Below are 71831 nucleotides of genomic sequence, written 5' to 3' on the forward strand. Positions count from 1 at the left end.
GTTATAATGACATCATGTCACTAGGCCCTCTATCTCCTTCCTGTACTGCAACTCATCACTATTTGAGATACAACTCACTACATTCATCTACAAACTTGTAGAGCGGAATCTGGCCACACAGACATGAGTGTGCAGGGAGTGGAGTGTGGGGCTATGGACACAGTAATGTGGACCACCAGTTTTGCGAATAATCATGGCGGAGGTGATACCGCCTGTCCCTGCTGATTGTGATCTGTTGGTCAGAACGTCACCGATGTTGATTCCCAGCTCTCGGAATTTGGAGATGAGTTTGCTTTTAATTATGTTATTGAGAACAGAGCTGTAATGACAACCAATCTCTAAAGTTGGTGTTCTCATTGTCCCAATGCGCCAGGGATGAGTACAGGACCAGGGAGATGGTGGTTACCAGAGAACATTTACGGTGGTTGGTGAATTGCAGTGGGTTCAGCTTGTCTAGAAGGCTGGGGTTAATGTGCATCATGACAAACCTCATAATGGTGGATGTCAGAGGCACTAGATGACAGTCCCAAATGTGTACAGAGAGTAGAGTAGGGGCTGAGCATGCAGCCCTGTGAAGAATCAATGTTCTGAATAATCGTGGTGTTCGTGTTGCTGCCTGTCCTTCCTGTGTGTGGTCTGTTGGTCAGGAAGTCAAAGATCCAGTTGCTGAGGGAGGCATTGACTCCCAGATCTCAGAGTTTGGTGATGAGCGTGCTTGGAATTCTGGTACTGAAGGCAGAACGATAGACAACAAACAACAGTCTGGCATGGGTGTCTGTACTGTTAAAATGCCCCTGAATTGAACATAGAATGGGGGGAGGATGGTGGAGGGGGTGTTGACATACACCATGGACATATGGATATGTTGCAGTGGTAGGCAAATCACAATGGGTTGAGATTGTCTGGAAAACTAGATTAGATTGAACCATGACCAACACCTCGAAGTACTTCATGATGACAATGTCGGAGCTACCAGGCAGTAATCGATAAGGGACACATTACCTTGTTTTTCTTCAGTACCAGTATGCAGTGGTCTTCCTCGAGTGGGTGAAAACATCAAATTGCAGCAGGGTGTGGTTAAAAATACCTCCAAATAACCCTACCGGCTGATCCCCACATGATCTCTGGATATGGGCAGGAACACCATCCAGGCCAGATGCTTTCCGTGAGTTCACCCTCCGGAATACTGATCTTACATTTAGAATGCTGACTGTAGATTCAGATACCCTGGAGTATGTCGGTTGGGTGGTGACTTCTGTTCAAAGTGTGTATGGAACACGTAAAACTCATCTGGAATGGATGTGTTCTGGACACGATGCTGCCCAAATTCATTTTGAAGTCTGTTCTAGCAGGTAACCCTGACATAACAGACATCATGTTGGAACTTGATCTTACACTGGCGTTGTCTCACAGCATCGCTGGTTACTTTCCTCAGGTCGTATCTCAGTTCCTTGTCAAGGTCAGGGTCACCTGTTTTGTAGTGTGCAATAGATCTCGAGCTTCATCCAATGGTTTCTGGTTTGGAAGCACCAGATTGGCAAAAGGCTGTGCTGCCAAGAAAGACTAAAGAGTTTGTGTCTGCATTGCTTAGAATTTAGAAGAATGAGGGGTGACCTTATTCAAAGGTCTAAGACTCTGTTTTGACAGGGGAGATGTTGGATGATTTCATCAGGGTCTGGAACAAGGGACATAACTATAGATAATGGACTGGTGGTTTCACACTGATGTGTCAGAACTTCTTTAGGCAGAGGGGAGTGACGGTCTGGGTGTGAAGACTGGATCACAGTGGGGGGGAGGATAACGTGGAGGGGATAGTGAACACTTGATGCTGGAGAAGCAGAGGAGATGGAGAAAGGTGACAGAAGAATGAAGACCAGCAGAGATCAGTCCTGACCCAAACTTGATGATATGACGGTGGTGGGGCCAGGGGCGTATCTACGAAAAATAGCGCCTATGGCAAGCGCTGAAATTGCACCCCTGTCCAAACATCTGACACCCATCCTTTAGATGACTTTACCATAATATCAACTCAAAAATACACATCAAGCTCGTTAATCTTTTAATTAACAAGTTATGGCACTACAAATTATAACTGCACCTTCCTTGCTTTCACTGATGCAAATAGGTCTATGATGTGATCAAAGTCAGTTTTTTCAGTTTCTTCTCTTTCTACACTCAGCAGAGCAAGATCACAGAATCTGCCTTGACCCATGGAGGCTCTCAAACACGAAAGTATTAGTTTTAACTTGCTGAATGATCTCCCACAGCTGGCAATGGAAACTACGATGGTTAGCATTATCTGAATAGCAATGTGAAGATTCGGGAAGATGCTCTCATCTCCATACTGAACAATAAATTCAAGAAGCTGTTCAGGACTTGATATTTTCATGTTGACCCACCTTGATGACAACATTATGCAAATCAAACTTTCTTCATATACCCGCTGTCCATCAGTTTCCTCCTTAGCTGTTAACCCAGCCTCTCTCGAGTTCTCATCAGCCATTCATTTTTTTTCATCCCTGACGTCTTTCAACTTCAATATTCCATTCTTCACAGAGACCGACTCCTTCTTCGAGTGACTCACTGACCAACACTTCTCTATCATCATAAAAATAATCTCAGAGGGCTTTCAAAGCCAGGGCAGCATCGTGGAAGTTCATGCTAGGATCCTGCAGCCTCTTTTGAATACAGTCAATGCGAATGAGAACTTTGTTCCAAAATCCTAGCAAAATCAGAAAATCGTAACTCAACATGCGGTTGTACAACTGCCTTGCGTTACTTATTTCACCGGTCTCTTTTTCATTGTTTATCATGTCCTGGAGAACTTGAAGTATCTCCTCAAGGTACTTGTTGACGGGCTTCACTGCTTCTGTCCTTGCACTCCACCTGGTTTCGGACTCCGACTTAACAACCACAGGCACGGTGTTTTTGAGTTTTTCCCAGCACTGTGTTGAACAAGAGAAAAATACGTAGAGAGCTTCGATGGTTCCAAAAAACGTGACCATCATTGTATCCTGCTTGGCTGCATGTACACCCATCAAGTAGAGTGAGTGATTGTCACAATTCACAAACACTGCCAGGTTGTTTTTCTCACTTATTCTTTGATGAAAACCACTTCTGTGTCCAGCCATCACAGCAGCATTGTCATAGCACTGTGACCGACAATCTTACAGCTCCATTTCGTCCTTCTCTAGCTGTTTCAAGATGTCTTCAACCAAGCTCTCAGCATCCTTCTGGCTTATCTGGATAAAACCAAGGACTCTCTAACACGGACTGTTTTCCTCTCAAAATCAACTTCCACATAACTCACTACTTCTGTCATCTGCTCACGGTGTGCCTGATCAGGAGTCGAGTTGAACGTGAGACCATGGTACTTGGCTTTACGAATGCTTCTCAGTAAACTCTGGCGAACAGTGGATGCCATCATGTGGATGAATTCGTTCTGGATACCCGTTGGAACATAAGACGTGGATCCAGGATGACTTTCCAAATGAGTGAGGTGTTCTTTTATGACAGGGTCAAAGATGGCCAGTAGTTTCAGTAAACCAAGGAAATTTCCCACATTGGAGTCATCGTCTTGCTGAAGTGACTCCCTGTGTCCTCACAAAGCCAGGTTCTGAGTCACAAGGAATTTTATGCAGTGAAGGATTCTTGTCAAGATATCACGCCACTTCTGCTTTTCCTTCTCAATCCGTGACTGAAATACCGCGTCAATAACTCCTCCGCTTCCAGCTAAATTTTTTCCCATTTCTTTCCACTGTGTGAAGCATTCCCAATGATTCTCAGCATTTTCATGAACTCTAATCCTTTCAGGTGCTTCCACTGGTTGAATCCACTTTCCTGCTCCAATGAGGATTGATGGCCTGACTGAGAATAGAGAAGACAACAGATACAAAATGCAGACTTTTTAGAAGGGGGATAGACCAGCCACGAGCAAGTCACTTCCTCAGCACGACCATTTCCCAATTTCCTCTTGAACCAAGTTTTGTTCATTGAGCGGTTATTTGTTGGTAGGAAAGGCCCCTCATTGTTCGGGAAATACTTCGAGCTCAGCTTTATTATTTCTGTTCTCAATGCGTCAGGCAGAATTGCTTTTCCAGTATCCTTGTCGAACTTCAGAAGTCCAATGTCACGCTGTTCAATCACTTTCAGTACGACAGTTCGAGGCTCTTTGACACCATCCAGTTCACTAGGTTCAGTGTCGTCAGGTTCAATCTCGTCAATAAACTCAACAGCACCACCACTACCATCATCTTCCCCTCCTGTCATGTCCACGTTCTCCGTGGCAGCCTCACTCTTAATCTTGTCATACTCGGATTTATCTAACTTGACCTCCTCCTCGGCCTGTGACGCATTTGTACTTGATCCACCTTCGGATTCTAACAAACTTGTAGCAGATGCAAGCGACTCCATGGAACATGTCGAACTATTTGTTCTGGGCTTTCCAAAGAAGGGCATGAAGAACTTGCTTGACTTCTTGGCTTCCTCCGCCTCCAACATTCGCCTCTTCTGTCCTTCAGCTCCACTTTCCTTCTTCTTCATGAAGAAACATAATCAAAGACAGATCATACATCTGAAGAAAATTATGTTTTCACTATCCCAGGATGTCTTGTCTGACTTTAATAGAAACCACTCAGTGGCGCCCCCCCCCTTCAGGTGGCGCCCAGGGCACGTGCCATACCTGCCATACCTTAGATACGCCACTGGGTGGAGCTCATCACCAACAACAATGAGATGGCCTACAGAGAGGAGGTGGAAGAGCTCGAGGCCTGGTGCCAGGCAAATAACCTCTTTATCAATGTCAACAAGACAAAAGAGATGGTGATTGCTGAGATCTCACAAGATCACAAGACAAAGGAGCAGAAGAAGGCCATTCGGACCATCGAGTCCGCTCCGCCACTCCACCATGAGCTAAACTATTCTCCCATCTAGTTCCAATTTCTGGCTTTTTCCCCATATCCCTTGATACCCCGACTAATTAGATACCTATCAGTCTCCTCCTTAAACACCCTCAATGATCGGGCCTCCACAGCTGTATGTGGCAACGAAATCCATAAATCTATGACCTTCTGGCTAAAAAAAATTTCTCCTCATCTCTGTTTTAAATGGGTACTCTCTAATTTTAAGACTGTGGCTTCTTGTCCTGGACTCACCCACCAAGGGAAACAGCCTTTCCACATCTACTCTGTCCAACCCTTTCAACATTCAAAATGTTTCTATAAGATCCCCTCTCATTCTTCTATACTCTAATGAATACAGTCCAAGAGCCGACAAACACTCCTCATATGTTAGCCCCTGCATTCCAGGAATCATCCTCGTAAATCTTCTCTGAACTCTCTCCAATGTCCTTTCTAAGATAGGGGGCCCAAAACTGCACACAGTATCCCAAATGAGGTCTCACCAGTGCCCCACAGAGCCTCATCAACACCTCCTTACTCTTACACACGATTCCTCTTGAAATGAATGCCAACATAGCATTCACTTCCCTTACTGCTGATCCAACCTGGTGGTTAACCTTTAGGGTATCCTGCACGAGAACCCACAAGTCCCTTTGCACTTCCGATTTTTGAATTTTCTCCCTATCTAAATAATAATCTGCCCGATTATTTCTTCCAAAATGTACAACCGTACATCTCTCAACATCGTATCTCATCTGCCATTTCTTTGACCACACTCCTAAGCTGACCAAGTCTCTCTGCAACCTTTTCGTTTCTGCAATACTTCCTGCTCCTCCACCTATCTTGGTGTCATCTGCAAACTCATCCACAAAACCATTTAATTGATAATCTAAATCATCGATATACATCGTAAAAAGAAGCAGCCCCAACACTGACCCCTGCAGAACACCACGAGTAACCGGCAACCAATCAGAATAGGATCCCTTTATTCTAACCCTTTGCTTTCTGCCAACAGCCAATGCTCCACCCATTCCAATATCTTTCCTGTAATTCTTATTAAGTAGCCTCTTATGCGGCACCTTATCGAAGGCCTTTTGAAAATCCAAATACACAACATCCACAGCCTCTCCCTTGTCAATCTTATTTGAGATCACCTCAAAAAATTCCAATAGGTTGATGAGGCAGGATCTTCCCTTCATGAAACCATGCTCGCTTGGGCCTATCTTGTCATGCACCTCGAGGTATTTCATAACCTCGTCCTTGAGGATCGACTCCAATAACTTTCCAACTACCGACGTCAGACTAATAGGTCTGTAATTTTCTTTTTGCTGCCTCCCTCCTTTCTTAAACAGCAGAACTACATTTGCGACCTTCCAGTCCTCCGGAACCATGCCAGAGTCTATTGATTCCTGGAAGATCATTTCCAATGCTTCCACAATCTCCAAAGCCACCTCCTTCAGAACCCGTGGGTGCACCTCATCTGGTCCAGGAGACTTATCTATTCTTAGTCCATTTAGCTTCCCAAGCACCTTCTCTTAGAAATCTTGACTGTACCTAATTCTATTCCCTGAGACCTCTGGCTATCAGGTATATTGCTCATGTCTTCCACTGTGAAGACTGATGCAAGATACTCATTCAGTTCCTCCGCCATCTCTTCGTTACTCACGCCCTCTTTATATCAGTTACACTCTGGTAGAAACCTGAGCAGTTTCAGAGTCCTGGGAATGCACATCTCACATGGTCCCAGAACACATCCTTCACAGGAAAGCTCATTAATCCTCTACTTTCTGAGAGGCTGAAGAGAGCCGGTCTGTGCACATCTATACTCACATCCCTCTGCAGATGCACAGTAGAGATGCACCAATTCTTCAATAGGCTTGACAATTGCCCTCCTGTCACACCCCCTCTGCACACCAGCCCAGGTACCAAGTCACCCGATGCTCCCTCAGCACTAACACCTCCCCTCCGCCCTCCTGTTCAACGCAGGTAACCGCTGTCTACACCCCTCCTTCCCCTGCACCTACCACCCACACCTTCACATACCACGTGCCTTGTCCATTCGTCCATCCCCACTCATCTCCCTCCTGGCACTTACCCTTGCAAATGGAACAAGTGCTACACCTACCCCTACACCTCCTCCCTCACTACCATTCAGGGCCCCAACCAGTCCTTCCGGGTGAGGCGACACTTCACATATAAGTCTATCGGGATCATATACTGTGTCCGGTGCTCCCGGTGCGGCCTCCTGTATATTGGTGAGACCCGATGTAGATTGGACGACCGCTTCACTGAGCATCTGCGTTCTGTCTGCAGCAGAAACACCTTTAATTCCACTTCCCATTCCCATTCTGATACGTCCACCCACGCCTTATACTCCGCTTGGGTAGCCTCCAACCTGATGGCATGAACATCAATTTCTCAAACTTATGGTAATTCCCCCTTTCACCATTTCCCAACCCCTTTTCCCTCTCTCACCTTAACTCCTTGCCCGCCCATGGCTCCCTCTGGTGCTCCTCCCCCTTTTTCTTTGTCCCAGGGCCTTCTGCCTCTTTCACCAATCAACTTCCCCGCTCTTTATTCATTCTTCCCCCTCCAGGTTTCACTGTCGCCTGGAGTTTCTCTCTCCTCTCCCCCACCTTTTCAATCTACTCCTCATCATTTTTCTCCAGTCCTGCTGAAGGGTCTCGGCCTGAAACGTCGATTGTACTTTTCTCCATAGATGCTGCCTGGCCTGCTGAGTTCCTCCAGCATTTTGTGTGTGTTTCTCGTGTTTCCAGCATCTGCAGATTTTCTCTTATTGTTGTGAGACAATTCTTGTCCTGGATCGACCCTGCGCCCCTGCGATAGAACGCCTCGGCGCCACGGGGCGGGGCTGTAGCCCAGATCCCGCCTCTACGCCATGACGGGCGGTCGGCTCGACCAATGACAGTCGGTGCAGGTTCAAAGTGTTGCTGTCCATTCACAGAGAGCTATCGTGCTGACTGCCAGCTCCTCAGACGAATAGAATTAGAGTATGGTGGAAGGACCCGCCCCCGTGTCCGAGAGCGTAAACACGGAAATGTCTGAGCCGGAAGTGGGAGAAATATGTCCAGGATGGGGATTCGGTGCAATGGTAGGTGAGGGTGACAGGGCGGCGGGTGAGGGGAAGGAGCAGTCGGTGAATGTGGGAGAACAAGGCGGAGGGACAGGAAGAGGGGTCGGATGGGGTGAGGGAGAGGCGTTCGGGGAAGGAGAGGGAGTGTCGGTGTGATGAGGCGAGATAAGGATATTTGACAGAGGGAGTGGACTGAGACTGAGTAAAGACAGAGTTTGTGGAGAGAGTGTTGGGTGAGCGACAGTGGGCAAAGGGATGGGGGATATTCACCGCCCACATACCTCCATTCCCACTCCCCTCACCTCTCCATCCCAATCTCTACCATTCTATCCTGCCCCCACACTTTCCACTCTTTTAACCCCACTATCCCCCATCTACCCCCACTACACTCTCATCTACCCGTCTGTAACATCCTACCCCACATGTGGGAGAAGTGAGACCGGGCGCATCTCTGGGCAACACACTGAGACTGGGAGATGAACTCACACTCTGTGTTTCACAGTGCAGTGTTACGGTCGAGGAGAGATCCATGAGGAGATTGTGAAGAAGCTGGACATCTCCCGTTGTGAAGGGCCAGGGGTTCCCTGCGTTCTCTTTGTCTACAAAGTGTCTCATGAAATTCAGAATATTTGAAATGCCCTTCACTGGGTCACAGGTAAATACTTAAAAAGACCATGAGATATAGGAGCAGAATTAGCCCATTTGGCCCATCGAGTCTGCTCCACCATTTCATCATGCTGGTTCATTCTTTCTCTTAGCCCCAATTTCCTGCCCTCTCCCCGTATCTCTTCATGCCCTGACTAATCAAGAACCTTAAATATATCCAATGACTTGGCCTCCACAGCCACCTGTGACAATGAATTCCACAGATTCACCACTCTCTGGATAAAGAAATTTCTCCTCGTCTCCATTCCACAAGGACACCTCTCAATTTTGTGGCTGTATCCTCTGGTCTTAGACTCCACCACCATAGGACACATACTCTTCAACATTCTGTAGGTTTCAACGAGGTCACCTCTCATTCTTTTGAATTCCAATGAGTTCAGGCCTAGAGCCATCAACGCTTTTCATATGGCAAGCCTTTCAATCCTGGAATTGTTTTCATGAACGTCCTCTGCAATGCCAGCACATCCCTTCTTATAAAAGGGGCCCAAAAACAATCATAATTATCCAAGTGAAGCCCCATCAGTGCTCTATAAAGCCTCAACATTACATACTTGCTTTTATATTCTAGTCCTCTTGAAAGAAATACTAACATCACACCTGCCTTCCTCACCAATGACTCAACCTGCAAATTAACCTGCACAAAGACTCCCAAGTCCTCAAATTTTTGAATTTTCTCACTGGTAAGAAAATAGTCTCCCTGTTTATTTCTTTCAGCATAGGTGAAGTCATTGAGTGATAATATTTCCATGAAAATCCTTCCCTTTTGGGGCTTCTGATCTCTGCTGGCTCTTCCCTACCTGAGGAGCACACTAACACTGTGTGTGTTCCTTAGGATTGAATCATTACTGATGCAATGACTTTCTGAAGATGATAATGTCCTGCCCAGTTGTATCTGTTGAGGGGACAGAGGTTATTGTTGTGATGGGAGATGTGTATTGGTGCACAACAAGCTCCCACAAACAACAGTGGGGCAATCTACCAGGTATTCTAATGCAGCATTGTCTGGGACACACTTGGGCTACCTCGCTCTGTGTGAAATGGCGTATGTGGATCTTTCTGTGCACCTGACAGGGGGTCTGGTGATTGGGCTGAAAATCCCCGTGCTATACCTCCTGTGGGACGTGACTGCCTGTAGTGGGAGCTGGGAGGACTGCCTTGTACACAGACAGCATCACTACAACACCACCCGGGCACATGGGGGGCAGGAGGGTGGGCACAGCCCTGGGTGGAAGGTGTTGCTGTACCTTGAGGGACACACAGCCCTCCCACAGCATCACCCAGATCACTCTGTTACTCTGTGTTTCAGGAGGAGGGACAGTGCGGAAGGAAGACATTTGTGCCGTGACTCTATTGCAGAAATCCCCAGCTGTCCGAGAGAAGAAGATAACGCTAGATCCAGGGTTATTCCATAAGGGAACTGAAGTTTTTCACGTATCCTGGATGGATTCCAGTAGCTGGTGGAGTAGATCGAAGACGTACCAGTGCCCCACAGTGATTCAGACTGTCAAACAGAGTCTCATCGACAGGACCCGATCCAGAGGAAGTTCCTGCTCCGGTGGGTAAAACCTGCCTCTTTATTGCCACACCTCGTTTTGCACTGTAAACTTCCCACTATGAACATAAGGGGCGTGTCTCGGTGACAGAACCAGATCCAGAGAACGTTCCTTCCTCGGTGGGTAAAACCTGTCTCTCCCTGTCATGCCTCACGCTTCACTGCAACCCTCCCACATGCAACATGAGGGATGTGTCTGATGTGTGTCCTGGGTGGGAAAATGATGGAACAATAGTCGGTCAGTCAGTGACTGCTGCGGGAGGGAGGTTCGGAGCACAAACGTCCTTGGATCCTGAGGTCAATTTAGCACCAAATCCCCGTGTACATGCTTCTGACTGATGTGTGTGCTTTCCAGTAGGGCAGAGTGAGTATCCGCCAGGCGGTGAGACTCTGGTGGTGAGTGAACAATTGACTTCCTCGATTTCTTCAGGATGCAGCCAAAGGCAGAACAGCTGGAACTTGGAAAGGCTTCAGTGTAACGGTGAGAACGCAGGCTTGGGGCTCGACCCAAGCGACTGGGGCAGGAGTTGAGAAATGTCAAGTCTGCAGAGGCAGTATGTTCCTGTCGAAGTGGAGGGTAAACCTGGCAAGATGAGAGATATTCAAGCTTTGGTCAAGAAAAATATGGAAGGACAAGGTGCAATTAGGTCATTTGCCAGTGAATCCCTTAACGTCACATGACTAAGAATACTATCGAGAGGAAAATTAGGAGGGAAAACTGAGGGGGTGTGATGTGGATCTGGAAGATAAAGTTAAGGAAAATACCAATAAATTCTGTAGTGGTTAGCTGAAAATTTGCAATGGTAGCCATGTATGCACAAATCCCACTGCTGTCGTTAAGGTGTTTGCACTTTCTCCCCATGACTGCAGTGAGTTTCAACTGGGGTTTTCCAGTTTCCTGCCACATTGCCAAAAACCTTAGTGTTAGTGAGTTGTGGGCACGCTACTTTGGCACTGGAAGCAGATCTAAATGATCTAAATCAGAGCTGCAGGGCAATTCTTTCACCCATAGGGTGGTGAGTATATAGACCGAACTGCCAGAGAAAGTGGGTGCAGCAGGTACAATGGTATCATTGAAGGGGCACCTGAATAAATGCATGGAAAGGCAGGGTTAGAACGGATAAAGTTGACTGCAGGAAATTGGGATCATCCAGCTGGGCATAGTGGTCATCACTGACTCATTGGGCAAATAGTCTCTATCTTGCTGTATTAGATGATGGGCTGAATGGCTTGCATTGTCTACATCCCTCTGTCTCCAATGATCTACCCTAGGTCCCTGTGTGTGGCCTCATAAAGAGAGACCCCACCACTTCCAGGGAGGGGATTCTGAGGAATGTATGAGTTGAGGTTCGAAATGTCTTACCCAACGTCCATACCTCGCCTGTAGCTGTGTCAGTTTCACCCCTGACCCTTACAGCCTCTAAATCTACTTCTTCTACACTTCTCCCATCTCTTTGACGCCAATCAGCCCCTATACCACTCTCCATCACTGCAATGCACAACAAACTCTTTGCTTTCACTTTCCACTGGATCTCCTGTACTCCAGACTGATCCTCAGTGGTACAAAGCCTGTTCTCAGGGCACAGGACACCCATGCTGGTTGGTGTCCATCTCTGAGCTCAGAGGAACATTAGATCACCTCAAACAACAGGAATTCTGCAGATGCTGGGAATTCAAGCAACACACATCAAAGTTGCTGGTGAACGCAGCAGGCCAGGCAGCATCTCTAGGAAGAGGTACAGTCGACGTTTCAGACCGAGACCCTTCGTCAGGACTGGATCACTTCCCTTCCTTTCCGTTACAGAGAATCACCCTGAGTGAAATGTGCTGGTGTGAGGCAGGCTGAGTGAGCACAGGTTCTGTGTTTTACAGTGCAGCGTTATGGTCGGGGAGACGTCCATGAGAAGATTGTGAAGGAGCTGAAAATCTGCCAGTGTGAAGGGCCAGGGGTTCCCTGTGTTCTGTTTGTGTACAAAGTGTCTCATGAAAATCAGGATCTTCGAGATGCCCTGCAGTGGGTCACAGGTAAATACACTCGTCTTCTGTCAGTCTGTGACTCCACCGAATGAAACCTTACCCTAGAGTCCTCTTGTCTTTTGGTGACTGTTATTGACCACTGCCTCCTGCCTCTCTCTGAGGCACAATAATTACTGTGCATGACCCTCTGTATTTTTCCATTGTAGTGGAAGGCATGTGCATTGTTTTACCCGGTCTTACCCCTACAGTACACAAGAGTTTTCATTGTGATGGGAGATTGGTGCATAGCAAGCTCCCACAAACAGCAGAGAGGCAATGAACTGGGTATCCTGTTGCAAAATCCTCTGGGTCATGGTGGGGTTCCCATGCCTCTGTCCAAAATGATGTTTGTGGATCATGCTGTACACCTGAGGAGAGCTGATCATTGGGCTGAAAGTCCCAGAGGAGACCAGGAGAGGGGGTGGGAAGACTGACTTGTACACAGACAGCATCACCCCACACCACCCAGACAAAAACAAACACAGACACACACGCATGCACATGCACACTCACCCACCCACCAGGAAGGTGGGCACAACCCAGATGGAAGGTGCTGAGCCCAGGGATGATGAGCCCTGTGGGTTCCTGCAGTGGGTGGGACACACACCCCTCCCACAGCAGTACCTAAATCACTCTGTTACTCTGTGTTTCAGGAGGTGAGACAGTGCGGAAGGAAGACATTTGCTCTGTGATTCTGTTGCAGAAATCCAGAGATTTCAGAGTAAACAAGATGATTAATCCAGGGTTATTCCATGAGGGAATCAATGTTTTTCAGATATTTTGGACAGAAGCGAGTGTTACGTGGGCAAGTGCTGATGAAGGCCACGCAGTGATTCAGACCGTCAGACAGACTCTCATCAACAAGACAAAATCCGGAGGAGGGTCCTGTCCCGGTGGGTAAAACCTGCCTCTCCCCGGCCGCACGTCACGTTTCACTGTAACCTTCCCATATGGAACGTGTGTGTCTGGGGTGGGAGTGATGGGAAACTGTCAGAACTGTACCCCAGTCAGTCAGTAACCGCTCCGGGATGGGGGTGTGGGAGGGAGGGAGGGTCAGAACAGAAAATCCCCGTCGGTTCTAAGGTAACATCAACACCAACTCCCAGGTTACAGGTTTCTGATTGATGTGTGTGTTGTGCACTAGGGTCGAGCGAGGATCAGCAGGGCAGTGAGACTCCCTCACTGTGCAGTGCGCCCACCTCGATGTGCAGAGAGCAACCAGATCATTTGACATCTTCAACCTGCACGCAAGTGAAGAGCGAAAAGAGCTCAGAGAAGTTTCAGTGTAACGGTGAGAAGCAAGGATTGGGGCATGACTCGTGGCATATCAAGGGTGTAGATGTGTTACGTTCCTCTTGTGTACAGAGCATGGATGGTTTAGGAACCCTGGCTGACGAGACAGATTGAAGTTCCAGTCAAGAGGAGAGGCAAGCACACATTGTGTTCACAAACAGGAGTCCCGAAGAAGGGTCTCAGTCTGGAGCATCGGATAGCCAACTCTTTAACATTGATGCTGCCCGGCCTGCTGAGTTCCTCCATCATTTTGTACACAATACATTGTGTTTAATTTGGGGACAAGTTCATCTCTTGATGATTTAAAAAAATATAAAGAATGCACTTGAGGTAAATCTGGAGGGCAAAGTGCGGGTATGAGATGGATCTGACAGACAAGACTAAGGAAAATTCTAGAAGTTTCTATAGCTCAGTAACGATGAAAAGGATGGTTAGTCAGAGAGGAGTTCCTGTTGAGGATCAGCAGGCTGTCTATAATTTGAGGGGGCAGATAGGTTGAAATTATAACTGAAAATCACGATTGCTCAAGAGATTAGGGCAACAGGTGAAGACGGATTGGGGGCATTCATATTCCCAGGGAGAAGGTATTTGCAGCCTTACAGTGCATTTTAGTGGGTAAATCCCCAGGGCCTTACTAAGTGCTTCCTGGGACTCAGTGGGAGGCTAGAGAGGAAACAGCGGAGGCCCTTACGGAGATAATTACTTCATTGTTTGTTACTGGGAAACAATGCCACTAAAGAATGGAAGGAAGTCAGTGTTGTTCCGTAGTTTAAGAACGATAGAAGGGATAAGCCAAGGAATGACAGACCAGTGAATCCGATGTCAATTTGGGGAAGTTAGTGGTGGGCAGTTGGAGGGATAGGATATCTCAGTATTTGGGTAGACAGAGACTGATTAGGAGTTTGCATGGTGTTGTGAATGGTAAGTTGTGCAGTTGAACCTCTTTAGAGCTGTTTGCAGAATGACCAAAATTGTAGATGAGGTTCAGGCTGAGAATGTTGTCCATTTAGCAGAACCAACAATAAGACCTCGCATGGTAGGATCATATAGTAGGAAACGTTGCATGAAATCCTGGAGAGACAGTTCGTTGGATGCAAAAATATGACGGATATACAAGCTTTAGTCAAGAAGGACATGGTTCAATTAGGTCATGTGCCAGTGAATCCTTTAATGCCAAATGACTAAGAAAACAATCGAGTGAAATCATGAGGGCAAAGAGAGAGGGTGTGAGATGGATCTGGCAGAAAAGGTAAAGGGAAATCCCAAGAGATTTTGCAGCCATATCATGAGTAACAGGGTGGTTACTAAGTGAGTAGATCCCTTTAGATATTAGCAGGGCTCCCCATGTCTTGACCTGCAGGACATGGGTGAGATTCTTAACTTTTCACTGAGGAGATAATCATGATTACTCAAGGGAATTAGGTAGAGATGTTTTGGATACTGGTCATATTTCCAGAAAGGATGATATTTGCAATCTTACAGTGTATTGTTGGATAAATCCCCAGAGCCAGAGCGAGTGCTTCCTTGAAATTTGTGGGTGGCTGGAGGAGAAATTGTGGAGTCTCTTGCTGAGATTATTGCCTCATCGTTTGCCACCAGAGAAGTTGCAGAAGACTGGAAGGAAGCTTATGTTTGGTTGTTTGAGAAGAGCAGGAAGTTCATGCCAGGGAACGACACACCAGTCAGTGTGAAATCAGTAGTGAGAAAGTTACCTACGGGAGTTCTGAGGGACAGGATATACCAGCATTTGAGTGGATGGAGTCAGATTAAATAGAGTCAGCATGGCTTTGTGCATGAAAAGCCCTGCTTATTGAACAGTATTCAATCTATTTGAAGAGATGACTGAAAAGGCAGATGAGGGCAGGGCAGTGGACGTTGTCTATTTGTAGTTCAGTGAGGCCTTCGACAAGGTCTTGCAAGGTAGGGAAACCTGGATGATTAGGAATCTAGTCAAGATTGGTGGATTCACAATTGTTTTGGACGACGAAAGCAGAGGGTGGTGGTTGAAGGTTGTTTTTCGGAATGGAGGCTGTTGATGAGCTGTGTTCTGCAGGGATCAGTGTTGGGTTTCTTTCGATTGCTATTTTGAGAAATGATTCGAATGCCAATACACAGGGCTTGATCAGTAATTCTGTGGATGACTCACAATACAAGGGTGCTATTGATAGTGAAGAAGGGTGTTGTGGAATACAGAATGGAGGAGTAAATAAAATCATCGAGGCAAGATAAAGTGCATGGTAACAGTCTTTTCTCCAGGTCAGAGGATCCACAATTAGAGTCCCTGGGTTCAGGGTGAGGGGAGAGAGTTAAAAGGGACAGTGGAGAGTATGTGAAACTATTATAGTTATTATTCTAATATGGATTTATTGAGTATGCCAGCAAGGAAATGAATCTCAGGGGTGTATATGGTGATATATATGTACTTTGATAATAACTGTACTTTGGTCTTTGGTCTTTTCCACAGGGAAGTGGTTAAGGCAGGTGCAAGAGTATCCTTTCAGAAGCACTTGGATAGGTACATGGAGGGGGGTGGGACTTGGAGAGATACAGTTGTAATGCAGACAATATGGACAATCTGGATGGGCACCATGGCCAGTGAGGAGTAGTTGGGCCAAAGGTCCTGTATCCTGCTGTATTGTCCAATGTCTCGATGGGCTGAAGGGCCTCCACAGGGCACATCCGGCAGTCCCCCGGTGATAGGTCGCTGTAGATTGGATGTTGCTCTGTATCTATCGACCCAAAGCTTCCAGGGATGGTATTCTGTGTGTTGAGAGAGTCATTGTACTTACTGTCTCACCCACGTCAATACCTCACGCTGTCCGTGTGTCTGTTTTCCCTTCCCCTCCGTTCTCTACACACGTCCCACTCTCTGAGCCCAAATGGACCCTACAGCACTTCCATTCTCTGTGACCCCTCCTCGTCTCTCTGACCCACTCTGGAACCTACACTCCTTGTCATCTCTGTGGTCTCCACTGTCTGCAACACTCCTCCCCACCTCTGTAAACTACCCCACTTAACCTGCTGCTTTCACATCCCTTGAGAACTCACATTTGCTGACACATTGACGCTGAAACAGAGCCCATTCCCATGCTGATGGGTGCCCATCTCTGAGCTCGGAGGAACATTAAATCTATCCCCTTCCCTTCTGTTACTAGGAATCACCCTGAGTGAAATGTGCTGGTGTGAGGCAGCCTGAGTGAGCACAGGTTCTGTGTTTAACAGTGCAATGTTATGGTCGAGGAGCCGTCCATGAAGAGATTGTGAAGCAGTTGAATATCAACGAGTGTGAATGGCCATGGATTCCCTGTGTCCTGTTTGTCTACAATGTATATCATGAAATTGAGGATTTTCGAAATGCCCTGCAGTGGGTCACAGGTAGATACTCTTGTCCTCTCCGCAGGTGAAGTCATGAAGTCAATTAGCTTCCCTGGTATCCCCTTCCCCTTGGAAACTTCTGCTGACTACTGGCTCTTCCCTTCCTCTGAGGTACAATAATTATGACTGTGTGTCATCCTGGGATTTGGTTCACAGTAGGAGAGTGGCACTGCATTGATGTAGCACCTTCCTTATCCTTGTCATGTTCTGTGCTGCCCTGCCACCAAAGCTCACAGTAGTTATCATTGTGATGGGGATGTATAATGGTGCACAGCAAGCTCCCAGAAACAGCTGTGAGGTAATGGACTGTGGATCCCGATGTAACATTGTCCAGGGTATGGGTCAGTTCCCTTCCTCTGTGTGTAAGGTGTTTGGAACTTTCTGTGCCCGAGTGGGGAGAGCATTCCTGGGATGAAAGTCCCAGTGGAAAAATGATGCTACTGTCAGTGCTCTACCTCCTGTGGGGAAGTGAGTGCCAGTTCTGGGATGGGAGGGCTGTCTTGCACATAGTCAGTATCAACTGGACACACACGGGGGCAGGAAGGTGTGCACAGCCCCAGGTGGAAGGTGCTGAGCTCAGGGCTGATGTACCCAGTGGGTGGGACACACACCCATCCCACAGCAGCACCCAGACACTCTGTTACTCTGTGTTGCAGGAGGCGGAAGAGCGCAGAAGGAAGACATTTGTGCCCTGATTCTGTTGCAGAAATCCCTGGATGTGGGAGAAGGGAAGATAAGGACCTATCCAGGGTTATTCCATGAAGCAACAGCAGTTCAGAGTACTTTGGAGAGAAACCAGCGATATTTTCAAAAGGAGGAAAGCTGACTGCCAGTGTCCAAATACGATTCGGGCCATCAGACAGAGTCTCAGTGACCGAACCAGATCCAGAGAACATTCCTCCTCCGGTGGGTAAAACCTGTCTCTCCCTGTCATGCCTCACGCTTCATGGTAACCCTTCCCACATGGAATGTGAGGGATGTGATCGATGTGTGTCTTGTGTGGGAAAATGATGGAACCAACTGTAGTCTGTCAGGCAGTGACTGCTGCGGGAGGGAAGTTTGCTGTCCAAAATGTCTTTAGGTCCAGAGGTCATTTTAGCAACAATTCCGAGCTTACAGGCTTCTGACTGATGTGTAGGCGTTCTAGTAGGGCGGGGCGACAATCTACTGGGCGACGAGCCTTCGGTGGTGAATGAACAATTGGGTTGTTCGCTTTCTTCAGGATGCAACCAAAGGAAGAAAAGCAGGAATTCGGAGAAGTGTAACACTGAGAATGCAGGCTTGGCGCTCCAACTGAGCGATTGGGGCAGGAGTTGAGAAATATGAAGTCTGCAGAGGCAGTATGTTCCTGGCGAAGTGGAGGGTAAACCTGGCAAGACGAGAGATATTCAAGCTTTGGTCAAGAAAAATATGGAGAAAAACTGTGCAATTAGGTTATTTCCCAGTGAATCCCTTAACATCAAATAACTAAGAATACTATCAAGAGGGAAATCAGGAGGGCAAAGAGAATGGGTGTGAGATGGATCTAGAAGATAAGGTTAAGGAAAATCTCAAGAAGTTCTGTCGTGATTAGCATAAACTTTACAGTGGCAGCCATGTGTATTCAATTCCCTCTGCTGTCTTTAAGGAGTTTGTACTTTCTCCCCGTGTCTGCAGTAGGTTTCCACTGAGTATTCAGTTTCCTGCCATTTTGCAAAGGGCTAGTGTTGGTAAGTTAAGGGCATGCTACGTTGGCAGTGGAATCATAGTGACACGTACGGGCTCCCCCCAGCTCATCCTTGTACTGTGTTGTTCATTGACGCAAACGAGCACAAAAACAGATCTTTAATCTGATCTGTCACTATTTTAAGATTAAAATGATAACTAAGGAGAAATAGCTCACTTTGGAAGCTCAGAAGGTCTGCTTATGTCCTGAGCTGCAGGAACATGTTGGGAAAAAATAACATTTAGCATGCTGACATTCAACAGTTGAGTACAGAACTAGGGTATTTTGTTGCCATTGAATATGTCATTGGTGAGGCTGCAATTGGAACATGGTGTAGAGTTTTGGCCACCCTTTTATAGGAAAGATTTGGTTAAACTGGAAATTGGGCAGGGAATTGCAAGACTGTTGCCAGTGTTGATTAATAGGGAGGGGTTTTCCATTCTAGGTCATTATTTCGTGTAATGCAGGAGGTGGTGATGATATAGAAATATATAAAATCATGGTGTGGCAAGGATAAGGTGGATGCCAACAGTCTTTCCCACAGTTCAGGAGAGTCCAAAGCTTGGGGCATATGCTTAGGGTGAAGAGGAAAGGTCTAAATAGGACCTGAGGGGTAATTCTTTCACCAATAGCGTGGTGAGTATATAAACCAAGCTGCCTGAGAAAGTGGGTGCAGCAGTGGTTCCATCAATGGTATCATTGAAGGGGCACCTGGATGGATGCATGAAAAGGCAGGGTTAGAGATGATAAAGTTGACTGCAGAAATTGGGATTATCCAGCTGGGCATATTGGTCATCACAGAACTAATGGGTGAAAAACCTTGTTCTTGGTGTATTAAACGATTAGCTGAATAGCCTCATTGTGTACATCCCTCAGTCTCTAATTACATGCCCTTGTCTCAGAGAAGCTTCAGTGTAATGGTGAGAAGCAAGGATTGGGGCACGACTCGTGGCATATCAAGGATGTAGATGTATTATGTTCCTTTTGTGTACAGAGCCTGGATAGTTTAGGAACCCTGGCTGATGAGAGAGATTGAAGCTCCAGTCAAGAGGAGATGCAAGCGTACATTGTGTACACAAACAGCAGTCCTGAAGGAGGGTCTCAGACTAATGCATTGACTATTTACTCTTTTCCATAGATACTGTCCAGCTTGCGAAGTTCTTACAGCATTTTATGTGTATTAATTTGATTTCCAGCATCTGCAGGTTTTTCTTGTTTGTGATTCGGCTACTACACCGCAAAGTCTCCACCAGGGATGCCTACCCTGAGGAAGCTTAAATCTTCTCTCAACAGGAGTTCAGTAAAACCCTCTGTCACTGCTCCCCCTCTGTTATCTCTGCTGCCCTCCGACTCCTTGACCATGTGCTCACCCAGACCCGTTTCCACAGGTATGTAACCTTTCTGGGAACATGCCTTTGCTGCCATCTTTTGCCACCAGTCCTGATGAAGGTTTACCCCCCCCAAAATGTCAGCTGTTTGCTCTTTCCATAGATGCTGCCCGGCCTTCTGAGTTCCTCCTCCAGCATTTTGGCAGATCAGGTCACAGGTTTTCTGATTGATGTGTGTGTTGTGCACTAGGGTCGAGCGAGGATCGGCAGGGCAGTGAGACTCCCTCATTGTGCAGTGAGCCCACCTCGATGTGCAGAGAGCAACCAGATCATTTGACATCTTCATCCCGCACGCAAGAGAAGAGCGAAAAGAGCTCAGAGAAGCTTCAGGGTAACGGTGAGAAGCAAGGATTGGAGATACTCATGTTCCCAGGTAGAAGATATTTGCAGCCTTACAGTCAGTTCTAGGGTATAAATCCCTAGGGCCTTACTAAGTGTGAGTGCTTCCTTGAAATTTGTGGGTGGCTTGAGGAGAAATTGTGGAGTCTGTTGCTGAGATTATTGCCTCATCGTTTGCTACCAGAGAAGTTGCAGAAGACTGGAAGGAAGCTCATGTTTGGTTGTTTGAGAAGAGCAGGAAGGTCATGCCAGGGAACGACACACCAGTCAGTGTGAAATCAGTAGTAGGAATGTTACCTATGGGAGTTCTGAGGGTCAGGGTATACCAGCATTTGAGTGGACGGAGTCAGATTAAATAGTCAGCACGGCTTTGTGCATGAAAAGCCCTGCTTATTGAACAGTATTCAAGCTAATTGAAGAGATGACTGAAAAGGCAGATGTGGGCAGGGCAGTGGACTTTGTCTATTTGTAGTTCAGTGAGGCCTTCAACAAGGTCTTGCAAGGTAGGGTAATCTGGATGGTTAGGAATCGAGTCAAGATTGGTGGATTCAAAATTGTTTTGGACGATGAAAGCAGAGGGTGGTGGTTGAAGGTTGTTTTTTGGAATGGAGGCTGCTGATGAGCTGTGTTCTGCAGAGATCAGTGTTGGGTTTCTTTTCATTGCTATTTTGAGAAATGATTTGAATGCCAGTGCACAAGGCTTGATCAGTAAATCTATGGATGACGCAAAATTAAAGGGTGCTATTGATAGTGAGGAAGGGTGTTTGGAATACAGAATAGAGAAGTAAATAAAATTATTGGGGCAAGATAAGGTGCATGGTGACAGTCTTTTCCCCAGGTCAGAGGATTCACAATTAGAGTCCCTGGGTTCAGGGTGAGGGGAGAGAGTTAAAAGGGACAGTGGAGAGTATGTGAAACTATTATAGTTATTATTCTAATATGGATTTATTGAGTATGCCAGCAAGGAAATGAATCTCAGGGGTGTATATGGTGATATATATGTACTTTGATAATAACTGTACTTTGGCCTTTGGTCTTTTCCACAGGGGAAGTGGTTGAGGCAGGTACGAGAGTATCCGTTCAGAAGCACTGGGATAGGTACATGGAGGGTGTGGGACTTGGAGAGATGCAGTTGTAATGCAGACTATTTGGACAGTCTGGATGGGCACCATGGCCAGTGAGGAGTGGTTGGGCCAAAGGGCCTGTATCCTGCTGTATTGTCCAATGTCTTGATGGGCTGAAAGGCCTCCACAGGGCACATCCTGCAGTCTCCCAGTGACAGGTCCCTGTAGGTTCGACGTGGCTCTGTATCAGTGGACCCGATGCTTCCAGGGATGGTATTCTGTGCGTTGTGAGAGTCAGGGTGCTTACTGTCTCACCCACGTCAATACCTCACCCTGTCGGTGTGTCTGTTTCCCCTTCCCCTCCGTTCCCTACACACATCCCACTCTCTGAGCCCAAATGGACCCTACAGCATTTCCATTCTCTATGACCCTCAGCAACCCCTACAACACTCCAGTATCTGTGACCCCTCCCCATCTCTCTGACCCACTCCGAAACCTACACTCCTCGTCATCTCTGCGGTCTCCACTGTCTACAACACTCCTCCCCACCTCTGTAAACTACCCCACTTAACCTGCTGCTTTCACATCCCTTGAGAACTCACATTTGCTTACAGATTGACAGTGAAACAGAGCCCATTCCCATACTGATGGGTGCCCGTCTCTGAGCTCGGAGGAACATTAAATCTATCCCCTTCCCTTCTGTTACTCGGAATCACCCTGAGTGAAATGTGCTGGTGTGAGGCAGCCTGAGTGAGCACAGGTTCTGTGTTTTACAGTGCAATGTTACGGTAGAGGATCCGTCCATGAAGAGATTGTGAAGCAGCTGAATATCAACGAGTGTGAATGGCCAAGGATTCCCTGTGTCATGTTTGTCTACAATGTGTATCATGAAATTGAGGATTTTCGAAATGCCCTGCAGTGGGTCACAGGTAGATACTCTCGTCCTGTCCACAGGTGAAATCTTGAAGTTAATTCGCTTCCGTGGTATCCCCTTCCCTTGGAGATTTCTGCTGACTACTGGCTCTTCCCTTCCTCTGAGGTACAATAATTATGACTGTGTGTCATCCTGGGATTTGGTTCACAGTAGGAGAGTGGCACTGCATTGATGTAGCACCTTCCTTATCCTTGTCATGTCCTGTGCTGCCCTGTCACCAAAGCTCACAGTAGTTATCATTGTGATGGGGATGTATAATGGTGCACAGCAAGCTCCCAGAAACAGCTGTGAGGTAATGGACTGTGGATCCCGATGTAACATTGTCCAGGGTATGGGTCAGTTCCCTTCCCCTGCGTGTAAGGTGTTTGGAACTTTCTGTGCCCGAGTGGGGAGGGCATTCCTGGGATGAAAGTCCCAGTGGAAAAATGATGCTACTGTCAGTGCTGTAGCTCCTGTGGGGAGGTGAGTGCCAGTTCTGGGATGGGAGGGCTGTCTTGCACATAGTCAGTATCAACTGGACACACACGGGGCAGGAAGGTGTGCACAGCCCCAGGTGGAAGGTGCTGAGCTCAGGGCTGATGTACCCAGTGGGTGGGACACACACCCATCCCACAGCAGCACCCAGACACTCTGTTACTCTGTGTTGCAGGAGGCGGAAGAGCGCAGAAGGAAGACATTTGTGCCGTGATTCTGTTGCAGAAATCCCGAGATGTGGGAGAGGGGAAGATAAGGACCTATCCAGGGTTATTCCATGAGGGAACAGCAGTTCATCGAGTACTTTGGAGAGAAACCAGCGGTATTCTCAAGAGGAGGTCAGCTGACTGCCAGTGTCCAAATACGATTCGGGCCATCAGACAGAGTCTCAGTGACAGAACCAGATCGAGAGAACATTCCTCCCCCGGTGGGTAAAACCTGTCTCTCCCTGTCACGCCTCACGCTTCACTGTAACCTTTCTATATAGACTGTGAGGGATATGATTGATGTGTGTCTTGTGTGAGAAAATGATGGAACTAACTGTAGTCAGTCAGACATTGTAGTCACTTAGGGTGAAGTGGAAAGGTCTAAATAGGACCTGACGGGCAATTCTTTCACCCATAGAGTGGTGAGTATATAGACTGAGCTGCCCAAGAAAGTGGGTGCAGCAGGTACAATGGTATCATTGAAGGGGCACCTGGATAGATGCATGTAAAGGCAGGGTTAAGCGAATAAAGTTGACTTCAGGAAGTTGGGTTTATCCAGCTGGGCATATCGGTCATCACAGAACTATTGGGCGAATAACCTCGTTCTTGGTGTATTAAATAGTTGGCTGATTAGCCTCATTCTGTACATCCCTCAGTCTCCAATTCAATGCCCTAGGGCAGGTGTGTCTGGGGTGGGCGTTATGGGAAGCTGTCAGAACGGTATCCCAGTCGGTCAGTGACAGACCGGGATGGGAGGGAGGGAGGGAGGGATGTTCAGAACAGAAAATTCCCTTGGATTTTAAGGTAACCTGAGCACCAACTCCCAGGTTACCGGTTTCTGATTGATGTGTGTGTTGTGCACTAGGGTCGAGCGAGGATCCGCAGGGCAGTGAGACTCCCTCATTGTGCAGTGAGCAACTAGATCATTCAACATCTTCAACCTGCACGCAAGAGAAGAGCGAAAAGAGCTCAGTGAATCTTCAGTGTAACGGTGAGAAGCAAGGATTGGGGCACGAGTCGTGGCGTATCAAAGGTGTAGATGTATTGTGTTCCTCTTGTGTACAGAGCCTGGATGGTTTAGCAACCCTGGCTGACAAGAGAGATTGAAGTTGCAGTCAAGAGGACAGGCAAACACACGTTGTGTTCACAAACAGGAGTTCCGAAGAAGGGTCTCAGTCTGAAGCATCGGCTGTACTCTTTTCCATTGATGCTGCCCGGCCTGCTGAGTTCCTCCATCATTTTGTACATAATACATTGTGTTTATGGCCAGCTGGTGGTGCAGTGACATCAGTGCCGGACTCCGGAGCGAAGGTTCCCAAGTTCGAACCCAGTCGGGCCGCTCCTGGGCATGATTTCCATCTGTGCCGGGTTGAGCATCGAGCTAGCAACTCGACCTTGTAAAACAAAAATAGCTTGCCACGGAAACACCGTATTAGTGGTGTCCCTATAACTCCACTGCTGAGTTAAGGGCTTTTCTACTTCTTTAATTTGGGAACAAGTTAACTGTCATGTTTCCTGTTGGTGGGTGATTGTACTGTAAACAGGAAGGGCTCTTTTTGTGAGTTAACATGTACTCCCTGGGTGGAGTCGCTGAATCTGGACGACAGCAAAGGCAGAATGAATGTAGTCTCACTGTAAAATTCTTTACTGGTTCCTGCTTCACTTGATCACCCTCCCTGAGTTTGCACATTGAGCAGTTGCAAGCCAAGTGAAAGTGCAAGCAAGAAACAGACTTGGATCCCCACAGCGCAGTCAACACACAGGCAGTGATCACTGGGTTTACACAACACCAAACATGGGAAGCAGTGAGTTTCTATATTCAGTCCGTTACTGAGAGCACGCCACCCCTAATTCTCGAGATGAAAAAACAAATAAATTAATACTTTTGCATTGCAATTCAGAGTTTTCAAAGGACGGCTGTTTTCACTTCCCAACCATGGACAAATGGTAGGTTCCCATAATAAGGGTGTGAATTCATTAACCCGTTTCACCCAGACAGCTGATGCTCTGTCTCCCTGGCCTCTGGCAGGAATCTGGAGACTCTGAGGAACAAGTTGTGTAACTACAAACCCCCTGAGGGCTGTGGAAACTCCTGTATAAACATCCTGCTCGTCGGCCTGGTGGGGGCTGGGAAATCATCCATCATCAACACTTTCCTCTCGGCTCTGGATCCAGAAGGGACAACCATAACCTGTGCCCCGACGGGGATGAATCCCCGGTCTCTCACAAAAGAGGTACACACACTGCTGTCACTTTAATATAAACACACAGGCATTCTATGTTGCTGTATTCACTGTGAATTCACCGCCCTTTCTCTGTCTCCCTCATGTCCACACCAGCGGGAGTGAAAGGTCACTCCACTCCAATCTATTGGCTGGAAAGCACTCGGGAGGTCCCGAGGCTGGGAATGGTGCATTTAAACCCAACTCTCTGATAACAGTGTACATTTTGCTGGGGAATTAAGAAGGGAGGGAGGCAAAGGAAATTATAGGCCAAATAGCCCGAGGCCAGTAGCTGGAAAATGCGAGACTCCATCAACTAGGACATGGTTTCACTACACCAGGTGGCACGTGACAAAACAGGACAAAATCAGAATGATTTCCTCATGGGGAAATTTTACCTGAAAAATCTGTTGGAATTCTTTGAGGAAATAACAGGCAGGATAGACAAAGTAGAGACTGGATGTTTACATGGATTTTGAGAAGGCCTTTGACAAGGGGCCACACATGAAACTGCTAAACAAGTTAATAGCCCAGGGTATTACACTAGAATTACTAGCATGGACAGAAGTTTGCTGTCTGGCAGGAGACAAAGAGTAGGAATAGATGGGGCTTTTCCTGGCTATCTGCTGGTGACTAGTGGTGTTACACAGGGATGCTTTTATTCACGTTATATGTGAATGATTTAAGGTGGAATTAATTGCTCTGTGGCCAGTTTTGTGGATGATATGAAGATAGGTGGAGGGGCAGGTAGTCTTGAGGAAGCAGGGAGTCCATGAGAGAACTGAGACAGTTTGGGAAAATGGGTGCATGGAGTGTCACTGGCAATTTTCCAGTCCTCCAGAACCCATCTAGAATCTAGTGTTTCTTCAAAGATGACTACTGATGCCTCCACAATCTCTTCAGGAACCCCTTTCAGAACCTGGGCTGCAGTTCATCAGGTTTCAGTGACTGATCTACATTCAAACGTTTCCACTTCCCATCACCTTCTCCTTACTAACAGCAGCTACACTCACTCCGAGTCCCTGACTCTCTGGCATACTGCTGGTGTCTTCCACAGTGAAGACTGACAGACTACTTATGGAGTTCATCTGCCGTTTCTGTGTTCCCCATTACATCCTCTCCTGCATTATATTCCAGTGGGCTGATACCCACTCTTGCCTCTATTTACCTTTTGGTATAATTTTTATATTCTTGTATAGCTTATCCTCAAATTTCATCTTTTCTCTGCTTCTGGACTTTTCAGCTGCCTTCTGCTGGTTTTTAAAATAAACCAAATCCTCCAACTTCCCACTACCTTTTGCTACATTATATGCCCTCTCTTTTGTTTTACTGCTGTCTTTGACATTCATTGTTAGAAATGGTTACCTCATTACGCCCCCACCCCCTTTAGAATGCTTCTCCCACGGTGGGATGGATCTATCCTGCACCTTTCGAATTGCTCCCAGAAACTCCATCTATTGCTGTACAGCTGCCATCCCTGCTAGTGTCCCCTTCCAATCAACGTTGGCCAGCTCCTCTCTCATGTCTCTGTCATTCCCTTTACTGCACTGTAAAACTGAGACATCATTTTTTTCTTTTTCCCCCATTTACCTCAGGGTGAATACAATCATATTATGAACCCTGCATTCAAAAGGTTCAACTCCCATATCAAACCCAGGTTATTTCACAACACCGAATCCAGAATGAGTTTTTCCTGAGTGGGCTTAACCTCAAATTCCTCTAATAGGTCAAGTTGTAGGCATTCTACAAATTCCCTCTCTTGAGAAAATTCCCTGTTCCTTTCTCCGCAGATGTTGCCTGATATGCTGAGTGTTCTCCACATTTCTGCTCTCTCACTCCAAGACTGTCATTAATTAGGATTTCTCGGTGAACTGGAATGTTACATTTGAAAGGGGAAGCCAGAGATTCAGGATAACATTGCTACAGTCAGAGTGTCTCTGGGTCTGTATACCAGGGATTCACCTGCCCTCTCAGGGGAATGTAAACAGTCCCAGGGCAGCAAGGGAAGCGGAGTTTCCTTGTGTCATGAGACATCATGTGACCGAGAGAAGATCAGGGAGATCTCCCACAGACTGGGATGTCCTGTCACTGAGGGAAGAGCAAGGAGTTCTCCCTCAGAATGGAACGCCCCATCACTGAGGGAAAAGAAAGTTCTTCTGTGTCCCGATGCACATTTTTAGCCATCAGCCAATGACAAAAAGCAGATCTCCAGTTGATCACTGTTCTATTGTTTATGAGATTTTGCTGTGTCAATACTGTCTGTTCCGTGTTCTACATTACACAGATTTCACTCTCCATGAAAGGTGCCATACAAATGTACATCTTCTTGAAAATTTACAGCTCAGGTCCTACAGAGCAGGGGGTTTAAAGTTCTGGGATTCATCTGGATGGAATGCTCTGGCAAACATGGATCGGACAAAGAGAGTGTTACAGATGATCCTGGAAGGGAGAGTTCCCAAAGGAACAAACGTGAGTTTCTGCTGTTACTTTTGTTACGAGAATACACATAAAATTAAGATGTTTGCTGGCCTGGGCTAGCATCAGTGGCATCAGCAGTTGGTCTGCCACCTGCCCTCAGGGGAAGGAGAGATAAGGAACAATGGAGCAGCGTCCGGAGATGTGTAATGAAGGGATGTGGGAGGGAGAGCTGTCTGGAGCGGCTCCCCCCTTTGAACCCTGAACTGTTTGAAGTGATGGACAGGCGATACCCCAGCAGGGGGATAAAAAGGGACAGGTTCGCTAAGGCAGGACACACGCCACCCGAGGTAACGAGACCCTGGAAGCGGTGCGCCTCTCACGAGTGGGTGAGAAGTGCCAGACAACGACAAGGGTGGAAAGGTACGATCAGCGGGAACCCGGTGTGTGTCCGCCCTTGCCTGGGTGCCGGGTTCACTGCAGAGGATCGACCGCATCTGGAGGAGGGGTCACAGTCGGTGACCTCAGGTGACATCACCAAGGACCTGCCCAAAAGCTGTTTGTGAGCCATCTCGCTGGTCTGTGAGCCATCTTGCTGGTCTGTGAGTGAAGCCGTTCTGAATGATCAGTTGTTCCTGTTCTCTCTGTCTCTTCCCCCACCTTGTCCATCGCCATGGCAACGATTACTGCGAACTGAACTACTAACTGGACTGAACTTTGAGTCATTTTGAAATTGGTCATTTACCCCTAGACAACGATAGAGCTTGATTGATGCTGTTATCTTAATTCTGTGCACATGTGCGTTTATCATCGCTGAACTGTTGCATTTATTATCCTTTCGATTAATGTGTTGCTTGTTTCTTTAATAAAACTTTCTTAGTTCTAGTACTCCAGACTCCAACTGAGTGATCCATTTCTGCTGGTTTGGCAACCCAGTTACGGGGTACGTAACATAAGTGGGGTTCTCGTCCGCGATTTTGAACGCTAAATTTGGGACGGAGTAAATTGATTGGGTTAAAATTCCCGAAAGAAAGAAAAGACAAACAGCAGAAATGGAGGTTGAGGAATTTATAAAGGCGCCGACCTTGGAGGCATTAGAGGATGCCAGGAAATCGGAATTGATAGCTGTGGCCAAACGGGTGAATCTTGCTAAGGTGAAGTCGACAATGAGGAGAGAGGAGATACACAGAGCTATTGTAGAGCACTATGTATCTAAAGGTGTGTTTCCCCAAGGTGAGCTGGGGGTGGTGTCTATTGAAAAACCTGCTGGAGACGCGGTACAGGTACAGCTTGAAAAACTGAGACTCGAGCACGAGTTCCGGGTACGGCAGTTAGAACACGAAGAGAAGCAGTTAGAAAGGCAGGAGAGAGAGTTAGAAAGGCGGGAGAAAGAGAGAGAGTTAGAAAGGCGGGAGAGAGAGAAAGAGGTAGAAAGGCAAGAGAGAGAAAGACAGTTGGAGAGAGAAGAGAGAGAGAGGGACAGACAGTTGGAGAGAGAGGAGAAACAGAGGGAAAGGGAATTTGAGCTGGAGAAGTTAAAGATAAGGGCCGAGCAGGGGCTCGTGCCGAACCAAGGTGGAGGGTTCCGGGCGACCCAGGAGGTAAGGCTGGTTCCCCCATTTGACGATACCGATGTGGATCGGTACTTTCTCCATTTCGAAAAAGTGGCTATAAGTCAGGACTGGCCGAGGGATAAGTGGGTTGTTTTACTTCAGAGTGTACTGAAAGGGAAGGCCCAAGAAGCTTACTCAGCTTTGTCCGCGGAAGATGCCCAGAGGTATGAGGTGATGAAAGAGGCCATCCTCAGGATTTATGAGTTGGTCCCGGAGGCATACCGGCAGAGGTTCCGGAATGCGAGGAAGCGGTGGGACCGCACGTATTTGGAGTTTGCTCGTGAGATGCAAACATATTGTGAGCGTTGGTGCGCCTCGAAGGGGGTAGAGGGGGATTACGACAGACTGCTGCAGCTGATTCTGATTGAGCAGTTTAAAGGTTGTGTCCCTGAGGGTATGAGACCCTACCTCGATGAGAAAGAGGCAGCCACGTTAGCCGCAACTGCTAAGTTAGCGGATGAGTATGCGTTGACGCATAAAATGAAGTTTGCCCCGAGTAAAGGCTACCAGAAGGGTAGTCAGGACGGCGGGGAGAGTCCACCGGAAAAGTCAGAAAGTAAGCCGGGGACTAGTGAAAAGGATAAGGTAGACCGGGAGCAGTCTGGTAGGAAGTCTCCTGGGGTCGTCTGTTATAATTGTGGGAAAGTCGGACACTTTGCGTCCAGGTGCTTTGCCCCAAGGAAGGAGACGGGGAAAGGAAAAGCGGAAATTTTGAATGGCTGTATTGAGCTGTTAAGCGAACCGCTAGGGAAGGACAGGTCTGAAAAAGTCCAGGAAGGGCGCGAGAGGTTTATCTCGGCCGGATTGGTGTCAGTGAAGGAGGGGTTAAAACCAGTTCCAGTGCGGATCTGGAGAGACACGGGAGCGTGTCAGTCACTAATACTGAAGAGTGTATTAGAGTTTAGCTCAGAGACCCAGACTGGGGAGGTAGAGGTCAAAGGTGTTGGGGAAGGGACAGAGTCAGTCCCTTTGCACCAGATACATTTACAGAGCAACCTGGTCTCTGGACTAGTCACGATCGGGGTGAGGTCCGAATTACCGATGAAAGACGTGGAAGTCTTGCTCGGTAATGACATCGCCGGAGGAATCGTGTTCCCAGTCGTGAGATTGACGGGTCAGCCTGCCAGCATGGAGGCCCCGCCCGCGATGGTGAATTTGGCTGAAACATTTCTGCCAACCTTCTATGAGACAGGGTGTAGTGAGATAAGAGGTAGTGAGGGAGCTGGGACAGACGTAGCAGTAGCCAGGAAAGAATTTGTGCAGACGCAGGAGCGAGACGAGGGGCTGATGGTTTTTGCCGAGACCGCTCTCTCTGACACAGCCTTGACAAGCTATTGTGCGGATGAGGAAGTGCTAAGGAAGAAAGGGAAATCAAGTACAGCATCCGCAGATGAGGAGTGGGGGGTGGTGCAAAAGAGTTATGGGGATGAGGTTTTTAACATGGCCCACGAGGTACCCCCCGGTGGACATCTTGCGGTGCTGGAGGAAACAGTTGGTGGAATCATGAAAGAGATTTACCGGCTGCCCAGGGGGAAAAATGTTATTGATCATGACCGACGCGAACTGAGACGGTCACCGGCTTTTGATATGCTAACAAACCTAGTCGGTGTTAGCGTGGAAATCAATGAAGCTAGGGGCCCCCTGATAAGAGAAAAGAACCATTTTGAAAAGATTAGGATGGGATCGGTCAGATGGGAGAAGGCTATTGTTTTGGCCAGGTCTACTGATAAGGTCTCTCCCTTAATCCCCGAACAAAGCAAATCTTTAGAAGGAGTAATTAAACGACTCGCACCTATGTGTTTGATTGTCCCGAGGAAATGCAAAGAACTGGGACGTTGGGTGATTGTGGTTACAATAGGGCAGCCAAGTAAACAACACCCATATTTTTCGAGTAATTCAGTGACTAAAGGGCTGATGAACACAGAGGTGTGTATTGGCAATTTAACACGGCTGTCTGAAGCCAGTTTGATAGTGAACCTTGAAAAAAATGAATTCGGCCACACGAGGGTCACTTACCTGGGAATTGTGGTGACACAGGGGCAGCTGGCAGTGATGCAAGCTACAGTGCAGGCTATCGCTGACCACCCAACCCCGACAGACAAGAGGGCCCTCAGAAGGCTTTTGGAGATGGTGGGGTACTGCAGGAAGTTTTGCAATAACTCTGCGGTCAATACCCGTCCCCCTCCTACTAGCCCTTGCGAGAGAAAATTGAGTCGGAATGGGACGACCCTTGTTATTGTGGTCCGGGACAAAACCAAATGAGAGGTTACATTGGTCGCAATTCATCAGTGTCTTTGGCCACTATGAAGTTTGCTGAGTTGGAGCCTGGTCTAAGGGATTATTAATAACACGTGTAAAAGGAACAGAAAATGTGATGACTGTCTGTCAAGGTGTTGACAGCTTCAAATTCTCTGTATTAGCCAAATAGCTGATAAAGATGTATATTGTGTATGTATCAGATAATGTAGTCATGTTTGTAATTTTTACCTCCCGGTAAAAATCCTTAAAGTGGGGAGGTGTTACGAGAATACACATAAAATTAAGATGTTTGCTGGCCTGGGCTAGCATCAGTGGCATCAGCAGTTGGTCTGCCACCTGCCCTCAGGGGAAGGAGAGATAAGGAACAATGGAGCAGCGTCCGGAGATGTGTAATGAAGGAATGTGGGAGAGAGAACTGTCTGGAGCGGCTCCCCCCTTTGAACCCTGAACTGTTTGAAGTGATGGACAGGCGATACCCCAGCAGGGGGATAAAAAGGGACAGGTTCGCTAAGGCAGGACACACGCCACCCGAGGTAACGAGACCCTGGAAGCGGTGCGCCTCTCACGAGTGGGTGAGAAGTGCCAGACAACGACAAGGGTGGAAAGGTACGATCAGCGGGAACCTGGTGTGTGTCCGCCCTTGCCTGGGTGCTGGGTTCACTGCAGAGGATCGACCGCATCTGGAGGAGGGGTCACAGTCGGTGACCTCAGGTGACATCACCAAGGACCCGCCCAAAAAGTTGCTTGTGAGCCATCTCGCCGGTCTGTGAGTGAAGCCGTTCTGAATGATCAGTTGTTCCTGTTCTCTCTGTCTCTTCCCCCACCTTGTCCATCGCCATGGCAACGATTACTGCGAACTGAACTACTAACTGGACTGAACTTTGAGTCATTTTGAAATTGGTCATTTACCCCTAGACAACGATAGAGCTTGATTGATGCTGTTATCTTAATTCTGTGCACATGTGCGTTTATCATCGCTGAACTGTTGCATTTATTATCCTTTCGATTAATGTGTTGCTTGTTTCTTTAATAAAACTTTCTTAGTTCTAGTACTCCAGACTCCAACTGAGTGATCCATTTCTGCTGGTTTGGCAACCCAGTTACGGGGTACGTAACACTTTATACTCCTGATTCCCACAACCCATTAAACACTGAGCAATCTCAAAAAGAGATGGGAGAAATAACTCCCAAGAAAAATTTCTGATGAAATAGTCATGGTTCAGAAGTCTGGGTCCACATTCCGATTGGGATGAAGCTACAATGTGGATTGAGGGAGGGTGGCACTCTGTAAAAGAAATTATACGGAAACACCAAACAAACAGTAACACTTGTGAACACAGTGATAGTGATTAGTCCTGGAGTAACACACGGGGACACAGTGACAGAGATTAGTCCTGGAGTAACACACGGCGACAGAGTGACAGAGATTAGTCCTGGAGTAACACACGGGGACACAGTGACAGAGATTATTCCTGGAGTAACACACTGGGACACAATGATGGTGATTAGTCCTGGAGTAACACATGGGGACATAGTGACAGAGATTAGTTCTGGAGTAAAACACAGGGACACGGAGACAGATTAGTCCTGGAGTAACACACAGGGAAAGAGTGACAGATATTATTCCTGGAGTAACACACAAGGCCAGAGTGACAGATATTATTCCTGGAGTAACAGAGTTTGGTTGGCGAGTTCCATATCTCTCTCCTGCATGTCTCACCGCCAGCCGTTCCCACCTCACCTGCCCTCTACACATTGTTGGGACATGTTGAGCTCTTGTCCACGTGAGGGGGGACTGAGTGTTGTGCTGACATCCTCCACATGGTACAGGTCAGGAGACGGAGCAGTGATGGGGAAATGGATCAATCCCAGCAACACATGACCCCAGCATCCGCTCCACTGCTAGTGAAGGTCACAGGGTCACCTGCCCCGATGCTGGTCCGACCCCTGCTCCAACTCACCTGGAGCAGCTCCTCATTGTCTCCCACCAGTTGCCTTCTGCTGGCGTCCATTTTGGACACTGTGGGGTCAGTCTGCTGCTGTCATTTCCAGTGGGTTGTCAGAATGGTGGGAAGTTGATGGGGAGATGAGAGAAGTGTGAACTGACAGAGAGCTGGCATGAACTAGACTGGCTGAATGGCCAAAGGAAAATAAAATGAACAAAAGCTGCTGAACTCTCCATTTACCTTTCTATCTTCCACTAACCTGGATACAATACACATGATTGTCTCTCCCACAATACTGATGGAGACTAACCACTTGAGAGCCCATAAATAAATCAGCAGAACAAAGACATCATCCTCAACCACGAGGGATAACCACGATGACTGATGGAGACGGAACAACTCACCTTCCTCAGGATTAAATTTGCCATCAGCTTACACACTGTATCATCCTGCAGTGTGAAGGACCAAACTCTTTCTGAAACATCTGGAAACTTTGTTATAATGCCCTGACATTTAGGTAAAAAATGTTGATACATTACACAGAGGAAGGGACTGAGTATTGAAGAGCTCAGAGCAAATTCTAAACAGCTCGTGGGGACAGGGTGGACCCACAATGAAAGGAACTGAAAAGTAACAGTGAACTGGACAGAGCAACATTCCCAGCTGGAGACGGCCAGGGACAGAGAGATCCCACTGATCCCTGAAGCAAGAGTGATGTCAGAGCCCATCTGGATCTCAGTAGATCAGTGACTGTGATCTTTGGGCTTTGTCTGATGGGACTGGTCACTCAGTGCGGAGTGATTGTGAACTGCACTGTTCTTGCTGCTTCTTCAGTAACCAGTTCTTCATTGTCTCACTTAGTTACACAGTTTCAACCCTGACTTGGATGTTTCCAACTCTCCTGTTATTCCGGAAAATGTAATTCACGGAGTTGCATTCATATTTAATATCAACACCATAGACTGCATCAGTGATGATAAAATGAAAGAGTTTCAGGTGTTACAGACAGTCGTGACACAGAAATGTAAGTGCTTTCTTTTGGTCTGTGTAACTATTGTCACCTCAGCATTGCAGCTTCATATTGATATCTGGATCATCTCTCTTTTCCAGATATTCACAGGGTTGTGATTGGGACCAAGTCTGAATTATTAGGGATACCAGAGAAACACAATGCACGGATTTATGAATATGAGCCACTGCAGAGGAAGGTAATAATCTGTAGAATCGGAGAGGTGATATCAATATGGTATTTTTACAGTGTAACGGTCCCACTTTGTGAGTGTGCAGACACATCCACCATTTATTGTCCATCCTTGATCAGACTCGGACAGGTAACAGTGAACCATCATTTCCATGCCATTGAATTGATAACCACAGGAGAAACCTCAGTTCAAAGTAAATTATGATCAAAGATTATAAATGTCACCATATACAACCCTGAGATTCATTTTCCTTAGGGAATATTCAATAATCCACAGAATATTAACCATAACAGGATCAGTGATTGACAGCACCAACCTGGGTGATCAACCAGTGTGTAAAAGACAACAAACTGCAAACACAAAAAGGAAGAAATAATAATAAAATAAATAACTAAACAATAAATATCAAGAACATAAGACCACAAGACCATTAGACATAAGAGCAGAATTAGGCCATTCAGCCCATTGAGTCTGCCCCGCTATTCTATCATGGCTGATCCTGGATCTCACTCAACCCCGTACATCTGCCTTCTTGCCAGAACCTTTGATGCTCTGAACAATCAGGAAATGATCAACTTTTGCCTTCAATACACCCATGGACTTGGCCTCCACCTCTCTCTGTCCACAGATTCATTACTGTCTGGCTAAAATAAAAATCCTCCTTACCTCCATTTTAACGTGAGATTAAGAGCCCCTAAAAGTGAGTCCAGTGGATGTGGGAACATCTCAATGAAGGGGACAAGTGAAGTTGAGTGACGTTATCCACTTTGATTCAAGACCCTGAGGACTGAGGGGTATCAACTTCCTGAACCCAGCGGAGTGAGTCTTAGGGCTCCTGTACCTTCTTCCTGATGGCAGCAGCAAGAAGAGAGCATGTCCTGGGAGGTGTTTGTCCCTGATGGTGGATGCTGCTTTCCAGTGAAATCCCCCGGTTTCCTTGGCTACGTAGGTCTAGGGAAGACACACTCTGGTACTGCAAACCTGTGAGATTGAGATGGCTCTTTGACCCCAGACCCCGGCTTGTGTGGATGCTGTGTAATTTGCTGCCCTGTTACAACTCAGTGCCAAGAAATAACAGACAGCACACTTTGTACGATTAAAGGAATTATACTGATGAATCTTCACTTACCTGTAGGGTTAGTAATGAAAAGAAAGAAAGGAACAAAAATGGCCCATAATAATTAAACAGTCAAATGTGCGTGAGTTGGAGCTCAACTCTTCCCAAAATCCACATTCACTGATCCTCAGTTGATCTCGGCAGCTTGCTCCATCGAATCACGATTTCCCTACTGGGTCAAATCCTATCACTGGTTCTCTTCAGCATCTTCTGCCTTCACCTCCCGCTGAATAAAGGACCCAGATCACACAGGTGTCAGGTACACAACACAAAAACCCACTCCCCTCACTGGATGGTTCACATTCCAAAGCACCCGTTATCTCTAACCATAACCCAAACACGGCTTCTACAGAACGACCGTTACGCTAGCAGTGAAACCTTTCCCAGGGTATTGCACTCTCTCTCCAATATAGTTAGTCATGTCCTCATGGTGTTGAGATTTGTCACCCCGTAATACAAAGCACAACATCCATCCCAGGTGTACATGGCAGTGACATATCTCACCAAGGGGATAGGTGCCACACTCTCTTCCCTGGGTGTGATAGAGGCCAGTCTGTCTGGGGATCTCCTGATTCTTTGAAATCTCCTTATCCCTTCATCTACTTCTTCAGCTTCAGACACTCCCTGGGCTCTTTCCTGTCTACCTGGGGAGCCCCCTCCCTGTCCCTTACTCATGCCTCCCAACTCGGGTCCCCTCGTCACTTGGATGAGCTCGGCTTCATGCCCAGTTGCGTTAGAGTCCAGCATCCCGTTATTTTCTAACCATAAACCTGCCTGTCCTCTGCTAGTTCCCCCCATTTCAGCGTGAGAAGGGTTGGGAATCTCTTCATCAATTATTGGGGAGTTTGCGAAGGGCAGAATATACCACACCCATTACCTCATCCTCCGAGTCCGTATCACATTCGGGGGGATGGTCTAGTCTAGTTCTTTCCGCTGCTGGTCTTTCAGTTCACCCTCATCCCCGCGGAGTCCTCTTCTTGATGTACAGTCCAGGTCAAGCTCTGGGTCAACACGTATCTCATGCCCCAGAGGTAGAATGTAGTTCTGATGGAGAATCTTGACAGGCCCATTGCCATCCTTTGGTTTCACCAAGAAAACTGGTACGTTTGGCATCTGACTCTCCACGACATTGGGCGTAGACTCCAGTGGTCAGCCAACTTGTGCTTCCCAGGTGGCTCCAAATTCTTTATGAGGACTCAGTCTCCAGGCATTAGTTGGGAGAACCTAACTGTTTGATCATACCTCCTCTTATTTCCTTGATTCTGCTTGGTAGCTGAGACCTCAGCTAGTTTACAAGTCTTTTTCAGATCGCTTCTCATATCAGACACATATGTAACTCTCACTTCAGCTAGCAGCTTAATATTGGGGGTGACAGCCCCCGGCCCAGCCAAACTTAAAAAAATCTTGTTTGGGTGGATGCTGCGCGATGTGTCCCGTTACAAATCAGTACTCCAAAATAACAAACTGTATACAATATGTGATTAAATGATTAAGCTTTATAATTCTTACTTTGACTCTATGGTTAATAAAGACAATTAGAAAAGAAAAAGGGCCCATTCTTATGAAACAGTCTCTTGCACAATGTTGGAGCTCGCTGATAAGCCCGTCTTCCACCATCGACCTCCACCGATCGTCGCTGCCCTTCGGACCCTCGCTCCAAGTCCACTCCATCTGGCGGTCTACCAACACCCTCCATTCGTGTCTTCTGTCCCCAACTCTCCCCAGAAAAAGCCCATGAAAATCTCTCTTCCAGACTCACAAGAAAGAACAACAGCATTCCAAACCCCGTTATCTCTCGTCATAACCCAAACATTGCTGCTACAGAGAAACCATTATGTTATCAGTGCAACCTTACCTCATATTACACAGCAGTGAAACCTTACAGCATGTTACACACATTTCAGATAAGTCTTCTGTTGTAGATCTTTCTCGCTAATCCCAAAACGGAGGTCACCGGGCAACCTTGCTTCATGCCCAAACATCAGATACCCGGTAGCTTCATTCTGTGTACAGTTGTAGCAGTGGACTAGATGTCCAACATGTTGACTCCACTTGTTCTTTTTACTGATCTCCAAGGTTTCAAACATGTCTAGCAAAGTCTGTTTGAAGCTGTCAGGCTCTGGATCACCCTGCTGGTGATAAAGCATAGTCCTCGACTTCTTGACTCCAAGCATGCTCAGAAACTCATGTATGAGCCTACTCTCAAAATCCCATCCCTGATCAATATGTATCCACCTAGGGAAGCCATAATAAATGGAATACTTCTCCCATAACACTTTGGCCAGGGTGGATGCCCTCTGATCCTTGGGAGGGAAAGCTTCTGCATATCTGCTGCAGTAATCCATGATGACAAAGGCATTGACCATGTTGCTGACATCGGGCTCTATTGATAGGAAATCCATGCACACTAGGTCAAGTGGCCTCACACTCTGCAAATGGGACAATAGAGCAGCCCTCATAGGCACCATCTTGCTCCATATACATTGAATGCATGACTTACAGAACTCTTCGACCTCCAGCTTCATTTGGGGTCAGTAGTACTGATCTCTGAGCAATCCATAGGTCTTATCAACCCCCAAATAGCTGGAATAATCATGAAGTGACTTCAACACAATCCACTGATATTTCTCACACAGAACCAGCTCAGAATGCCAAGGCTGGTCCAGAGATGACGTGATCTGGCTCATCAACTCCAATCTGGGCCATTCTCTCAGTAGTAGAGACACCACAGAGTGTTTCATCTTGTCCTCTTGTGCCATGTCCCCTTCCACAACCGCTGACCAAATGGTGCCGATGTCCGGGTCATTTCCCTGAGCGGCTGCCACTTCCCAGGGACTCAATTCTGGCAACTGCTTTGTCTTCAGAGCAGTCAGGTTGTAGTGAGCTTGTGAAATGGCAGCATGAGAAGCTCCCAAATGATCTGCCGCTAGATTCTGCCCTTGCCTTTCCTCTGCCTTACCATGATAGAAAATGGGCACATGGCTGTCACTCCAGGGGCAGGAACACTCTCCCACTCTCTGTCCCTGTCCAGCCCTTCATGTACACGTTGGGACAATGCATCGGCATCAATGTTGCTACTTTCCAAATGGTACTTCAGGCTGAAATCATAGGCAGATAACACCGCCACCCACTAATGGCCTGTGGCATCCAATTTCACCAAGGTCAGGATATATGTTAATGGGTTGTTGTCCGTCCTCACCTCAAACTTGGCTCCATAAAGATAGTCACTTAGCTTATCCACCACAGCCCACTTCATTGCTTGTAACTCAGTGGTGTGTGGGTACTTTCGCTTAGGGGGTGACAGACTTCGGCTGACAAACACAACAGGTCTCAACCCTGTGCCCTGATCCTGATACAGAATACCCCTAAGCCCTCTCTGCTGGCATCTGTATGCGATACATACAGCAAATGGGGACCGCAAAAGCCAGTACAGACGCTTTCGTCAGCAGCTCCTTCAGCAACTGAAAGTCCTCTTCACATTTCGCATCCCATCTCACTCCAAAAAGCTCTGCAGGGCTAAGATAATATTTACCATCCTCTCCTTTCAGCCCCAAGGGAGGGTAAGTGCACAGAGGCTGGTTTAAAGGGTGATTCACTTTAAAGTAGTACTTCACGAACCTCCGATAGTACCCACAAACACAAACAACGAGAACAGGGCAGTCACAGTCTGGGGCTTGGCCATGTAGTCATTGCCTCTATCCTAGACAGATCCATGCTACTCCATCCCATGAGACTATATGCCCGACATAGCTAACAGACGTCTTGCAGAACCAGCACTTGTCCAGGGAAAGTTTTAACCCTTGAGTTTTCAGGAAGCCCTGCATCTTCAGTAGCCTCACTTCATGTTCTTGTAAGGTGAACCCAAACACTCTGAGATGATCCAGGTACAACAACACCTCAAGCTAGTTCATATCCACCACTGTTTTCTCTATGACATGCTGGGAAGTCGCCAGGGCTCTAGATATGCCCTGGGACTCGCTTTTAAACTGGAAGAATCCCAGTGGACATATAAATGTCGTCTTCTCTTTGTCAGCCTCACTCATGGGGATTTGATAATGCCCGCTCCTCCATTCTAGCACACTGAACCACTTCGCACCACTCAGGCAGGTCAGCCTGTCCTCAGTTCTCGGGATGGTACTTCTGTTCAGAGTCCTATAGTCCACACACATCCGTACCTTCCCATTCTTCTTCCTGGCCACCACTATTGGAGACATATTGGGGCTTCTGAACTCAGTGATGATCCCAGCTTCCTTCACCTTCCACAGATGCTACTAGACGTCTTCCACTTCTGCAGGCACCAGTCACCATGACTCTCTGCCAGTTGCTGTCTTTTTACGTCGTCAGAGCTCTGGCACTCATCCAGCATCTGAGAGATCTGCTCTGCCCAAGTCTCATACTCCCCTTCCCCGATGGGTGGGCGTTATTCCCGAGAACATCCTCAGCCTACGACAACTGGCACTTTGCACCTGGGCATTTTGCCATTTATTTGCCAGGGAGGCAAGGGCCGATACCAACTCAGAATGCTCCTCCCTCGCTGGAGGGTCATTAGACCCTCCACATCAGACCACTCCTTCCCCTCGCTCCGCAGAAACGAGAGCAACTTGTCTTTAAAGTCTCCGCCCCAGCTCCGGGAAACTGAGTTTCCGATTCGGCACCCTCGTCTACACTCCCCTCCTCCCGGAAAGTATGGATGACCCACGGCCCCCCTCTCTCTTCCTGGGCCCCGATAGAAGCGGGCAGATCCACTGCCGTTACCTCAGCGACCCTTTGCCTGCCATTTTGTCAAACCGCCACTCCAGGATTGTAACTGTTCCCAATGCTTTAACAGTACACAGAGTCCTTATTAACAATTCATTGGCGCTACAAGTGTCTACCCCACTCATTGCACAAGCATTCGTTACCGGTAATCCTGTGGATTCTCACCACCGCTCAACCCCTGCAGCGTTAATTACCACGTACTGTAATTACTTTACCGGAAAATAGGTTAGCACGGGCTTAAACACACAACCCACTGGATCAATACTCAGGCAATCACACAGCATCCAACAAAATCAATCCTGGTCGATAACCCCACAATGACCCCCCCCCCCGGCTGTGTAAGTCGAGGGAAGACACACTCCGATCCACCAAACCCATGAGATTGTGACGTTCTCCCACCTCAACCCTCTGTGTAATTTGCTACCCTGTACAACTCAGTGTCAATAAATAACAGACAGCACACTGCATATGATTGAAAGAATTATATTTATGAATCTTCACTTACCTAAAGGGTTAGTAAAAAAGAAGGAAGAGGCAAGAAGGGCCCATTATAATTAAACAGTCTTCTCCCTTCATCTCCTGCCAAACAAAGGACCCAGCTCACACCGGTGTCAGGCACACAACACAAAACCCACTCCCCTCATTGGTCGGCTCACATTGCAAAGCACCCGTTATCTCTAACCATAACCCAAACACTGCTTAACAGAACGACCATTACCTTAGCAGTGAAACCTTTCCCTGGGTGTAACAAACTATCAACTATCAGGAAACCATCAACTTTTGCTTTAAATATACCCATGGACTTGGACTCCACAGCTCTCTGTCCACAGATTTACTACTCCCTGGCTAAAAACTTCCTCCTTACCTCCATTTTACCATGAGATAGTGTCCCTGAAAGTGAATCCGGAGGATGTGGGAACGTCTCAATGAAGGGGGGAAGTTTTGTGATGTTATCCACTTTGATTTAAGAGCCTGATGACTGAGGGGTAATAACTTCCTGAACCCAGTGGAATGAGTCTTGGGGCTCCTGTACCTTCTTCCTGAGAGCAGCAGCAGAAAGAGAACATGTCCTGGGTGGCATGTGTCCCAGATGATGCAACAACGCTCCATATCGATGTGCTCAATGGTGGAAACAGCTTTACCCGTGATGGACTGGGCTATACTTGCTGGTTTCATAGGAATTTCCATTCAACGGCATTGGTGTTTCCACACCAGGCTGTGATGCAGCCCGTCAGTATACTTTCCACTACACAACCATAAAAGTTTGCCAAAGTTTTAGATGTCATACCAAATCTTCACAAACTTCTCAGCAAGTAGAGGTGCTGCTGTGCTTTGTTTGTAAACGCATTTAATTTTTGGGCCCAGAACACTTCCTCTGAAATAGTAACACTGAGGAATTTAAAGTTGCTGAAGCTCTCCACCTCTGAACCCCGAAGAGGACTGGCTCATGGTCCTCTGGTCTCCTCCTTTTGAAGTTAATACTCAGTTCCTTGCTGTTGCTGACATTGATGTGAGAAACAAAGCACCCATCTGTGCATAGCATGATCCCACTGACAGCAGAGAGGTAAACACAGGAGGTAAACACGGGAGGCAGTAGGAGGTCACTGGGCCTCTCCATCCTGTCAAACTCACTATGATTCAGCTGATCTGTCTGGGACCTCATCTCCTTCTGTCCCAGTTCCCTGCACTCTTGACCCCCAACCTCCCAAACACTTATCCAGTGGGTAGGTGACCAAAACTGCAGACAATACTCCAAATTATGCTTCGAGTCAGAGAGTCGTAGAGAAATACAACACAGAAACAGACCCTTCAGCCCAGCTGATCTGTGCTGAACCATTTAAACTGCCTACTCCCATTGACCTGCACCTGGACCATGGCCCTCCATACCCCCACCATGCGTGTACCGATCCAATCTTCTCTTCAATGTTGAAATCGAGCTTCCACGCACCACTTGTGCTGACAGCTCATCACACACTCTCACGACCCTCTGAGTGAAGACGTTTCCCTTCATGTTCCCCTTAAACTTTTTACCTTTCACCCTGAACCTGTGAAACTTCTCCGGCTGCTTCGCGTTTCGTGTCTGTGAGCTTCACGGAGATTTGTCCCGCTGTCTGACGAACTGAGACCGAGGATGTGGGCTGACTCCAGGTTATCCAGGATTCGGGTCTACAGACTCAATTTGATTCGGAATACTGTTGCTTGTTTTTACTGTTTTATTGTCTCTGCACATTGGGAGTTGGTCTCTTTTTAATTGTTTTTGCAGGTTTGTGCTTTGTGGCTGCGAACAGATGAATCTCAGGGTTGTATAATTTATGCATACCTTGACAATAAATGTGCTTTGAATGCCCTGAGCTCGTCTGCCTTTCCTACAATACTCTCTGCATTGAAATTTACAAAACTCAGAACATTAGTCCCACCATGGTCAACCTTTTGATTCCTGACCTTGTGTGTTGGCTCAGCAACATCTTTCCCCACAACCACTCCACGATCTGTTCAGGCGCTCTGCTTCCCATCCTGTGTTGTTCTAGTTTAAACACCATCCCCACCCACTTGCAGCACGAGCAAACCTTCCTGCTAAGATATTCGTTCCCCAATTCAGGTGCAAACCATCCCATCTGTACAGGTCCCACCTTCCCTGGAAGAGAGCCCAATGATCCAATAATCGGAAGCCCTCCTCCTCCTGCACCATCTCCTTAGCCACGTGTTAAACTCGATTACTCAGGCTTTACTTTGTGCTGCCTCATTTTACTGATATTTTCTGCCCCCTCCTGCCACACTTTGTTTGTCAAATCCCCCCTCACTCCTCTGAGCCACCGGTCTCTCACTTCCTCTTCAGTTATTAAGCATTCTGCCCTTGGAACCCTCCCCTTTCTGTCTAGTCTGAAGCCTGGTCTACACAGTATTCACGTGATTCCCCAGGACACTGGCCACAACACAGTTCAGCTGAAGCCCATCCCAATGGAACAGCTCTCTTCCTCTCTGTTACTGCTACCATTGCCCGTGAATCTGAAGCCTGTGGAGTTTATAATTCCATTAATACCCTCTCTCTCCTTCCTTTTCCTCAGTTTGAGATGTTGGCAGAACGTACTGGGATGGAGAGGCGTTTCATGTTTGTGGTTTCGAATCAGTGGAGAGGGAAAGATCGAGATGATAAAATGCATCCTGGCCCTGTATGTTCTGGATAATATGGTCAGAAATATTGACCAATTTCTCAAAGCAATGGCCACAGCCGACGTTGTCCAGCACTGTGAAACCAATCCATTTTCGGGAGCATGGACACTGCTGTGGGATTGATATTTTTATTGTTTTCCCTGTAGTTTTAGCATTCTTTATGCTTGCTTGTATGTTTGTATAATCACCTGTCTGCAGACTTTTAGTAACGTTGTATAATCGGTTCTATTCTTCTGTAGTTTTTTCCCATGCAAAGCTGAAGGGTGAATCAATTTCTCAAATAAACTGGCCCAGACCACTGGGCAGGATGAAGGCAAACCACGTGCTCATGGTCCTTTGTTACAGCCGGTCACTGCTAGAGTTGGTTATAGTTACAGTGGTCACAATTACAGCCAGTCACTGTTGCAGTCAGTCACAGTTACAGCAGTCACAGTCATTTCATAGCTTGTCACACCAGACAGTCAGCCATTCTTGTCTGGCGCGTAGTGTCAGAATTGGTCCCCTTTCGGATTAACCGGGTCACGGTATGGACGTTCCTGGCTTGACCCTTGTTTTTTGCGAGGCCGAGTGGCTAGCTCGACGTTCAACCCGGGATGGATGGAAAGCGTGCTCGGGGGGAGCCGACTGGGTTTGAACTTGGGATCCTTCGCTCCGGACTCTGGCACTGATGTCACTGCGCCACTAGCTGGCATAGCAGTCACAGTAACAACTGGTCACAGTTACAGACAGTCACAGTTATAGTGGTCAGCGGTACAGCCATTCATTGTTAAACCTTGTCATGGTCACTGTTACAGCCAGTCACTGGTACAGCCAATTACTATGACAGCTTGTCTTAATTACAGCTGGTCAGCTACAGCCGTCACTCGTACTGCTGGTCACTACTCAGCCAGTCATAGTTACAACCAGTCACAGATGCAGTGGTCACTTTTACAGCCAGTCACGGTTGCAGAGGTCACAGTTTTAGCTAGTTGCAGATACAGCGGTCACAGTTACAGCCACAGGTAGTTACAGCCAGTCACTGGATGGATGGTCACTGTTACAAATGCTTATTGCTACTGTTACGTACCCCGTAACTGGGTTGCCAAACCAGCAGAAATGGATCACTCAGTTGCAGTCTGGATTACTGGAACTAAGAAAGTTTTATTAAAGAAATAAGCAACACAGTACTCTAATCAAAAGGATAATGAATACAAGAGTTCAGCAATGATAAACACACATGTACACAGAAACTAGGATAACAGGATCAATCAAGCTCTATCGTCGTCTAGGGGTAAATGACCAGTTTCAAAGTGACGCAAAGTTCAGTTCAATTGAGTTCAGTTCAGTTCACAGTAATCACTGCCGTGGGGGAGAGAGAGAGAGAAAGCGAATGAATATTCAAACGGCTTCCACACAGACCTTCAATATTCTTCGCAGTCAGCTTTCGGGCGAGCCCTTTGTAATGTCTTCTGAGGTCACCGACTGTGACCCCTCTGTTTTCAGATACGATCGCTCCTCTGCAGTGAACCTGGCACCCAGGCAAGGGCGGACACACACCAGGTTCCCGCCGATCGGACCTTTCCACCCTGTGCGTCTATGGCTTGGTCCCGCGACCAGCCCTCCAAAACTTCCCACCGACTTGTGGGAGGGGCGCTGCTTCCAGGGTCTCGTTACCTCGTGGTGTCGTGTGTGTGTTGCCTTAGCGACCCAGTCCCTTTTTATCCCCCTGCTGGGGTATCGCCTGTCCATCACTTCATACAGTTCAGGGTTCAAAGAGGAGCCGATCTTGACAGCTCTCAGACCGTGTCTCCTTCTGTTAAACTCTCCCGTCCCTTCATTAACATCTCCAAATGCTGCTCCATTGTTTTCCTTATCTCTCTTTCTCCTGAAGACAGGTGGCAGACCAACTGCTGATCCCACTGGTGCCAGCACAGTACAGTTAACATCTTAGTCTATGTGTACTTTCGTCACACTGCAGCCAGTGACATTTACGAATGGTTACTGTTATGGATGGTCACAGTTACAGCCAGTTACAGGTACAGCCACAGACAGTTACAGCCAGTCACAGGTCCAGACGGTCACTGTTACAGCTGTTCACAGTTACAGCTGGCTACAGTTACAACTGGCCCAAGTTACAGTTGCAGTAGTCAGAGGTACAGCCATTCATTGTTACAGTTGGCACATTTCCAGCCATTCATAGTTACGTATGATCACTGTTACAGCCTGTCAAAGTAACAGCCAGTCAGTGTTACAGCCACAGACAGTTACAGCTACAGACAGTCACTATTACAGTTGACCACTGTTACAGTCACAATTACAGACATTCACTGTTATGGTTATGTCACTGCTACAGCCGGTCACGGTTACAGCTCGTCAAAGTTACAGACATTTACAGTTACAGTGGTCAGAGGTACAGCCATTCATTGTTACAGTTAGCACATTTACAGCCATTCACAGTTATGGATGGTCACTGTAACAACTGGTCACCGTTACAGCTGGTTACTGTTATGGATGGTCACCATTATAGCCAGTCACAGTTACGGATAGTCACTCTTAAAGCCAGTCACTGATATGACTGGTGACTGCTACAGCCGTTCACCATTAACAGCCAATCACTGCTCATTTGTTCACAGTTATAGATAGTCACCTTTACAGCCAGTCACAGTTACAGCCAGTCACAATTAAAGCCAGTCATAGTGAAAATCACTCACAGGTACAGTCAGTTTCAGATACAACAGTTACAGTTACAGCCATGTACAATTACAGACAATGTTACAACCTGTCATAGTTACAGTCAGTCACAATTACAGATGGTGAGTTTTACAGCTGGTAACTGCTACAGCCTGTCACAGTTACAGCCAGTCATAATTACAGCCAGTTGCTCTTACAGCTGGTCATTGTTACAGCCAGTCACAGTTATAGCTAGTCACAGTTACAGACTGTGACTTTACGGGTGGTAACCACTACAGTCGGTTACAGTTACAGCCAGAGACAATTACAGATGGTCACTGTTGCAGCCAGTAACTGCTGCATCCTGTCTCTGTTACAGCCAGTCACAGATATAGCAGTCATAATTACAGTGGTCACAGTCACAGCTGTCACTGCTACATCCTGTCACAATCACTGCCACTCACATTTTCAACCTGACACAGTTTTAGCGGTCACAGATACAGCCGGTCTCTGTTACTGCCAGTCACTGTTGCAGCCAGTTACGATTGCAGTTGTCACTGTTACAGTCAGACACAGTTACAGTCAGTCACAGTTACAGTCAGACACAGTTACAGTCAGTCACAGTTACAGTCAGTCACAGTTACAGACAGTCACTGTTACAGTCAGTCACAGTTATAGACAGTTACAGTTACAGCAGTCACAGCACTCAGCACTCAGAGCTACAGCCAGTCACAGTTACAGTGGTCACAGTTTATTTATTTTATTTTAAAATATTTTTATTAATTAAAAAAGATCAACAAAAAGAAAATACATTAAGGTAATCAAGTCAACATGTCAATATGTACAATGAAGAATTAAATTACCAAATAACTAATTGACAAAGCTAAACAGTATATCAATAATAATAGGCAAAAATAAATTAAGAATATTTTTGAAAAGAAAAAAAAGGAAAAAAATGAACCCCTACTAACTAAAAACTAAAAGAAAAAACCCGACTTACTAAAAAAAAAACTGCAAAAAAAAAAACCCATTGGGAGCAGAACCCCGGAGCTATACGCCATACAATCTTCCGTAAAAGAAAAACATCAATCCGCCAACTCAAATCCATTTAAACAAAAATCAGAAGGAAACAATCTTCATTAACTCAAATTAGATGATAGTAGCAGGCAAATGAACCCCACCTTTTCTTGAAATCAAATCAAGGATCAAAAGTTCAGCTTCTGATTTTCTCCAAACCAAGACATAACATTACGTGAGAGAACCATTGTATCAAAGTGGGAGCAGAGGCATCTTTCCATTTCAACAAAATAGCCCTTCTGGCCAATAATGTGACAAATGCAATTACACGTTGGTCTGATATAGAAATACCATGAATATACTGAGGGATTATACAAAACTGTCAATTTATTAGGTGGTAAATTAATTTTTAAAACTTTAGAGATTGTAGAGAAAATAGATTTTCAAAACTGTTTCAATGCAGAACACAACCAAAACATATGTGTCAATGTAGCTGTCTCAGTTTTACATCTATCATACTGACTATCAACATTAGGAAACATTTTGGACAGTCTCCCCTTTGTCAAGTAGTAAAGATGTACTATTTTATATTGAATTAAAGAGTGACTGACACAGATGGAAGAAGAGTTAACCAACTTCAAAATTCACAACGAATCATCTGTTATCAAGGTCATGTTAAACTCTCTTTCCCAATCTTGCTTAATCTTAAGTGAAGGGTAATTGTGCTGTTGTGACAGTAAATTATAAATTTTCCCAATAAAACCTTTCACTAAAGGGTTCATTTTTAAAATAATATCTGACAGGTCAGAATCAGCATTGAGTATAGGAGTTGGGATATAATGTTGAAATTGTACAAGGCATTGGTGAGGCCAAATTTGGAGTATTGTGTACAGTTTTGGTCACCGAATTCAAGGAAAGATGTCAACAAAATAGAGAGAGTACAGAGAGGATTTACTAGACTGTTACCTGGGTTTCATCACCTAAGTTACAGAGAAAGGTTGAACAAGTTGGGCCTTTTATTCTTTGGAAGGTAGAAGGTTGAGGGGGGACTTGATAGAAGTATTTAAAATCATGAGGGGGATAGATAGAGATGACGTGGATAGGCTTTTTCCATTGAGAGTGGGGGAGATTCAAACAAGAGGACATAAGTTGAGAGTTAAAGGGCAAAAGTTTAGGGGTAACTTGAGGGGAAACTTCTTTACTCAGAGAGTGGTAGCTGTGTGGAATGAGCTTCCAGCAGAAGTGATTGAGGTAAGTTCGATGTTGTCATTTAAAGTTAAATTGGATAGCTATATGTACCGGAAAGGAATGGAGGGTTATGGGCTGAGTGCAGGTCAGTGGGACTAGGTGAGAGTAAGAGTTCGGCATGGACTAGAAGGTCCGAAATGGCCTGTTTCTGTGATGTAATTTCTATATGATTATATGGTTACAATCCTGTATATATGGAAAATTACTTAAATATTCTTGTAAGAAATGTCTGATCTGAAGATATTGCAAGAAATGTGAATACGAGAGCGAGTATTTAGTTACTAATTTCCCAAAAGACATCAATCGGCCATCTTGGAAAAGATCCATGAAGGAATAAACTCCTTTATTCCTCCAAAGAAGAAAGGTAGGATCACTTAATGAAGGTTTAAATAAATAATTTTGATAAATTAAGCTAAGAAGGTTAAATATTTTAAGATTAAAAAAATTATGAAACTGGTACCAAATTCGTAATGACTGCTTAATCATAGGATATACATTTAGATCAGCAATTTTGGCCAGTCGTACAGGTAAAGAAGCTCCTAATAATGAGGTTAAGTGAAACTGTTTCACAGCTTTCAATTCCAAATGAGCCCAGGGTGGTCATTCATTTTTATCAGCCCAATATAACCAAGAACATATATAACATATATTAACAGCCCAATAATACATTCTTAAATTAAGCAGAGCAAGACCTCCATCCATTTTTATTTTTTGTAAATGATATTTTCTAATTCTTTGTCTTTTATTATTCCAAACAAAAGATGAAATAATAGAATCAACTTGATCAAAAAACATCTTAGTTAAAAAAAGGGATATTTTGAAATACATATAAAAATTTTGGTAAGATCATCATTTTAACTGCATGAATTCGGCCGACTAACAAAAGTGTAAGTGGATTCCATCTACAAAATAATTGCTTCATAAAATCCACTGAAGGAACCAAAGTAGCTCTATAAAGGTCTCTATGATTTTTAGTGATAATAATACCTAAGTATTTAAAAGAGTCTGTATCTTTAAAAGGAATGTCATCATATATAGAAGCAGAATTATTCCAAGGAAATAATTCACTTTTATAAAGGTTTAGTTTATATCCTGAAAACTTTCCAAATTCATTTAATAATTTCAATAAACTAAGAATGGATTCTTCAGGATTCGAAACATAAACAAAGAGATCATCAGCATAACGGGAAATCTTCTGAATAGTCCCATTTATGGAAATTCCATGGATATCTTTAGCTTCACGAAGTGCAATGGCCAAGGGTTCCAGCACCAAATTAAATAACAAGGGAATTAACGGACATCCTTGTCTCGTACCCCACGAGAGTCAAAAAAAAAGATCTGCAATAGGGCTTTTATATATCATTCTAATGCACTTATTAAAAGTAGTACCAAAGTTGAATGTCTCTCAAATGTTAAATAAGTATTTCCATTCAGCTCTATTAAATGCCTTTTCAGCATCAAGGGAAACGATACATTGGGGAATCTTAGAAAAGGATGAGTATATATCATTTTACAGTCTCCGAGTATTACAGAAGGAATAATGGCCCTTTATAAAACCTGCTTGGTCCTGAGAGGTCATTTTAGCTAGAATATTCTCCAGTCGAATAGCCATTATTTTTGAAAGAATTTTAGCATCCACATTTAATAATGAAATAGGTCTATATGAAGCACAGTCAGTAGGGTCTTTATCTTTCTTAAGAATTAAAGAAATAGAAACTTCATAAAATTTGGGAGGTAACTCTCCTATCAAAAAGGAATCTTTGAGCATTTCCAACATATATAGAGAAAGCAATTTCTCAAATTGTTTATAAAATCCTACAGAATAACCATCCAATCCAGGAGTTTTACCAGATTGTATTGAAAGAATAGCTTTCTGAATTTTGTTTTCAGTGATAGGAGTAGCAAGAGTTTGTTGGTTTTCAACAGAAATTCGAGGAAAATCAATGTTTTGTGAAAAGGCATTCATTTTAGAAGGATCAGTTGGAAACTGAGATTTATGAAGTTCAATGTAAAAGTCTTGAAAATGTTATTAATGTCTTCATAATTACAAGCTAAACTACTGTCTCCCTTGCGAATGTTTAAAATTTGTCTTTTGGCTCTAGCTGCTAATAGCTTATTATGTTTATCTCCAAACACATAAAATTGACTTTTCAATTTAAGCAAATTTCTTTCAATAGGATAATTTAACAGTAAATTGTATTGTGATTGTAGTTCAACCCTTGGTTTAAATAAATCAATGTTAGGAGAGACTGCAGAAATATTATCCAAGTCCTTAATTTGTTTTGAAATCGGATCTAACTCTGTTTTTGTCTGTTTCTTAAGCTTAGCTAAATAGGAGATTATGTGATCGTGCAAATACGCTTTAAATGTATCCCATATAATTTATTTCGACACATCTCCCGTATTGTTAAAAAGAAAAAAAAATCTTTTATCTGAGTCTCAATAAATTTGACGAAGTTCGAACTTTGTAATAGATTTTCTGGAAAACGCCAAGGCAAATTTGCAATACCGACATCATTCAATTCAAAAGCTAAGCATAAAGGCGCATGATCCGAAACAACGATAGCATCATATTCACATTTCTGGAGACAAAAAACGGAAATCCGCTGTAAAATAATCAATTCTCGAATATTTTCTGTGAACATGTGAAAAAAAGAATAATCTCTGTCATTAGGATGTAGATGTCTCCAAACTTCAACCAGGCCATAATCGATTAAAAAAGAGTTAATATGTGATGCTGAACAACTCGGAAGCCGCTGGTTGGTTGAACTCTTGTCAATCAAAGGATTTAAACAACAGTTAAAATCACCACCCATTAATAACCTATATTCATTTAAATCCGGCAATAAAGCCAATACATTTTTTTAAAATAGGATCATCTACATTAGGTCCATATAGATTAACCAGGACAATTCTTCTATTACAAATTGTTCCTTTAACAATTAAAAATCTACCATTAGTATCTGACACAATGTCTTCTTGGATAAATAGAATATTAGATTTAATAAAAATAGATACTCCCTTTGTCTTGTTTTGACAAGTGGCATGAAATTGAAGGCCCCTCCACATTTAAAAAAATCTATTTTGATCACCGGTTCTGATATGCGTTTCTTGAGCAAAAATTATATTGAGTTGGAATCGATTGAGGATTTTTAAAGTCTTCTTTCGCTTAATAGGATTATTCCAGCCATGTATGTTCCAACTAATAATGTTGATCTGTTTAGCTATCAAAAAGAAAATTTATTTTTTTAAACACATAAATACACGCAGACCAGTGCAGGCTAATCGAAATTGGCGGTGATAAGTATAACCATATACAAAACACGCGTGCTCCGGAACTTTGAAATGGGAATAAATACAATAAAAACACTAAAATTGATCCTACAATGAATCCTATAGCTCAGAACTAACCCCAATCCTCCCACTAGCCCAAAAGCCCGAGATTCGGCAAAAAAAGAAAAGCTGAAATCCGTCCCTATAGAAATAAAAAAAGAGAAACATACTCCGTGAGCTGCCCATTTTTTAATAGCGATTTTATAAGTTTTCCTTAATTCCACCGCCCCCCCCCACCATTTACAAAAAAAAAACACACACACAGCCCTAAAATAAGAAAGCCCTGCAGAGGAAAAAAAAATGTTTATACTTAATCATTAAAAATAAACTGGGGAATGCAAAAACAATCTCCAAAAACAGCAAAACAATAAAATTAAACAAAAAGAAAAATGTCTATGTAATCTCTAACGAAGAAAAATTGGTGCCATTTTCCATATGACTTACACACCCAATTAAAAAAAACTTTTTAGAAGAAAAACTAAAACTAGTTATCTATCTACTAAGCACTTCTCACTATATATAAGAAAAAGTCCTTATAAACTATGAAAACTATCACTTAATTAATGAAAAAAAGGAGGATAGAAACAAATAATCAAACTGATTAACAATCTGTCCGCTATGTTAATTCACTCTGTAAACCAAAGAGATTTCGTAAAAGTCATTCACCAGTCAGATCAAAAAGTTCACATCTTCTTTAAATGGTCCATCGATCAAAGGACATCTTCAACAAATCAGAAATCTTCAAAGCTTGTTTTCTTTTAAAAAGAACAGTTATTCAGCAGACCTGAAGCCATTCAAACCTCGGCCACCTCCAGAATAGAATTAACATAGTCCAATGTCGCCTTGCAATCCAGAAAAACACGTGGAGTCGAATCTTTAGGAAATAATTTTAATCAGGCTGGACAGCAAAGTGATGGGAATAATCCCTTATCATGGGCTATCTTCATAGCTGGAACGAATTTGAACCGCTGTTCCATAACTTCCTGTGGATAATATTCATAAAAATGAATCTTGAATTTAAAAACTCTGTGTTTCCTTGCATATTTCATGATTTGGTCTTTAACCTTGAAACGAAGAAAGCAGACCAAAACTGACATTGGTTTCGGATCTTGAGATTTCGAAGTGAAAATTCTGTGCGCTCTTTCAATATAGGGAGGCTAAGGTAAAATATCCAGAAACAGAGATTGAAACGAATTAGCAAAATAGTCCAATAGATCCCCACTCTCAGATCCTTCCTTCAGTCCAACAATTCGAATGTTATTCCGCCGAGATCTTGCTTCCAGATCGATAATCTTACGTTAAGACTGTTCCAAGCGGGCTGAGATATCCGCTATCTGACGCTTCAACTCTTTAAGTTCAGAATTCAAGGAAATAATATTTTCCTCAACAATTTGAAAGCTCTGTCATAACAACTTCAACTCAGATGTGTTGTAATCTGTTTTCTTGTCGAGAGCCATCAACTTATGTTCTAAAAGCTCAGCCCAAACAGGCATATCCTCTGATTTTTCTTTCGAAGATTTTCCCTTTCCATTGCTGGATTCAGAGACCTGCTTTCCACTTCTTAAAGACTGTGACATAATAACAACTATTCTCCTCTGAGATCCGACTAATAAAAGTTAAAAATTCAGAGTTTAAACTGGGGAAAAGGAAGAATTAAATGCAGACACATAAAATGTGTGTCACTCCATTGGGCAGCAGGCGGAGTCTCCAGTGGTCACAGTTGCAGTCAGTTGCAGGTACAGCAGTAAGAGTTACAGACACAGATGGCTACAGTTAGTCATAATTATAGATGGTCACTGTTACAGTCGGTCACAGTTACAGCCAGTCACAGTTACAGATGGTCACTGTTACAGCTGGTCACAGTAACAGCCTGTTACAGTTACAACCGGTCAAAGTTATAGACATTTAGAGTTACAGTGGTCAGAGGTACAGCCATTCATTGTTACAGTTAGCACATTTACAACCATTCACATTTATGGATTGTTACAGTTATAACTGGTCACTGTTACAGCTCATCACTCCTACAGCTGGTCACAGTTATGGATGGTCACTGTTACAGGCAGTCACAGATGCATTGGTCATAGTTTACAGCCAGTCACTGTTATAGCCAATCACAGTGCTAGCAGTCACAGTTACAGCCAGTCACTTTTATAGTCAGTCATAGTTACCAGCAAGCACTATTATAGCTACACTCAGCTTCACCCAGTCAGAGTTACAGACGGTCACTGTTACAGTCAGTCACTGCTACAGTCTGTGATCATTACAGCCTGTCACAGTAATGAATGGTCAGTGTTATGGATGGCCACTGTTATATCCAGTCACACACAGTTATTGCCATTCACAATTTACAACCATTCACACTTACATATGGTCACTGTTACATCCAGTCACAGTTACAGCTGGTCAAAGTTACGGTTGGTCAAAGCTACAACTAGTCACTGTTACAGCTGATCACTGTTACAGCCAGTCACTGCTGTAGCTGGTCACAGTTATGGTTGGTCCCTGTTACAGTCAGTCACTGTTACAGCTGGTCACTATTACAGCCTGTCACAGTTACAGCAGTCTCCTTTATAGCTAGTCACTGTTACAGCCAGTCACTGCTGTAGCCAGTCACAGTTATGGATGGACCCTGTTACAACCGGTCACTATTACAGCCTGTCACAGTTACAGCAGTCACAGTTAGAGCAGTCTCCTTTACAGCTAGTCACTGTTACAGCCAGGCAATGTGTACTACCCTGTTTCATAATTTTACTGCTATACTGTATGTATTTTATTTAGCAGCTCTGTAAGAGCAGTCTGTTCTGTTTTCAGCTTGTTTGGGTCATTGCTGAAGATAAGGGATGAGGAGAACTGTGTGCCATCCAATTAGGATGGTAGAGCTGAGGGGACGTTTCTCTGGTGAGAGACACTAAGGCCGGGCTTAGGGCTTTTGTTCGGCTGGAGCTGAAGAGAGAAGATGCTGGAGAGAGGAGGTTGTAGGATTCGACCCATAGAGGACCGTGATTCAATGAAACCGGGTCAAGATCCATCAAGGGTCGCAGAATATGATGAAACTTTGAGCTCCAGCTTGTGCACATTTGACTGTTTCATTAAAATAGTCCCTTTTCATTTTTCTTTACTAACTATTTAATTAAGATTCACGAATATAATTCCTTGAAATGTAGGCAGCACTAATGTGTAACCGGTTAGCAAATTACACAGTTTCCACACAAACCAGGGTTTCTTTCTGGAAACCCGTCTCAGTCTCGCGAGTTTGGTGGGACTGGAGTGTATCTTCCCTCGACTTACGCAGCCAAGGAAACCACGGGGTTTCGCTGTGGGGTATCGTCCGGGATCGATTTCGTTGGATGCTGTGTGATTACCCTGAGCATTGATCCAGTGGGTGTGTGTTGAACTATTGTCCGGTAATGTGATTAAGATACGTGATTGTGGACGCTGCTGGGATTGAACGGTGGTGCGAATCCATCGGGTTACTGGTAACGAATGCGTGTGTATTGGGTGGGGTAGATATTTGTATTTCCGATAAATTGTTAATTTGAACTTTAAGCAATAGGAGCATTTACGACTGTGGCGAGCAAAGACTTTGCTTTAGTTCAGACTAGCGCTGAGGTAACGGCAGTGGATCGGTTCTATTGGAGCACCAGGAGGGGGTGAGGTCGTGGGCTGTCTATACTTTCCGGGAGGAGGAGAGTGTAGGAGAGCGAGTGGAATCACACGCCGAGTCTCCCGTAGCTGGGGGCGGAGACTTCAAAGACAGGGCTCTCTCGTTTCTGCAGAGTGACGGGAAGAAGTGGTCTGATTTGAAATGTCTAATGAGTCCCCTAATGAGTGAGAATTCTGAGTTAGTATCAGCCCTTACCTCTGGTGAATAAATGGTCCAGTACATAGACAGAGGGTTTTAGCTATCAGAAGCTGAGGACGTTCTCAGGAATGAAGCCCACCCCTGAAGGGGAAGAGGAGTATGAGACTTGGGCAGAACAGACCTCGCAGGTGCTGGATGAGTGACAGAGCTCTGATGACAGCGATTGGTTGAAAGTTTGAAGGGGCGGGCTGCTGATGTAATGAGATCCGTGACCTTTGCTATCTCTACCGGCTACATGCAAGCGCTAGAAAAGGTGTTTAGCGTGACGGGAAGCCCAATGGAGCTCATGACGGGGTTTCAGAACATGTGTCAGGAGAAAGAGGAGAAACGTTCTGCCTACACTTTGAGGCGAGAGAAGCAGCTAAGTTGCTTGTGCATAGAGGGGCCATTCAGAAGGCTGAGGCGAATCAGTTAAATACGGACCAAATAGCGAAAGGTGCCCAGTCTCGGGACATGATCGCTTGGGGTCTCGGACTGACTCGTAAGACGCGCCCTCCGCTCCCTTGTTTGTTGAGCCCATCAGAGAAGTATGAGAGGAGGAGAACACGTCGGAGGCGGGTCGGTGGGGGGTGGGTCTTCCATCAGCAGGGCATGGTCCTCTGCGCTGAAGTGACCAGTGATAGCCCACCTCGGGGAGTGGTAAAGGAGCTTGTGGCAGAGTTGAGAACTGGGATGTCCGGTCGTTATCAGTGGGTGTGGCCTCCCTGTACGACAAAGATAGGGATGCGGACCCTCCCGAGGGGACGGACTACGCAGAGGGCCGCTAGTGACCGGGATTCCGCGAGAACGGAAACGCCCGGTATTGTCTGTTATAACTATGGTGAAGGATGGGTCTGGCCCCACTCCCGCGCAACGCCCCAGTCAGCTGGTCGCTGCCGGCATACCTGTCCTACGTAGCAAAGTTCTTCCAGGAGAACGCCTTTGACCACAGGGCCATCAGGCAGTGGTCAGCACGTAATGTCCTGCAGGCACTGCAGGAGAAGGACGTGATGGACACAGTGGGGTGGTTCCCTGAGCAGACTGTCCAGTTCATCTGGCAAAATGCCTCATCGCCAGATCTCACCAACAGGCACCAAGACCTCGCCTGGCTGGCGGTGAGAGGGGCCCTCCCAGTCAGATCCCTCCTGTACGCCCGGGATGTCGTCTCCGCACCCCACTGCCCACGGGAGGACTGCAGTGAGGAGGAGTCTGTGACCCACCTCTTTGCACACTGCCAGTTCGCAAAGAGGGTGTGGAGGAGGATGGACGGGCTAGTGTCACGTTTTATCCCCAGCAGCTGCGTAACAGAGGACTCTCTGATCTACGGGCTGTTCCCGGGGACGCACACGGAGACCAACATCTGGTGCTGCTGGCAGATCGTCAACTCGGTGAAAAACGCTCTTTGGTCGGCCCGAAACTTGATGATCTACCAGCACATGGAGATGTCCGTGGGAGAATGCTGCCGACTGGCACATTCTCGGCTGCAGGGGTACGCGCTGAGGGACGCACTGAAACTCGGTGCAGCCACCGCAAGGGCCCGGTGGGGAAGGACCACAGTATAGAAACATAGAAAATAGGTGCAGGAGCAGGCCATTCGGCCCTTCGAGTCTGCACCACCATTTATTATGATCATGGCTGATCATCCAACTCAGAACCCTGCACCAGCCTTCCCTCCATACCCCCTGACCCCCGTAGCCACAAGGGCCATATCTAACTCCCTCTTAAATATAGCCAATGAACTGGCCTCAACTGTTTCCTGTGGCAGAGAATTCCACAGATTCACCACTCTCTGTGTGAAGAAGGTTTTCCTAATCTTGGTCCTAAAAGGCTTCCCCTTTATCCTCAAACTGTGACCCCTTGTTCTGGACTTCCCCAACATCGGGAACAATCTTCCTGCATCTAGCCTGTCCAATCCCTTTAGGATTTTATACGTTTCAATCAGATCCCCCCTCAATCTTCTAAATTCCAACGAGTACAAGCCCAGTTCATCCAGTCTTTCTTCATATGAAAGTCCCGCCATCCCAAGAATCAATCTGGTGAACTTTCTTTGTACTCCCTCTATGGCAAGGATGTCTTTCCTCAGATTAGGGGACCAAAACTGCACATAATACTCCAGGTGTGGTCTCACCAAGGCCTTGTACAACTGCAGCAGTACCTCCCTGCTCCTGTACTCGAATCCTCTCGCTATAAATGCCAGCATACCATTCGCCTTTTTCACCGCCTGCTGTACCTGCATGCCCACTTACAATGACTGGTGTATAATGACACCCAGGTCTCGTTGCAGCTGAACTACTGGAGTGCCACGTGGGTGGCTATAAATACGGATATGTACTGACTATAATGGAAACGTATGTAAAGGATGGGAAGTTATTGAATGGTTTATTGTATATATTTATTTTTGAATAAAGTATATTTTGAAATAAAAAAAATGTGGTGAAGAGGGACACTTCAGGCGGGAGTGTGAACGTCGGGAAACCCCTCAGAGAGTGAGCCCTCGGGTACCTAAGCGGAGAGAGACGTCCGGAAGAGACCCAATGAGGGAATGGCCTGGCGTCTCGGGGGCAGGGAGGGTGGGTTGGAATAAGTTCCCAGCAATAAGACCGTAAGATATAGGAGCAGAAGTAGGCAATTCGGCCCATCGAGTCTGCTCCGGCATTCAATCATGGGCTGATCCAATTCTTCCAGTCATCCACACTACCCTGCCTCCTTCCCAGACCCTTTGATGCCCTGGTTAATCAAGAACCTATCTATCTCTGCTTTAAATTAACCCAATGACTTGGCCTCCAGAGCCGCTCATGGCAACAAATGCCACAGATTTACCATCTTCTGACTAAAGTAATTTCCCTGCATCTCAATCCTGAAGTCATGCATTCTTGTCTTGGACTCCTCTACCACGGGAAATATTTTTTGCCATATCTAATCTGCTCAGGCCTTTTAACATTCAAAATGTTTTAATAAGATTCCCCCCTCATTCTCCTGAACTCCAGGGAATACAGCTCAGGAGCTGCCAAACATTCCTCAGACTTTCACTCCTGGAAACCTTCTCATGAATTTTCTCCAAACTCTCTAATGTTAGTATATCCTTTCCAAAATAAGGAGCCCAAAACTGCACGCAATACTCCAAGTGTGGTCTCACGAATGCCTTATAGAAGCTCAACATCACATCTCTGCTCTTACATTCCATACCACTAGAAATGAATGCCAACATAGCATTCACTTTCTGCACTGATTCAACCTGGAGGTCAATCTTTAGGGTAGCCTGCACAAGGATCGATCCCTTTACATCTCTGCATTTTGAGTTCTCTCCACATCTAAATAATAGTCTGCCCATTTATTTTGTCCACCAAAGTGCATAACCATACACTTTCCAACATTGTATTTCATGTGCCACTTCTTTCCCCATTCCCCTAAACTATCTAAGTCTCTCTGCGGGCTCTCTGTTTCCTCAGCATCATCTGCTCCTCCACCTATCTTTGTATCATCAGCAAATTTAGCCCCAAATCCATGAATCCCATAGTCCAAATCATTGACATACATTGTAAAGAAGCAACGGTCCCAATACCAACCCCTGTGGAACTCCACTGGTAACTGGCAGCCATCCAGAATAGGATCCCTTTATTCCCACTCTCTGTTTTCTGCCGATCAGCCAATGTTCCACCCATGCTCGTAACTCCCCTGTAATTCCATGGGCTCTTATCTTGCCAAGCAGCCTCATATGCGACACCTTGCCAAAGGCCTTCTGAAGATCCAACTACACCACATCTACTGCATCTCCTTGTTTACCCTGCTTGTAATTTCCTCAGAAAAATTGCAGTAGGTTAGTCAGGCAGGACTTTCCTTTCAGGAAACCATGCTGGTTTGGTTTATCTTGTCATATGCCTCCAGGTACTCTGTAATCTCATCCCTAGAAAATCAATTCCACCAACTTCCCAACCACTAATGTCAGGCTAAAATGTCTATAGTTTACTTTCTGCTGCCTCTCACCCTTCTTAAATAGTGGTGTAACATTTGCAATTTTCCAGTGATCCAGTACAATGCCACAATCTATCGATTCTTGAAAGATCATTGTTAATGCCTCTGCAATTTATCCAGCTACTTCCTAAAGAACCCAGGGGTGCATTTCATCAGGTCCAGGAGATTTATCCACCTTCAGACCATTCCTGAGCACCTTCTCAGTCATAATTTTCACTGCACAGACTTCTCTTCCCTGACATGCTTGAATGTCCAGTATACTGCAAATGTCTTCCACTGTGAAGACTGATGTAAAATATGCATTCAGTTCCTCTGCTGTCTCTGTGTCTCTCATTACAATACCACCAATGTCATTTTCTATTGGTCCAATATCTACTGTCATTTACCCTTTATATATTTAAAAAAGCTTTTAGTATCTTCTTTGATATTAGTAGCCAGCTTCCTTTTATAATTCATCTTTTCCTTCCTAATGACCTTCTTAGTTTCCTTCTGCAAGTTTTTAAAAGCTTCCCAATCCCCTATCTCTCACTAGTTTTGGCTTCCTTGTATGCTTTTACTTCGCTTTTGCTTTGGTTGTGACTTCACTTGTCAGCCATGGTAGTGTCCTTCTTCCATTTGAAAATTTCTTCTTATTTGCAATATATCTCTCTTGCACTTCCCTTATTTTTCACAGAGACTCAAACCATTGCTGCTCTGCTGTCCATCCTACTAGTGTCCCTTTCCAGTCAACATTGTTTAGTTGCCAATGTAATTTCCTTTATTCCACTGAAATACAGACACATTGGAATTTAGTTTCTCCTTCTCAAATTTCAAAGTGAACTCGATCATATTGTGATCACTGCTCCCTAAGGGTTCCTTAACCTGAAGCTCTCTTATCACCTCTGTATCATTGCACAACTCCCAATCCAGCACAGCTGGTCCCCTAGTGGGCTCAACAACAAGCTGTTCTAAAAAGCCATCCCTTAGATACTCTACAAGTTCTCTCTCTTGAGGTCCAGTACTGGCGTGGTTTTCCCAATCCACTTTCATGTTAAAATCCCCAACGATTATCATGACATTGCCCTTCTGACATGCCTTTTCTATCTCCTGCTGTAATTTGTAATCCACATCCCGGTTGCTGTTTGGAGGCCTGCATGCAACTGCCATTAGGGTCCTTTTACCCCTGCCATTTCTTAACCCAGCCCATAGAGGCTCTGCCCCTTCTGATCCTATGTCATCTCTTTCTAATGATTTAATATTATTTCTTATACACAGGTCCACACCACCTCTCTGCCTACTAACCTATCTTAATGATACACTGTATATCCTTGGATGTTCAGCACCCAATAGCAGCCATCCTGGAGCCAAGTTTCAGTGATGGCCACAACTTTATACTTGCCAATCTGTAGCTGAATTTCAAGATCATCCATTTTATTTCTTATGCTGTGTGCATTCAAATATAACACTTTCAGTCCAGTATTTGTTGTTTTCTGTTTTAACTGCACCATGCCTCTATTGCCCTGTGAATCATCACACTGGCTGTGATTATGCCTCATCTCCTGCCTGTCCTTTCTATCATTTGTGTTGCTCACTATCTTTGATTTATTTCTGTTTCCTCCTTCCTCAGCCCAATCACTCCGGTTCCCATCTCCCTGCCAAATCAGTTTAAACCCTCCCTAACAACTCTATTCAATGTGCCAGCTAGGATATTGGACCCCTATGAGTTCAGGTGTAACCCATCCTTTTTGTACAGGTCGTACCTCCCCCAGAAGAGGCCCCAATGATCCAAGAAGCCAAAGCCCTGCCCCCTGCACCAGCCTCTCAGCCACACATTAATATGCCTGATCATGTTATTCTTGTGCTCGTTAGCACGTGGCACAGGCTGCAATCCTGAGATTACTATCCTGAAGGTCCTGCTTTTCAGCTTCCCACGCAACTCCCTGAATTCCCTCTTCAGGACCTGTTCCCTTTTTCTGCCTATGTCATTGGTACCAACGTGTACCAACACTTCTGGCTGTTCACCGTCTCCCTTCAGAATACTCTGCACCTGATCTGAGACATCCCGTACCCTGGCACCTGGGAGGCAACACACCATGCGGGTATCTCTATCAGGCTGACAGAACCTCCTGTCTGTTCTCCTCACTATGGAATCCCCTATGACTACTGCATTCCTCATCTTCTTCTCTCGCTTCTGCACCATGGAACCAGCCTCAGTGCCAGAGACCCGATCGCCATGGTCACCCTCTGTCAAATGATGCTGTTGGGGACTAACTCCTCGTAGCTCCTATTCATCTCCTGCTCACTTTCCCCAATAAGTTGTAGGTCATCAAGCCACAGCTCCAGATGCCTAACACAGTCTCTCAGGAGCTGCATCTCACTGCACCTGGTGCAAATGTGACCATCAAGGAGACTGGAAGATTCCCAGGATTCCTACATCTGAAACCCAGAGCAACGTTCTAACCTTATGGACATGCTCTCTATTCCACAAAATATCCAAGGAGAAAAAAGTCCACTTACCCACTGACCTTGCCAAAGTCCGAATGTGCCAAAGTCCTAGCACTCTGACTCAGACTGCTCTGCTAGGCAGTGTCTTCGTTTTGTGCCTGAACCTCCCCTGTTCTCCAACACACGATTGGTGTGCCGGTTATATCCGAGTTCCCACGAAGCTATCCCCTTTTCAACTTTGCTCCTGGACCTGTGTGCCACCTCCTGTCTCATAGCTCTCCAACTCAGGATTGGTGCACTGGTTAACAAGGAATACCTGAAAGCGAAAGAAACTATTCCTGAAGGCTTAGTAGGGCCAAGCTCCAATGTATCACTATGGATAGAGGGTATTTATGCTGGAGCCATTCTTGACAGAGGCCCGCATGTTACTTTGCTGTACCATTCGTTTAACAACTGGTATTTGACACATTTACCATTGGTGCCACTCAGTGTGCAAGAGGTCTGGGGTCTTAGTACTGATGATTATCCGTATAAAGATTACTTGTCATTGAAGCTGAGTTTCAGAGGTAGTTCTGTGAGTAGCTGAGGCCCTTGATACATAAGTGCTGGTTTGTCTGGATCCCATTGAGAAGGGTGGAGTTTCAATTCTTCTGGGAACAAATACTTCTATTGTGAGGAGGTTCATGGCATGGAGAAAGTTGGAGAGAGCGTGGAGAATCCTGGTGTTTCAAGCTGCTTTTGAGGAAGTGCGTGGCTGGTTCATGAGCTTAAACATGGGACTGTATTGTTTGTTTGTTGTTGTTCAGTCATTAAGTCGAGTCCATGGGGTCCATAGGGTTTTCATGGTAAGATATAGAAGTAGATTGCCAGGCCTTTCTTGCACACAGATACCAGGACCCGGCTGAGTTTGAACTCAGGACCATCTGCCTTGAAGTCCAGTGCTAATGCCACCAGCTGGCCCAGTCAAATCCAGACCCGTTACAGCCTAAGGAAATACCTAGAGTGATGGGAAACCCCATATTTCCCAGAGTGCCTGATGCTGGAGCCCTCTTGGTGGACGCTCTAGAAGACCACAAAGAGGAGTCATGCTTGGCATGATTGGCGCCTGATTAGTTCCAAGGGTTTAGATGGTGCAGAATTTGTTAAGTGGGTCCAGGATGGATTCCTGTCACAGTATGTGGACAGGCCGACCGGGGGAATGCCATACCAGATCTAGTACTAGGTAATGAACCGGGTCAGGTCACAGATCTCTCAGTGGGTGAGCATCTGGGGGACAGTGACCACCGCTCCCTGGCCTTTATAATAATCATAGAAAAGGATAGAATCAAAGAGGACAGGAAAATTTTTAATTGGGGAAAGGCAAATTATGAGGCTATAAGGCTAGAACTTGCGGGTGTGAATTGGGATGCTGTTTTTGTACTATGGACATGTGGTCGATGTTTAGAGATCTCTTGCGGGATGTAAGGGATAAATTTGTCCCGGTGAGGAAGATAAAGAATGGTAGGGTGAAGGAACCATGGGTGACAAGTGAGGTGGAAAATCTAGTCAGGAGGAAGAAGGCAGCATACATGAGGTTTAGGAAGCAAGGATCAGCTGGGTCTATTGAGGAATATAGGGAAGCAAGAAAGGAGCTTAAGAAGGGGCTGAGAAGAGCAAGAAGGGGGACATGAGAAGGCCTTGGCGAGTAGGGTAAAGGAAAACCCCAAGGCATTCTTCAATTATGTGGAGAAAAAAAGGATGACAGGAGTGAAGGTAGGACCGATTAGAGATAAAGGTGGGAAGATGTGCCTGGAGGCTGTGGAAGTGAGCGAGGTCCTCAATGAATACTTCTCTTCAGTATTCACCAATGAGAGGGAACTTGATGATGGTGAGGACAATATGAGTGAGGTTGATGTTCTGGAGCATGCTGATATTAAGGGAGAGGAGGTGTTGGAGTTGTTAAAATACATTAGGACAGATAAGTCCCCGGGGCCTGATGGAATATTCCCCAGGCTGCTCCACGAGGCGAGAGAAGAGATTGCTAAGCCTCTGGATAGGATCTTTATGTCCTCGTTGTCCACGGGAATGGTGCCGGAGGATTGGAGGGAGGAGAATGTTGTTCCCTTGTTCAAGAAAGGTAGTAGGGATAGTCCGGGTAATGTTAGACCAGTGAGCCTTACATCTGTGGTGGGAAAGCTGTTGGAAAAGATTCTTAGAGATAGGATCTATAGGCATTTAGAGAATCATGGTCTGATCAGGGACAGTCAGCATGGCTTTGTGAAGGGCAGATCGTGTCTAACAAGCTTGAGAGTTCTTTGAGGAGGTGACCAGGCATGTAGATGAGGGTAGTGCAGTGAATGTGATCTATATGGATTTTAGTAAGGCATTTGACAAGGTTCCACACGGTAGGCTTATTCAGAAAGTTAGAAGGCATGGGATCCAGGGAAGTTTGGCCAGGTGGATTCAGAATTGGCTTGCCTGCAGAAGGCAGAGGGTGGTAGTGGAGGGAGTACATTCAGATTGGAGCATTGTGACTAGTGGTGTCCCACAAGGATCTGTTCTGGGACCTCTACTTTTCGTGATTTTTATTAACGACCTGGATGTGGGGGTAGAAGGGTGGGCTGGCAAGTTTGCAGATGACACAAAGGTTGGTGGTGTTGTAGATAGTGTAGAGGATTGTCAAAGATTTCAGAGAGACATTGATAGGATGCAGAAGTGGGCTGAGAAGTGGCAGATGGAGTTCAACCTGGAGAAGTGTGAGGTGGTACACTTTGGAAGGACAACACCAAGGCAGAGTACAAAGTAAATGGCAGGATACTTGGTAGTGTGCAGGAGCAGAGGGATCTCGGGGTACATGTCCACAGATCCCTGAAAGTTGCCTCACAGGTGGATAGGGTAGTTAATAAAGCTTATGGGGTGTGTTACGTACCCCGTAACTGGGTTGCCAAACCAGCAGAAATGGATCACTCAGTTGGAGTCTGGATTACTAGAACTAAGAAAGTTTTATTAAAGAAACAAGCAACACAGTAATCGAAAGGATAATAAATGCAACAGTTCAGCAATGTTAACCACACATGTGCACAGAATTAAGATAACAGCATCAATCAAGCTCTATCGTTGTCTAGGGGTAAATGACCAAATTTCAAAGTGATTCAAAGTTCAGTTCGCAGTAATCGTTGCCATGGTGATGGACAAGGTGGGGGAAGAGAGAGAGGGAACAGGAACAACTGATCATTCAGAACACTGCTTCACTCACAGACCGGCGAGATGGCTCACAAGCAACTTTTTGGGCGGGTCCTTGGTGATGTCACCTGAGGTCACCGACTGTGACCCCTCCTCCAGATGCGGTCGATCCTCTGCAGTGAACCCGGCACCCAGGCAAGGGCGGACACACACCGGGTTCCCGCTGATCGTACCTTTCCACCCTGGTCGTTGTCTGGTACTTCTCACCCACTCGTGAGAGGCGCACCGCTTCCAGGGTCTCGTTACCTCGGGTGGCGTGTGTGTCTTAGCGAACCTGTCCCTTTTTATCCCCCTGCTGGGGTATCGCCTGTCCATCACTTCAAACAGTTCAGGGTTCAAAGGGGGAGCCGCTCCAGACAGCTCTCTCTCTCCCACGTCCCTTCATTACACATCTCCAGACGCTGCTCCATTGTTCCTTATCTCTCCTTCCCCTGAGGGCAGGTGGCAGACCAACTGCTGATGTCACTGATGCTAACCCAGGCCAGCAAACATCTTAATTTTATGTGTATTCTCGTAACACTTCCCCCCTTTAGGATTTTTACCGGGAGGTAAAAATTACAAACATGACTACATTATTTGATACATACACAATATACATCTTTATCAGCTATTTGGCTAACACAGCGAGTTTGAAGCTGTCAACACCTTGACAGACAGTCATCACATTTTCTGTTCCTTTTACACGTGTTATTAATAATCCCTTAGACCAGGCTCCAACTCAGCAAACTTCATAAGTGGCCAAAAACACTGATGAATTGCGACCAATGTAACCTCTCATTTGGTTTTGTCCCGGACCACAACAACAAGGGTCGTCCCATTCCGACTCAATTTTCTCTCGCAAGGGCTTAGTCGGAGGGGGACGGGTATTGACCGCAGAGTTATTGCAAAACTTCCTGCAGTACCCCACCATCTCCAAAAGCCTTCCGAGGGCCCTCTTGTCTGTCGGGGTTGGGAGGTCAGCGATAGCCTGCACTGTAGCTTGCATCGCTGCCAGCTGCCCCTGTGTCACCACAATTCCCAGGTAAGTGACCCTCGTGTGGCCGAATTCATTTTTTTCAAGGTTCACTATCAAACTGGCTTCAGACAGCCGTATTAAATTGCCAATACACACCTCTGGGTTCATCAGCCCTTTAGTCACTGAATTACTCAAAAAATATGGGTGTTGTTTACTTGGCTGGCCTATTGTAACCACAATCACCCAGCGTCCCAGTTCTTTGCATTTCCTCGGGACAATCAAACACATGGGTGCGAGTCGTTTAATTACTTCTGCTAAAGATTCGCTTTGTTCGGGGATTAAGGGAGAGATCTTATCAGTAGACCTGGCCAAAACAATAGCCTTCTCCCATCTGATCGATCCCATACTAATCTTTTCAAAATGTTTTTTTCGTCTTATCAGGGGGCCCCTAGCTTCTTTGATTTCCACGCTAACACCGACTAGGTTTGTTAGCATATCAAAAGCCGGTGAACGTCTCAGTTCGCGTCGGTCATGATCAATAACATTTTTCCCCCTGGGCAGCCGGTAAATCTCTTTCATGATTCCACCAACTGTTTCCTCCAGCACCGCAAAATGTCCACCGGGGGGTACCTCGTGGGCCATGTTAAAAACCTCATCCCCATAACTCTTTTGCACCACCCCCAACTCCTCATCTGCGGATACTGTACTTGATTTCCCTTTCTTCCTTAGCACTTCCTCCTCCGCACAATAGCTTGTCAAGGCTGTGTCAGAGAGAGCGGTCTCTGCCAAAACCATCAGCCCCTCGTCTCGCTCCTGCGTCTGCACAAATTCTTTCCTGGCAAAGTATCCGGTTTTCCCACAATTATAACAGACGACCCCAGGAGACTTCCTACCAGACTGCTCCCGGTCTACCTTATCCTTTTCACTAGTCCCCGGCTTACTTTCTGACTTTTCCGGCGGACTCTCCCCTCCGTCCTGACTACCCTTCTGGTAGCCTTTACTCGGGGCAAACTTCATTTTATGCGTCAACGCATACTCATCTGCTAACTTAGCAGTTGCGGCTAACGTGGCTGCCTCTTTCTCATCGAGGTAGGGTCTCATACCCTCAGGGACACAACCTTTAAACTGCTCAATCAGAATCAGCTGCAGCAGTCTGTCATAATCCCCCTCTACCCCTTTCGAGGCGCACCAACGCTCACAATATGTTTGCATCTCACGGGCAAACTCCAAATACGTGCGGTCCCACTGCTTCCTCGCATTCCGGAACCTCTGCCGGTATGCCTCCGGGACCAACTCATAAATCCTGAGGATGGCCTCTTTCACCACCTCATACCTCTGGGCATCTTCCGCGGACAAAGCGGAGTAAGCTTCTTGGGCCTTCCCTTTCAGTACACTCTGAAGTAAAACAACCCACTTATCCCTCAGCCAGTCCTGACTTATAGCCACTTTTTCGAAGTGGAGGAAGTACCGCTCCACGTCGGTATCATCAAATGGGGGAACCAGCCTAACCTCCTGGGTCGCCCGGAACCCTCCACCTTGGTTCGGCACGAGCCCCTGCTCGGCCCTTATCCTTAACTTTTCCAGCTCAAATTCCCTTTCCCTCTGTTTCTCCTCTCTCTCCAACTGTCTGTCCCTCTCTCTCTCTTCTCTCTCCAACTGTCTTTCTCTCTCTTGCCTTTCTACCTCTTTCTCTTTCTCCCGCCTTTCTAACTCTCTCTCCTGCCTTTCTAACTGCTTCTCTTCGTGTTCTAACTGCCGTACCCGGAACTCGTGCTCGAGTCTCAGTTTTTCAAGCTGTACCTGTACCGCGTCTCCAGCAGGTTTTTCAATAGACACCACCCCCAGCTCGCCTTGGGGAAACACACCTTTAGATACATAGTGCTCTACAATAGCTCTGTGTATCTCCTCTCTCCTCATTGTCGACTTCACCTTAGCAAGATTCAACCGTTTGGCCACAGCTATCAATTCTGATTTCCTGGCATCCTCTAATGCCTCCAAGGTCGGCGCCTTTATAAATTCCTCAACCTCCATTTCTGCTGTTTGTCTTTTCTTTCTCTCGGGAATTTTAACCCAATCAGTTTACTCCGTCCCAAATTTAGCGTTCAAAATCGCGGACGAGAACCCCACTTATGTTACGTACCCCGTAACTGGGTTGCCAAACCAGCAGAAATGGATCACTCAGTTGGAGTCTGGATTACTAGAACTAAGAAAGTTTTATTAAAGAAACAAGCAACACAGTAATCGAAAGGATAATAAATGCAACAGTTCAGCAATGTTAACCACACATGTGCACAGAATTAAGATAACAGCATCAATCAAGCTCTATCGTTGTCTAGGGTTAAATGACCAAATTTCAAAGTGATTCAAAGTTCAGTTCGCAGTAATCGTTGCCATGGCGATGGACAACGTGGGGGAAGAGAGAGAGAGAACAGGAACAACTGATCATTCAGAGCACTGCTTCACTCACAGACCGGCGAGATGGCTCACAAGCAACTTTTTGGGCGGGTCCTTGGTGATGTCACCTGAGGTCACCGACTGTGACCCCTCCTCCAGATGCGGTCGATCCTCTGCAGTGAACCCGGCACCCAGGCAAGGGCGGACACACACCGGGTTCCCGCTGATCGTACCTTTCCACCCTGGTCGTTGTCTGATACTTCTCACCCACTCGTGAGAGGCGCACCGCTTCCAGGGTCTCGTTACCTCGGGTGGCGTGTGTGTCTTAGCGAACCTGTCCCTTTTTATCCCCCTGCTGGGGTATCGCCTGTCCATCACTTCAAACAGTTCAGGGTTCAAAGGGGGAGCCGCTCCAGACAGCTCTCTCTCTCCCACGTCCCTTCATTACACATCTCCAGACGCTGCTCCATTGTTCCTTATCTCTCCTTCCCCTGAGGGCAGGTGGCAGACCAACTGCTGATGTCACTGATGCTAACCCAGGCCAGCAAACATCTTAATTTTATGTGTATTCTCGTAACAGGTGTTAGCTTTCATAAGTTGGGGGATAGAGTTTAAGAGTCGCGATGTAATGATGCAGCTCTATAAAACTCCGGTTAGGCCACACTTGGAGTATTGTGTCCAGTTCTGGTCACCTCACTATAGGAAGGATGTGGAAGCATTGGAAAGGGTACAGAGGAGATTTACCAGGATGTTGCCTGGTTTAGAAAGTATGCATTATGATCGGAGATTAAGGGAGCTTGGGCTTTACTCTTTGGAGAGAAGGAGGATGAGAGGAGACATGATAGAGGTGTACAAGATAATAAGAGGAATTGATAGAGTGGATAGCCAGCGCCTCTTCCCCAGGGCACCACTGCTCAATACAAGAGAACATGGCTTTAAGGTAAGGGGTGGAAAGTTCAAGGGGGATATTAGAGGAAGGTTTTTTACTCAGAGAGTGGTTGGTGCGTGGAATGCACTGCCTGAGTCAGTGGTGGAGGCAGATACACTAGTGAAGTTTAAGAGACTACTAGACAGGTATATGGAGGAATCTAAGGTGGGGGCTTATATGGGAGGCAGGGTTTGAGAGACGGCACAACATTGTGGGCCGAAGGGCCTGTACTGTGCTGTACTATTCTATGTTCTATGTTCTATTACCTGCTCGGGTACTGGTGAGGCCTGAACTGCAGAAGACCTGAGTTGTACAGGCAAACAGTATGGCAGTGATTGTCAGGAACACTATGAAAAGGGAAGCCAACTTCCAGCAGGGAATGCCACTGGCTCAAGTCTTTACGGTAATGATAATGTCTAATGTCCCTGTGAGACAAGCCAGGGAGAAACTATCTGAAAAGGGGAAAGTTGACTGCCGAGTTATTCAACTTTGGAAACTCCCCGTAACCTGGAGTCTGGAAGAAGAGGTCGATAGAGAAGATGTTGTAGCTGGAAGATGTGTTTTCTACTGAAGTGTTTGATGCAGGCTGTTCCAAGAGCACTTGCTATGCCATCTGGATGACAGAGGACACCCCATTCAGAGAATGGGAAGGGGACTTTCTAGGTGGTGCGCATGGCGTGAGGCACACTTTGGCTTCGTTCCATCCCCTTTACTTATTTTTACCCATAACCGCCCTTATTATTTTGATTAAACTTACACTAAAGGGTTTATATACAATTATAATTTTTGAACTTTGACTTCAAGTTATTAGAAATGGCAACTCTCAAATGAAGAGACGTTAAAAACAGCAAAGATTCTGACAGCAAGGAAAGAAAAAATGGCGATGCTGAATCAGCTATGGACATCCCATTAACTTTAGATACAATTTCGAACCTTTTGGATGAAAAATTCAACCGCCAAAATTTTCTCACGGATTTTCTGCAATTCAAGAAGTTTCAAAGACAGTTGAAGATAATTTCAGATCATTCAGATGTGAATTTGAACAACAGCAAGCACGAATTGCATGACTTGAATCTGTTCGGCGAAGAGATCGGGACATTGAAGTCTTGGAGCAAAATTTATCTTCGACATCTCAAATGTTGGAACGTTTTAAATCCAAGATCATTGATCTTGAAAATCGCTCACGGAGACAGAACATGTGGATAATTAGACTTTCCGAAGATGTTGAGAAGGGTGATCCTGCTAAATTTTTTTCTCAATTCCTAATGGACGTGTTTGGCTCAGAGGTTATGGATGACCCTCCATTATTAGACCGAGCCCACCATATCCATTTTGCCAAACCAGTAGCAGGTTCTAAAACAAGAGTTGTTATTATCTGGTTCCATTATGTTCACATTAAGGATTGTCTGATACGAGCTGCCCATAAAATAGGAATGACTGAATTCCAAAGTTTCAAGTTCTGTTTGGTTGAGGATTTTAGACTGGAGATTTTAAGGGAGTGGATGGCTTTTAAATCATTATCTTCTAAATCTTATCAAAGAGGTTTTAACCCTGCCCTCCTTTATCCTGTTCGTTTGAGAGTTGTCCTTCCCAATAATTCCCATTGTCTTTTTAAATCACTGACTGAAGCTCAAAAACTTCTTGATGATCTGAATTTGTCTCCTAACACCTAATTAATCTATTGCTTCTTTTTTCATGTTTGTTCTTATTGTTTTTCTTGGCTCGTAATAGATTTATAGATTTGGATCTTTGATAATCTGAAGATTTATGTTCTTGGCTTATAGTGTAGGTATTTTTTCTATACTTTCAGATTAAAGTTTTTTTTTTCTTTTCTCTTAATGATTCTGCCTGTTTTTTAAAAAAATCATTTTCTTTCCTTAATTTCACTTTTCTGTTTTTGAAAGTAATTAAGTAGAAGATTCAGGGCTTAATTTTGTTTCTTTTTTGAAATGGTTGGGGAAGTATCCGGCTTTTTTCTGTCTCCTTATAACTCAAGATGGCGTTTTTTGCTTTTTTCCCCTATTTTGTTTTTGCTCTCCCTTGTTGCATCTTTCTTATTATTTTGGTTTGAAAAGAATTAACAATACGAGTTGGTGCTTGTTTTTTTTTTCTTAAATATTAGTAAGAAGATATTTTGTCCT

At 45.8% G+C, this 71831-nt stretch overlaps 2 protein-coding genes across 10 annotated transcripts; one reads left to right on the forward strand and one right to left on the reverse strand.

Annotated features, from left to right (window-relative positions):
* Window positions 1-2055: 2055 nt before the first annotated feature.
* Window positions 2056-7766, reverse strand: LOC134341193 (uncharacterized). The gene is made up of 2 exons (XM_063039013.1): window positions 7535-7766; window positions 2056-4536 (listed from the first exon to the last, which is right to left on the reverse strand). Exon 2 carries the CDS (start codon window positions 4498-4500, stop codon window positions 3733-3735), a length of 768 nt encoding a protein of 255 aa, XP_062895083.1. The 5' UTR covers window positions 4501-4536; window positions 7535-7766; the 3' UTR covers window positions 2056-3732.
* Window positions 7767-7924: 158 nt separating this feature from the next.
* LOC134341199 (uncharacterized) lies at window positions 7925-44014 on the forward strand. 9 transcript variants are annotated; one of them, XR_010016729.1, is made up of 17 exons: window positions 7925-8010; window positions 8495-8647; window positions 9965-10213; window positions 12083-12235; window positions 13002-13119; window positions 13371-13517; window positions 16675-16894; window positions 17551-17800; window positions 20178-20324; window positions 22167-22319; window positions 22974-23225; window positions 23870-23995; window positions 25034-25238; window positions 27567-27695; window positions 34321-34483; window positions 34570-34667; window positions 43602-44014. XR_010016729.1 is itself a non-coding variant. In XM_063039018.1 (14 exons), the coding sequence occupies exon 14, from the start codon at window positions 28694-28696 to the stop codon at window positions 31514-31516; it is 2823 nt and encodes a 940-aa protein (XP_062895088.1). In that variant the 5' UTR covers window positions 7925-8010; window positions 8495-8647; window positions 9965-10213; window positions 12083-12235; window positions 13002-13119; window positions 13371-13517; window positions 16675-16894; window positions 17551-17800; window positions 20178-20324; window positions 22167-22319; window positions 22974-23225; window positions 23870-23995; window positions 25034-25238; window positions 27567-28693; the 3' UTR covers window positions 31517-32578. The 9 variants fall into 9 exon arrangements, 6 of the variants coding, with proteins under 6 accessions (XP_062895088.1, XP_062895092.1, XP_062895089.1 ...); XR_010016730.1 differs by lacking the exon at window positions 34321-34483; XR_010016731.1 differs by lacking the exons at window positions 34321-34483; window positions 34570-34667.
* The last annotated feature ends 27817 nt before the right edge of the window (window positions 44015-71831 follow it).

This window comes from Mobula hypostoma (assembly GCF_963921235.1).
Source record: "Mobula hypostoma chromosome 8 unlocalized genomic scaffold, sMobHyp1.1 SUPER_8_unloc_4, whole genome shotgun sequence".
NCBI classification, from domain to species: domain Eukaryota; kingdom Metazoa; phylum Chordata; class Chondrichthyes; order Myliobatiformes; family Myliobatidae; genus Mobula; species Mobula hypostoma.

Bases quoted from the DNA above. Each gene is read 5' to 3' on its own strand.
- LOC134341193 (XM_063039013.1), bottom strand. From the start codon at position 4,500: ATGTTGGAGGCGGAGGAAGCCAAGAAGTCAAGCAAGTTCTTCATGCCC.
- LOC134341199 (XM_063039018.1), top strand. From the start codon at position 28,694: ATGGAGGTTGAGGAATTTATAAAGGCGCCGACCTTGGAGGCATTAGAG.